General features: G+C 45.2%; 1 protein-coding gene across 1 annotated transcript; it reads right to left on the bottom strand.

Annotated features, from left to right (window-relative positions):
- Positions 1 to 15,920: 15,920 nt before the first annotated feature.
- Positions 15,921 to 52,038, bottom strand: LOC134576969 (nicotinamide N-methyltransferase-like). The gene is made up of 3 exons (XM_063435625.1): positions 51,888 to 52,038; positions 19,759 to 19,966; positions 15,921 to 16,344 (listed from the first exon to the last, which is right to left on the bottom strand). Exons 1-3 carry the CDS (start codon positions 52,036 to 52,038, stop codon positions 15,921 to 15,923), a joined length of 783 nt encoding a protein of 260 aa, XP_063291695.1.
- Between the last annotated feature and the right edge of the window lie 20,051 nt (positions 52,039 to 72,089).

Below are 72,089 nucleotides of genomic sequence, written 5' to 3'. Positions count from 1 at the left end.
GCGGGGAGGCGGCCGCTCTCTGGGGCATTAGCAGGTACCGCAGCGAAACACCCCCCCCCCCCTCAACCGGCGGGGGTTATCCCGGTCACGAGAAAGCAGCTTGACTCACCTGTTTCTCTCCACTGCCGCAGCACACACGGACAAGCCACAAAAATAAAGATGGCGGCAGCTGGCCGTGAGATGGAGACAGAAGAGCGGCACAAAACATTGAAACAGCACCTGGACGACCTGGGCGCACCTTCTGGGGACAGACCTCACAGAAACACAATTTAAACTTTGTAATAGATGGTATTTGACACCTAAACGTTTAAATAGAATCTTTCCAGAGACATCAGACAGGTGTTGGAAATGCACTGTAATGGAGGTAATCTGATCCACAGTTGGTGGCATTGCACTCCTATAAGTCAATATTGAAAGAATGTAATGAAAGTAATTTATCAAATAACTGGAAGGAAAATAGGATTTAAGCCTGAGGTAGTTTTATTAAACCTAAAGTGGCCCAAAACCTAAAGTGGCCCAAAACGCCAAAAAAATTGTAACAATACATATCATTATGGCAGCTAAACTCCTACTAGCATGTAATTGGAAACCAGTGACAATTCCACACATCCAAGAATTAATAACTCAAGTCATATGGCAAGCGAAAATGGAAAGGGTTATACTGATGAACATAGGAAACAGATACACTCAGATAGAGGAATAGTTATAGAATATAAACACATGGATAAATAAATTGGAATCTATAACTCAACAACCGCCATAACTGCGTAAAAGTTCATATGGACTCTGAAGATCCCATGAAACAGGCATATAATAAAGGACTGAACAATAAATCATATAACACCATACATAACGGTGCGATCTCTCTCTCCAAGGACAGGCAGTTAAAATAAATTAACAACTAAAAATCTATAACAAGAAGCTAGATAATGTAGGGTTGGAGGGGGTGGGGGGGTGGGAGGGACTAGAGCTTAAGCACACTACCTCATCTGTCTCCTCTCTTCTTATACCCATAAATCTATTAAACAAAGAAGAGAATATATTAAATACAGAGATGAGGAATGGGGCTGGATAAGAGGGAACAAGGGAGGAGATATTTATGATGACAAGAATACCTAGGCTAGAAACAAGAAGCACCAGGTAAAATACACAAGCCAGGTATACGTCTGAAATACGAAAATAAATAAATGAAAAAAATTTAGAACAGAAGGCCATAGGCAACCACTCAGATGGGAGACCCGGGCTCTAGCTCCTAAGATCTCTAATACTCTCCTCTACTTTCTTTGCTTTGCTATTCCTGGAGCTCTGCAGACAGAGTCAGTATGAGTCCAGGCACTTCACAAGACTAATCTGGCTCATAGTCCCAGATGCATGTGTATACCTGGTTACTGAGACTCCAGCGTGGGCTTTAAATCTCAACCAGGAATTATGTTGAAGGCTTTATGGTAGCTCTCTCCACTCATTTCAGCTGCAGGACCCTGTGTCTGAGTGTATGTATCCTCCCAGCACAGGGAATCTGTTAACTGCCACAAATGGGACAGTAGGTCCCCCCCCTCATTATTTTTATGGCCCCCACCCACCACGCAGGGGTGGGGGCGGGGAGAGGACAGTAGGTCCCCCCCCCCCAGTGTGTATCAGGGTCCCTGAGGACAGGTGTCAATCCATATCTGCCAATTGACCCTATGTAGGGGGAACAGTCCCTATTCTGCTCTGTGTCAGTGTGTATCAGGGATCCTTAGGATAGGTGTCAATCCATATCTGCCAAGTGACCCTATGTAGGGGGAATAGTCCCTATTCTGCTCTGTGTCAGTGTGTTTGCAGGGATTCTCAGGATAGGTGTCAATCCATATCTGCCAAGTGACCCTATGTATGGAGAACAGTCCCTATTCTGCTCTGTGTCAGTGTGTATCATGATCTCTGAGGACAGGTGTCAATCCATATCTGCCAAGTGACCCTATGTAAGAGGAACAGTCAGGGCCGGACTGGGAACTAAAATCAGCCCTGGAAAAAAATTCTATACCAGCCCAATAATGCGTCGCGACAGCATAGTGTGCTGATATAGAGGGTGAAAAAATAACTTGAAATTGAAAGCGCTTACTCCAACGAAGGAACGCATATAGGGCTTCAAAATAAACAAAAGAGCGCCTTTATTTTAAGTAGACGTACATTTGCATGTAATCAATGTTTCAGTACAACTACTTTGGCCTATTAAGGACATTTTAGTAATGGTACTGAAATGCTGAATGTCTGCAGTTGCACAACTAAAAAAATGAAGGGATCTGGTTAATTTTGAAGTTCTATGGGTGCACTCTTCACTTTGAATATGTTATTGTGCATAAGTATGCAACTAGCAACAAGACTGGGCCAATACGTGCTCATTACACACACACACACACACACACACATATATTAATGACATTTATGTGTGTATTATGCATATATAAATGTATATTACTATATGTGTAAATATTATAGGCTTAATTATGTTACTAATACACACATTAATATACATGCATATTTATGTGTGTATTACTGTCAGGATCACATCAATTTACTTCTATTACCTTTTCCTAGTGTATCTTGTCTCCAATTGTCTCCTTTTTTTTCTCTTACAGCGACCCTTGTGCATCTTTTACTTCATCCCAGTCCATGTGTGTTTCTTTTTACCCTTCTCCAGCCTCTGTATTTCTCTTTCCCCAGCCCCTTTTGTGTTGTTCTTAGCCACAGACACTTTGTCTCTTTCTCCCCTTCCAAATCTCATCTGTGTGTCTCTTTCTAACTCCATACTCTGTGTGCCTCTTTCTCTTCTCCCAGCTACTCTCTGTCTCTTTTTCCCCAGCCCAGCGTTGCCTCCCACAAATCTTGTGTCACTTTGTCCCCTTTCCCTACTGTATGTCTCTTTGTCATCCCAACAAACCTTCTGTGTGTCTCTCTTCCCCATCTCCTCCCTGTGTCTCTCTATTACCCCATCTGTCTCTGTGTCCCCCCTTCTCCTGTGTCTCTCTATTACCCCTCTATTTGTCCCCCCATCCCCTGTTTCTCTATTACCCCTCTGTCTCTTTGTCCCCCCTTGCCCTATGTCTCTCTATTACCCCTCAGTCTCTGTGTCCCCCCCTCTCCCTGTGTTTCTATTATTCCTCTATTTGTCTCCCCCCCTTCCCCTCTATTTGCCTACCCCATCTCCTCTATTTGCCTCTCCCCTTCCCCTCTATTTGCCCCCTTCCCCTCTATTTGTCTCCCCCTTCCGCTCTATTTGCCTCTTCCCTTCCCCTCTATTTGTCTCCCCCTTCTCCTCTATTTACCCCCCTTCCCCTCTATTTGTCTCACCCCTTCCCCTCTATTTGTCTCCCTCTTCTCCTCTATTTACCCCCCTTCCCCTCTATTTGTCTCCCCCCTTCCCCACTATTTGTCTACCCCTTCTCCTCTATTTGTCTACCCCCCTTCCCCTCTATTTGCCTCTCCCCTTCCCCTCTATTTGTCTACCCCCCTCCCCCTCTATTTGCCTCTCCCCTTCCCCTCTATTTACCCCCCTTCCCCTCTATTTAACCCCCTTCCCCTCTATGTGTCTCCCCCTTCCCCTATATTTGTCTCCCCCTTCTCCTCTATTTGCCCCCCCTTCCCCTCTATTTATCTTCCCCTCTATTTGCCCCCCCCCCGCCCCTCTATTTGCCCCCCCTTCCGTGTGCCTGCTTAACTTGTCACAGGAGGACTGAGGGAGGGGGCGGAGCTAACGACCATGCTCCCTCGCGGTCCCCATAATTCCTAGCATCTACACATCATAGAGTAGTGATTACTCTATGATGTGGCTGAGCTGGGGATTATGGGAACCGCGAGGGAGCATGGTCGTTAGCTCCGCCTACTCCCTCAGTCCTCCTGTGCTGACAGCTATGCTGCTGTCAGTATCAGTGAGTGTGCCGCCGGATCGCTTGGGCGGCCGCCCGGCACACTCACTGATACTGACAGCAGGTACAGCTGTCAGCACAGGAGATGGGGCCGCCGGCTGCAAGGTAAGTATAAATCCTCAGAGTGTGCCGCCGGACCGGCCATCCGGCGGCACCGACAATGCGGCTGGCGGCCACAATATTATTAAAATACAGGGAGCAGGGCTCCCTCTCTCCCTCCAGCCCCCCAGGTGCCGCGGCCCACCGGGAAATTTCCCGGTATCTCGGTGGGCCAGTCCGGCCCTGGGAACAGTCCCTATTCTGCTCTGTGTCAGTGTGTATGAGGGATCCTTAGGATAGGTGTCAATCCATATCTGCCAAGTGACTCTGGTGGAATCTCGGTAAAAATAAATTTAGTAGGCCGAGATTACCACGTGGTCGGTTGGTTGCACGTGGCAAAGATACGATCAGTAGTGTACGGAGCATGTGCGAGAATACCGGATGTAGTATTCCCCTCCTCCATTGTGCTGGGCAAGCCATGCGGTCAAACAGGAAGTTAGTTCTTGTTCGTTTGATTGGGTAAGAGAATGTGTGGGTGGAGCTTATTATGGGAGGAGTTACATGCTTATATAAGGAGCCTACACTATTGTCCGGGGCTCAGAACTTGTTGTATTTTGGTGACATTAGTCCCTCTGAGTCCCGATGAACCGAATAAATAATCTCTTCCTTCCTGAAGAAACCTGTGTCCATCTCTCTGTGCTTGGCTTCCGTCAGTTTCTCCGGTATCAACTCTATGTAGGGGGAACAGTCCCTATTCTGCTCTGTGTCAGTGTGTATGAGGGATCTTTAGGATAGGTGTCAATCCATATCTGCCAAGTGACCCTATGTAGGAGGAACAGTCCCTATTCTGCTCTGTGTCAGTGTGTATCAGGGATCCTTAGGATAGGTGTCAATCCATATCTGCCAAATTACCCTATGTAGGGGAACAGTCTCTATTCTGCTCTGTGTCAGTGTGTATCAGGGATCCTTAGGACAGGTGTCAATCCATATGTCAAGGTGTCAATATGTCATATGTCAGGTGTCAATCCATATCCATTGTGATTTAGGAATGTTAGTTGATTTATGCCCTTTATGGATTAAAACCAGACTCTGCATCAACTGTGTAATTTTCCATGGGAGTTTTGCCATGGATCCCCCTCCGGCATGCCACAGCCCAGGTGTTAGTCCCCTTGAAACAACTTTTCCATCACTTTTGTGGCCAGAAAGAGTCCCTATGGGTTTTAAAATTCGCTTGCCCATTGAAGTCAATGGCGGTTCGCCCGGTTCGCAAACGTTTGCGGAAGTTCCCGTTCGCCATTCGCCGTTCACGAACCGAAAATTTCGTGTTCGCGACATCACTAAATAGCAGTTAGTTGTCTTCAAGCGGGTGTGTCAGGCCTTCAGCGTGTACTCTGCCAATCTCTGCCAGTGTACTTTGCCACTCATATCTGGTGTCACAATAGCGTGCCTTTAAAAAGAAAAAAAGTTTCACTGTAAGCTAATAGCAGTTAGTTGTCTTCAAGCGGGTGTCAGGCCTTCAGCGTGTACTCTGCCAACCTCTGCCAGTCCACTTTGCCACTCATATCTGGTGTCACAATAGATTGCATTTATAAACCCCCCAAAATTTTTCACTGTTATAGATTGAATAACAGTTATTTGTCTTCAAGCGGGTGTCAGGCCTCCAGCGTCTACTCTGCCAACCTCTGCCACTGCACATTGCCACTCTTATCTGGTGTCACAATAGATTGCATTTAAAAACCCAAAAACTTTTTTCACTGTTATACATTGAATAGCAGTTAGTTGTCTGCAAGCGTCAGAAAGTCACCCCCTTGCCCGGCGTCTGACACCTGGCTTGTCTGAACTATTAGCCCGCCAGCTTTTACCATACAAGCTGGTGGAGTCTGAGGCGTTAAAACAATTTGTAGCTATTGGGATACCGCAGTGGAAGGTACCTGGCCAAAATTTATTTGCACAAAAGGCAATCCCCAACCTGTACTAGACTGTGCAAAAGGAAGTAATGGCATGTCTGGCACACAGTGTTGGGGCAAGGGTCCATCTGACCACTGATACCTGGTCTGCAAAGCTTGGTCAGTGCAGGTATATCACCTACACTGCGCATTGGGTAAACCTGCCGATGGCTGCCAACCATGGAATGCTTGGCTCTGCAGAGGGGTTGGTGACACCGCCACGACTTGCAGGCAGGCCTGCTGCCACCTCCTCTACTCCTCCTACTCCATCCTCTTCCATAACCTCCTCGGCTGAGTCCTCTTCTGCTGCTGTGTCTTGCTCAACATCAACAGCACCCCCCAAGCTCCCCAGGTACTATTCCACATCCCAGATACAGCAGTGTCATGCCGTCTTGGAGTTGACTTGCCTGAAAGCAGAGAGTCACACCGGACCAGCACTCCTGTCCACCCTGAACGCACAGGTGAAAAAGTGGATGACTCCACACCAACTGGAGATCGGCAAAGTGGTTTGTGACAACGGAAGAAATTTGTTGGTGGCATTGAATTTGGGCAAGTTGACACATGTGCCGTGCATGGCACATGTGTGTAATCTGATCGTTCAATGCTTTGTGCATAAGTACCCAGGCTTACAGGACGTCCTGAAGCAGGCCAGGATCAACTTCGGGATGTCCGGAGGAGTACTCACAGATCACTGTTCAAGGTCTGTTTGTCTGGATAACCCGTCAGCATTGCCCTTTTGCTTCCCAGGGCGATAGTGAATTGTAAAGTCAAAAGGCTGTAGCGCCAAACTCCAGCGCAACAGCCTGGCATTGTCTCCCGACACCCTGTTCAGCCTCACCAATGGGTTGTGATCTGTGAGTAAGGTAAACGGTTGTCCATACAAGTAAGGTTGCAGCTTTTTGAGGGCACACACCACCGCCGGGCACTCCTTTTCAATGGCAGTGTATCTACTTCCCTGGGTAAAAGTTTCCGGCTTAGATAAGCCCCGGGTTGCTCGCCGCCATCTGCTCCTACTTGGCTCAGTACTGCTCCCAATTCAAACATAGAAGCGTCTGTATGGATGAGAAAGCGTTTCGTTGGATCAGGAGCAGAAAGTACAGGTGATTTAATGAGCGCCGTCTTGAGCTGTTGGAAGGTCTGTTCACACTCTGGGGCCCATACTACTATCTTGGGGAGGATTTTATGTGTTAGATCCGTGAGAGGTTTAGCTAGGGTGCTGTAATTAGCTACGAATTTCCTGTAGTACCCTGCGATACCCAGGAATGCGAGGACCTGGGTTTTAGTGCGGGGGTTGGCCACTTGGCGACTGCCTCTATTTTAGCGGGTTCTGGTTTCTGTAGCAGGCTCCCGACTCTGTGCTCTAAGTATTGAACTTCTGCCATTCCTATATGGCACTTACTGGGCTTTAGGGTCAGTCCGGCCTCCCTAATCCGGTCTAGTCCGGCTCCTATGTGGGTCAGGTGTTCGGCCCAGCAGCAGCTAAAAATGGGTATATCATCCAAGTAGGCGCAGGCATACTCCTGAAACCCATCCAGTAGCCGATCTACCATCCTCGGAAAGTTAGCCGGGGCATTCTTCATCCCGAATGGCATGACCTTAAACTGATACAGGCCAAACGGGGTGACAAATGATGACTTGGGGATGGCGTCCTCGGCTAATGGAATTTGCCAGTACCCCTTGCACATATCTACAGGGAGTGCAGAATTATTAGGCAAGTTGCATTTTTGAGGATTAATTTTATTATTGAACAACAACCATGTTCTCAATGAACCCAAAAAACTCATTAATATCAAAGCTGAATATTTTTGGAAGTAGTTTTTAGTTTGTTTTTAGTTATAGCTATTTTAGGGGGATATCTGTGTGTGCAGGTGACTATTACTGTGCATAATTATTAGGCAACCTAACAAAAAACAAATATATACCCATTTCAATTATTTATTTTTACCAGTGAAACCAATATAACATCTCAACATTCACAAATATACATTTCTGACATTCAAAAACAAAACAAAAACAAATCAGTGACCAATATTGCCACCTTTCTTTGCAAGGACACTCAAAAGCCTGCCATCCATGGATTCTGTCAGTGTTTTGATCTGTTCACCATCAAAATTGCGTGCAGCAGCAACCACAGCCTCCCAGACACTGTTCAGAGAGGTGTACTGTTTTCCCTCCTTGTAAATCTCACATTTGATGATGGACCACAGGTTCTCAATGGGGTTCAGATCAGGTGAACAAGGAGGCCATGTCATTAGATTTTCTTCTTTTATACCCTTTCTTGCCAGCCACGCTGTGGAGTACTTGGACGTGTGTGATGGAGCATTGTCCTGCATGAAAATCATGTTTTTCTTGAAGGATGCAGACTTCTTCCTGTACCACTGCTTGAAGAAGGTGTCTTCCAGAAACTGGCAGTAGGACTGGGAGTTGAGCTTGACTCCATCCTCAACCTGAAAAGGCCCCACAAGCTCATCTTTGATGATACCAGCCCAAACCAGTACTCCACCTCTACCTTGCTGGCGTCTGAGTCGGACTGGAGCTCTCTGCCCTTTACCTCTAGTAATTTCCCGCATGGATTATTGTAACCCTCTCCTGATTGGTCTCCCCAATAGCCGTACTGCACCCTTACAGTCCGTAATGAATGCTGCTGCTAGATTGATTTTCCTCTCTAGTCGTTTCTCTCACACCTCACCCCTCTGCCAGTCCTTACATTGGCTTCCTGTATGCTATAGGAGTCAATTCAAGGTACTAACTCACACCTATAAAGCACTGAACAACTCTAGCCCCTCTTATATCTCCTCACAGATCCATAGGTATGTCCCTTCTCGGTCTCTCCGTTCTGCCCGTGACCACCTCCTGTCCGTTGTCCGCACTCGTACGGCCAACTCGCGCTTGCAGGACTTCTCACGGGCGGCTCCCTTCCTATGGAATAGCCTGCCTACCGCCATCAGACTCTCCCCTAGTCTTGCATCTTTTAAGAAGTGCCTTAAAACCCATCTCTTTAGGAAAGCTTATGGCCTCCAAGACTAACCCTTACCTCACATACCTGTCTCTTGCCCTCTCCTAAAGGGCAGCCCACCTTATTTGATTGTAAATTCCTGTCCTAATGTGTTTTACACCCCACCTCCTATAGAATGTAAGCTCGTTTGAGCAGGGTCCTCTTCAACCTATTGTTCCTGTAAGTTTATTTGTAATTGTCCTATTTATAGTTAAATCCCCCTCTCATAATATTGTAAAGCGCTACGGAATCTGTTGGCGCTATATAAATGGCAATAATAAATAAATAATACCAATCCAGCCACGGGCACATCTATCTGGCCCATCAAGACTCACTCTCATTTAATCAGTCTTGAGATATTTCTTGGCCCAGTCTTGACGTTTCAGCTTGTGTGTCTTGTTCAGTGGTGGTCGTCTTTCAGCCTTTCTTACCTTGGCCATGTCTCTGAGTATTGCACACCTTGTGCTTTTGGGCACTCCAGTGATGTTGCAGCTCTGAAATATGGCCAAACTGGTGGCAAGTGGCATCTTGGCAGCTGCACGCTTGACTTTTCTCAGTTCCTGGGCAGTTATTTTGCGCCTTGGTTTCGCCACACGCTTCTTGCGACCCTGTTGACTATTTTGAATGAAACGCTTGATTGTTCGATGATCACGCTTCAGAAGCTTTGCAATTTTAAGAGTGCTGCATCGCTCTGCAAGATATCTCACTATTTTTTACTTTTCTGAGCCTGTCTAGTCCTTATTTTGACCCATTTTGCCAAAGGAAAGGAAGTTGCCTAATAATTATGCACACCTGATATAGGGTGTTGATGTCATTAGACCACACCCCTTCTCATTACAGAGATGCACATCACCTAACATGCTTAGCTGGTAGTAGGCTTTCGAGCCTATACAGCTTGGAGTAAGACAACATGCATAAAGAGGATGATGTGGTCAAAATACTCATTTGCCTAATAATTCTGCACTCCCTGTATTGTGGTGAGGTACTGGCCTCTGGCCATTTTGTTTAGGATCTCGTCTATCCGGGGCATAGGGTAGGCGTCTGAGGTTGTTTTATCGTTTAGCCTCCGGTAGTCCACACAGAAACGGGTCGTGCCGTCCCGTTTCGGTACTAGTACTACCGGGGAGGTCCAGGGGCTGTCAGAGTGTTCTATCACCCCGAACTGCAGCATTTCCTCAATTTCTTTCTGCATATTTTCTTTAACTGCTTCGGGTATGCGATAGGCGGTTTGGCGAAGGGGGTTCTGGTCTAGGGTTTCAACTTTGTGAGTGGTTAACGGAGTGTACCCAGGTAGGTTGGGAAACGTGGCCCCCTTGTCCTGGATTAGTCTTTGGACCTGGGTTCGCTCCTGGGGGTCTAACCGTTCTAACTGTACTTCTCCCAGGTCTCCGCTCTGGCCCTCTTGGTCTAGGAGATCTGGGAATGGCAAATTATCATAATCTTCAGTGGCAGGTGCACATATCGCAGTTACCTCTTCCGTGCGCTCGTGGTATGGCTTGAGCATGTTCACATGGAGCATGCGCTTGCCTCCCGTGCCTGTGACCGGACCGATCACAAAGGTGGTATCACAAAGCCTGCAGCTTGTCCTTGTGGACGGGTCACTAAATTAGCACCTTTTGCCCCACCTTAAAGCTGCGGTCCCTGGCTCACTTATCGTACAATCTGCGCTTCCTGTGTTGGGCCGCCTGGAGGTTGTCGCGTACGTTCTAGGTCAGCATCTCCAGGCGCTCCCTAAACTCTAGCACATAGGGTACGATGGGGGTGCCGCTAACAGTCTCGTCTCCCTCCCAGTGTTCCCTAATTAAATCTAGGGGGCCCCTCACTCTCCTCCCAAATAATAGTTCGAAAGGAGAGAACCCAGTGGATTCCTGAGGTACTTCCCTATAGGCAAACATCAAGTGGGGTAGGAACCTTTCCAAGTCTGAGTGTCTATGAACGTACGGATCATCTGTTTTAAGTGTTCCATTAAACCATTCACAGAGCCAATTGGACTGGGGGTGATAAGCGGAGTTCAGTATTTGCTGAACCCCACATATCTTCCAGAGTTGTTGTGCGACTTCGGCGGTAAACTGGGTGCCCCTATCCGAAATAATTTCCTTGGGAAAGCCCACCCGGGAAAATATTCGCATCAGGGCATCCGCTACCGTCTCTGCGTGCACATTAGTCAAAGCTATTGCTTCTGGGTACCTGGTGGCATAGTCCACCACGGTCAGTACATATTTCTTGCCGGAGGGGCTGGGCTTGGATAGGGGTCCTATAATATCTACCGCTACCCTACTGAACAGTTCCTCAATTATGGGAAGAGAACGGAGCCGGGCTTTGTATCAGTCTCCCCTCTTCCCTACCCTCTGGCAGGTATCACAGGTCTGGCAGTATTGCCTGACGTCCTGTGAGATACCTAGCCAGAAGAAGTTCTGGGTCAGCCTGTGCTTAGTACGGCTGATCCTTAAGTGCCCAGACAGGGGAATGTCGTGGGCGATGAGTAATAACTCCAGTCTATATTTTCTCGGCACTATCAATTGCTTTATGGGTAAGGGAATGGATCCGGACACTATTTTTTCTACAGCAACCCCTTGTCCCAGGTGTACCTTTCCCCTTCTAATCCTGCCTGGTCTTTATTAATACGATCTTTGTAGATCTGCAGGGAGGAATCTAGGGCCACTTCAGAACCTAATTCTAGGGGGGATGTCCAGGGCGTGACATTGGGCATTGGGGGTACATTGCTTACCTGAGCCTCAGAGTGGTTAGGCGGAGCTGTGGTGCGGGCCTGCTGCTGGGTCACAACCGGATACGCCTCTTGTACCGTGGTTTGAGGAACAAAAGCTGAAGTCTGCTCCCCCAGGTCATTGCCCAAAATAACATCAGCGGGTAGGTCCTGCCTGCCCCCACCTCCACGTTTCCATGCCCCGCTCCACAATTCAAATGTACCTTGGCAGCGGGTACTTTATAAATGGCTCCACCTGCCACCCATACAGCAACACAGTCTCCAGTTAGGAGGACCGACCAAGCATCTTTTTCCATGTCACGGTTCCTAAAATCGCTGCCATATGCACGTCCACTGATAGGGGACGCAACAGGTATTAAACTGATAAGAATAGTGCTACTTAACACACCTTATAATAACGCAGAGAGAGGCAATGCAGAGAGAGGAGTCTGAAGAAGAGGAGTCAGAGGAGGAAGGTGGCTTTGAGGAGGTGGAAGACCAAACACAGCAGGCGTCCCAGGGGGCTTGTTGTCACCTTTCGGGGACCCTTGGTGTTGTACGTGGCTGGGTGGAGGAAGATACCTTCAATTACATCAGTGAGGACAAGTAACGGGACATGGCTAGCTTGGTATCCAAATGGACTGTTTGCGGTTGTTTGCGGTGCGTTAAACGGGGAGTTTGGTCTGTCACTGTGAAGCGGGCGTAACCCTTACACTACCTGATCAATACAACATCATACAGTAGGTCCCCCCCTCATTATTTTTATGGCTCCCACCCACCGCTCTCGGGTGGGGGCGGGGGGAGGACAGTAGCCCCCCCCATTGTGATTTATGCCCCCCACCCATTGCACAGGGGTGGGGGCGACAGTAGGTCCCCCACCTTATCCTTATTTACTGAATATTCCCCTGTATAACAATGTTTGGCATTTAGTGAATATTCCCTATTCTGCTCTGTGTATCAGGGTCTCTGAGGACAGGTGTCAATCCAAATCTGCCAAGTGACCCTATGTAGGGGAAATAGTGCCTATTCTGCTCTGTGTCAGTGTATATCAGGGTCCCTGAGGACAGGTGTCAATCCATATCTGCCAAGTGACCCTATGTAGGGGGAACAGTCCCAATTCTGCTCTGTGTCAGTGTGTATCATGGTCTCTGAGGACAGGTGTCAATCCATACCTGTGCAGCCACATACCAAGACCCTGAATCAGCTTCAGCGGATACCAGGAACTAGGAGCTTGAAAATTAAGCAGACCTCCCAGGAGCTGAATAGGGAGGCTCTGCAGCAAGATTGTATCCAGTACTAGAAACAAGGCAAGACTAGAGATAGGCACCAAACATGAAAACAAGACAGAACTAATAGAACCCAGAACCAGAGAAAGATAGTAAGCTAAACCCAGAACATATACACAAGACATGAGGAAAACATGAACATAACTTGGGAGAGACTGGACAGGACTGTACATGGACTGGGTATACAAACTAAAACAAGACAGGATAACATAGGCAAAACAAGAGGAGAAATAACTAAGTACTACATATGAAAATCATGGGGATTTAGTCACACTATATGATCATACATTGCATAAGCCTGCAAACAACATCAATGTACCCCATATCTGGCAGGTCCTACACTGCCTAATGATACTAAAACATCCACAGATTCAGAACACACATATAGTACTTACCTGCAAGAAAGGACAGAAGCATTGAGCAGCTGCCTGCAGGAACACTGAAACATAATGAAAGATGGAAACATACTGGTGTGGCAAATAAAACAAACATTTAAAGGAAACCTGGAGACTGGGAAATCCAGGGACGAACTATAGGAATGAACCCAGAAATCCCAGCATAAAGAAAACCAGACATAGAATAGAAAACCAAAAACCAAGAAAACTAAGCAAGAATAGCAAAAAGAGTACTGGATACCAGAAGCCAAGTCCACACATCAGAACAGAACAGAGCAGATCAGGACACCTGCCAAGTGACTCTATGTAGAAGGAACAGTCCCTATTCTGCTCTGTGTCAGTGTGTATCAGGGTCCCTGAGGATAGGTGTCAATCCATATCTGCCAAGTGACCCTATGTAGGGGGAACAGTCCCTATTCTGCTCTGTGTCAGTGTGTATCAGGGTCTCTGAGGACAGGTGTCAATCCATATGTCAAGGTGTCAATCCATATCCATTGTGATTTAGGAATGTTAGGTGATTTATGCCCTTTATGGATTAAAACCAGACTCTGCATCAACTGTGTAATTTTCCATGGGAGTTTTGCCATGGATCCCCCTCCGGCATGCCACAGTCCAGGTGTTAGTCCCCTTGAAACAACTTTTCCATCACTACTGTGGCCAGAAAAAGTCCCTGTGGGTTTTAAAATTCGCCTGCCTATTGAAGTCTATGGCGGTTCGCCCGGTTCGCCGGTTCACGAACATTTTGCGTCAGTTTGCGTTCACTGTTCGCGAACCGAACATTTTATGTTCGCGACATCACTAATGGACATGTGTCACTTGCCAAGTTCTAAATGGAAGATTCCACAAACTTCAGTGGACAGTAAAATTTGAGATTACAAGGCTAAAATTACATTTGTTGTGTTATTTGTAGAAGTGAGAGAGGAAATTACATGTGGGTTCATGGTGGCTATTTACAAATAAACATGTGCTTACAAAGGGAAATATCCACTAATATATCGTATAATTGCATCACGATTGAACATCAAATTGTGATGGGGTGGAGCTGACAGCCATACTGCTCAGTCACATCTCTTCAGAGCTCTGAGCAAAATAAGCTTCAACTTGCTAAAAAAATTCAGAAACCTTAATTTGCACGACCTTAAACTGCCACCAACACTTACCTGAAGTCATGGGGCTTCGGAGCAAGAAATACAAACCTGACAGACCTCCAACAATAGACGATATTGTCGATCTGCTGTGGAGGCCGCAATCCACGATGAGGCCCCATAATGGTGCCGATGTCTGATGGGCCCTCTCGTACGTCTAGCGAGGAATCCCTGATGGGAGAGGCAGACCACACAGCCCGACAAGATGGCAGGGCACCTCACCCACCACCCAAAGCTCCAGAGAAGCCAGAGAGTCTCTGTTGTGACATGGTGCTTCTCAAGTAGTTTTTTATTAACTTTATTAACTTTTTTTCTGCACTTGCAACTGTAACTGGAATGGTGAGGAATAGTAGCAGCGCTATGCAGACATCTTGAAGATTGGATGACAATGCACAGTTTTCAACAAATATCCAGGCCCAAACAGGGATATAATCCTCCGTTTTTAACTGACCAAGGACTGAAAGACTCTCATGGCCGCGGTACGCAACAGTACACCACTCAAAATTGAGGAGCACTCCCTGACCTTTTTCCAAGATCTCTCTAACAATAAAATTGACTGGAGACGGTCTCTGAGACAGCTGACAAAAGAACTTGCTGTACACAACCTGCCATAATGATGGGGTACTCCTCGCTGCCTTATAATTCCCAGACACTCTGGCACACTACTGGTTGGAGAAGCATCGGCGATAGCAGGTACCTTGCAGGCACCTGGGCATCTGCGGTCTGGGACCCTGAAACGATCCGTCCGTTTGTGCCTGCAGCTCGTCGGAGAGAAGCATTCTCAGCCCAAGTTCCATAATGACCCCGGGACACTCACGGCAGTTTACTGCCTTGTTATGTCATTTATGTTTGTTTTTTTAACATGGATTTGAGTTACTTATAATACCTATGATCTGATGATGTTGGTGAACTTTGCAAATATGCAATGCTGTGTTGTACATCCCATTACTTCTAGCATCAGATGTCAGCTCTTACTATTATATCTTGATATGTCTGACATATCTGCTAACTAACCCCCTCCCACCACACTCATTTATTAGTCGTTGAGATTATACACTGCCTAATTATATGGGTTCTTTTGGCCTCTATAGCCTTGTTGACCGTTTAACTCTACTGATACTACCTAGAGGCATTGGATACTACCTGCCTTAAGTAATTAATAACATTATGCTACGCACGAATACTGGGAGTATCATATTAAAGCTACTAGCATACCTTTACTACTTATATTATATATTTATATATTTTTTTTTAAAAAAGGGGGAAATTCCAGTTCCAGTCTAGGCCTCAGATGATGTGTCCTGGTAGTATGATATATTGTATTCTGTCTAGTAATATGACATACCTTTCATTCATCTGTACTGTATTCATTCTGTTGCTTGCAAATAAAGAAAGATTGACAAAAAATAATAATCTAATTGTGTTTAATTGATAAACCATATTTGATTTCACTGTATCATCGTAAACACATTGTTTCTCTATTAAAAGATAAATTTTTTGTGAAACTGTTATAGACTGCATGGCTTACGGGCATGAACGCAGTACAAACTGTCATAATCCGAGTTGTGTGACCTAGACTGTTTCACTACGAATTTCAAAATTTCATATCCAGCTTCTATAACAGCCTTCTCAATATCTTTCTTTGTTGTTGTCAAGGGATGAAACTTTTTTCTCCCAACATAATAAAATGTACCATTCAGTGCACTCTGAATTATAATATGGCCTCCTGGTTTGAGCAAGTCCTTAAGGCTTTTCAGGGTGTTACAATAGGTAGCCATATCCTTACACGCAGACTCTAAGCAGAAACAACCTATTAGACAATCAGCTGGTGGCAGAACAAGTGGCTCAAATGGATTCTTCTTCAGTACGTCACATTTCAAAACTTGCTTCACAGTTTGACGGAGTTTCTCTTCCTTTTCCTCCAAATTAGCACTGGAGAACAGAAATGGATATTAATTATGAAATAGCTCTGATTTTCAATAAAGAGGAGGGTGGGAGAATGGTATATAAGTTCAGTGGGGTTAAAAGAGCAGGGCATGGACCCAGATAATGAAGTAACGAGAAGAAAAGGGCTAGCTCTTGACCCAGAAGTATGGTTAAAGAGTGAAAAAAAAATGCATCACAGAAAAAGACACAGTGATCTATACACAATATATACAGTGTAATATATATATATGTATATATATATATATATATATATATATATATATATATATATATATATATATTCTATTCTATATTCTAAATTAAAAGTTAAGTTTTAAATTATTCTTAACCATACTTCTGGGTCAAGAGCTAGCCCTTTTTTATCATAAGCTCTGATTTGTATGTACATTTTATTACTGTTCCACAGATAACATGGAAAAAACATTATCATTGGCATTAATTTTTACATGGTAAGACACATAAATGCCCGTTTGATTTGATCACAAAACATTATAATACACACAACACTTTACATCAACCTTTATATAATATTTATTTTATTTGATGTCCAATTCCCTGACAATGCTACTAATTGTTCAAGCTACTAGCTTGGGTCATGATTTATTAAGCTTTCCAAATGAGCCAATACTATTAGAAAATAAATATATGTGCAATTGAAGAACAGATTTTCTCGTCCATCACATGAAGTCATCTGGAGACTGAGTGATCTCAGTAAGTTTAGATATGTGAACCCTTTGATGCTCTTGAGTTTTAGTTGCATAGTCTATAACCCATTAAAATATTCCACATAATGAAAATGGTGATACATCAGCATCTATTCACTAAATGTTGGATAATAGTGAATTGAAACTATATTACAAAATCCAAAGCTAATGTGAGCTAGATATGGGGCACGTGGGATTAAAAAATAAATGAATAATATAGAGAGGTGGATTTATTTTCTCGGCATGGATAATTTTAAACATTTTTATTTATTATTGATTTATTTTCTTAATGATGTTTAACATATTTCTGTTATATATTGCTTTTTTTTTTTAGAATAAGATATTATACAAGATTATGTCAATTGTATTATATACCCTACTTTCCCTTTCCCCCCTCTATTTTCTTTTTTGTTTTTTTGTTGTTTTATATTGTCAACATTGCTTAATTGATACTTTTCTTTTATCATATTAACATTTTATCTGATATTAATTCTTTATAGATATATTGTATTCTACTAACTGTTTATTATAGTGTTAGTAACTATAAAAATTCATTAAAAATATTTGAAAAGAAAACAAATTCAAAGCTAAAATACCCGTGGTGTGACTGTAGCTGAGTTGGATATTTTTTTTAAATCAGCACTTTTTTGCCTAAATGTTTGCAATTTATTTTTCTAATATGTAATGTTCCAATGTCTAATTAATAAACCTCATTATGTTTGCGAGGCAAGCAATTTTTTATATAAAATATAGAATATTTTATTACAAATATATTCTGTAGGTTTATGTTTGCATATCATTTGAGGGATGTTCAATCACAATTTCACTTAGCTTTTTTGTTTGTGAGTTTGGCTCACACTCATATCTTGGCCATAAACATGTTACCCCGTAGCATAAATATCAAACTACATTCTTCTTCATTACAAAAAAAAAAGTCTTATTACCGTATATACTCGAGTATAAGCCGAGTTTTTCAGCCCATTTTTTGGGCTGAAAAACCCCAACTCGGCTTATACTCGAGTCAGAGTCTGTATTATGGCAATTTGCATTGCCATAATACAGACTGGGGGAGAGGGGGGCTGGCAGAGCTGTACTTACCTTTCCTGCAGCTCCTGTCAGCTCTCTCCTCCTCCGCGCCGTCCGTTCAGCACCTCGGTCAGCTCCCAGTGTAAATCTCGCGAGAGCCGCGGCTCTCGCGAGACTTACAGTGTGAGCTGATAGAAGGAGCTGCACGGACGGCGCAGAGGAGGAGAGAGCTGACAGGAGCTGCAGGAAAGGTAAGTACAGCTCTGCCAGCCCCCCTCTCCCCCCTACTGAACTGCCACTGGACCACCAGGGAAGGAGAGCCCCCCTCCCTGCCATGTATCAAGCAGGGAGGGGGGACGAAAAATAAATAAAAATATAAATAAAATAAGAAATAATAATAAAAAATAATAATAATAAAAAAAATAATAATAAAAAAGGGGGTATAAGGACCACTGTGGGAGGGGGGGGTATAAGGACCACTATGGGAGGGAGGGGGTGGGATAAGGACCACTATGGGAGGGAGGGGGGGTATAAGGACCGCTATGGGAGGGAGGGGGGGATAAGGACCACTATGGGAGGGAGGGGGGGATAAGGACCACTATGGGAGGGAGGGGGGGGGATAAGGACCACTATGGAAGGGAGGGGGGGATAAGGACCACTATCGGAGGGAGGGGGTGGGATAAGGACCACTATGGGAGGGAGGGGGGGGATAAGGACCACTATGGAAGGGAGGGGGGGATAAGGACCACTATCGGAGGGAGGGGGGTGGGATAAGGACCACTATGGGAGGGAGGGGGGGAGAAAAGGAACACTATGGGAGGGAGGGGGGATTAGGACCACTATGGGAGGGAGGGAGGGGGGGATAAGGACCACTATGGGAGGGAGGGGGATAAGGACCACTATGGGAGGGAGGGGGGGATAAGGACCACTATGGGAGGGAGGGGGGGATAAGGACCACTAGGGGAGGGGAGGGGGAAGTAAGGACCACTAGGGGAGGGGAGGGGGAAGTAAGGATCACTAGGGGAGGGGAGGGTAAGGACCACTAGGGGAGGGGTGAGTCAGGACCACTGGGGGAGGGGGGTGAAGGAACACAGGGGTGGGGAGGTAAGGACCACTGAGGGAGGAGGAGGGGAGGTCAGGACATATGGGGGGGGGCAAATATCCTTGCACCGGCCCTGCACACACTGCATTCATACACTGCATTCATACACACACTGCATTCATACACACACTGCACTCATACACACACACACACTGCACTCACACACACTGCACTCATACACACACTGCACTCATACACACACTGCACTCATACACACGCTGCACTCATACACACACACGCTGCACTCATACACACACTGCACTCATACACACACGCTGCACTCATACACACACACGCTGCACTCATACACACACACGCTGCACTCATACGCACACACTGCATTCATTATACACACACTGTAAATAAATATTCAATTAATATATTTTTTTTAGGATCTAATTTTATTTAGAAATTTACCAGTAGCTGCTGCATTTCCCACCCTAGTCTTATACTCGAGTCAATAAGTTTTCCCAGTTTTTTGGGGAAAAATTAGGGGCCTCGGCTTATATTCGGGTCGGCTTATACTCGAGTATATACGGTAAATCTTCATTATTGGATTTATCATACCTTTTCCCTTCTAGATCACAAACAAACTTTACATATGGGGTCCAGTCCAACATATTAGAGTCCTTCTTCAGCCATTTCTTTAGTTCGGTGAGATTTTGCTCCAGGAAGTCGGAAATGATAATATTGGTAAAGACTTCACAAGCTGAGAGCAGTTCAAAGATTGCTGATCCAGCACCGATATCAATCAGTGTGTTTCCTTTAACAACTCCTTCTGAAATAAAATATATATTTAGATATATGAAACTAAATTCGCAAAATTTTCAAAAAGCCTGGATATTATTTTTTGTTAAACAAAATAGTCAAGATTATGATTAACAAGTATGTGGGTTGTTGATCCAAGGAGAAATCTGATTTCCATTATGCAGTCAAGAAGGAATAATGTCACTTTTAGGGCATAATTTGCTTTCACTTCAAATTGGGTAATTTGACTTCTTTTAAACCAACAGGATAAAAAGATATCTTTTAAATGCCGTTGTGCCGAAGAAGGAAATACATTTGAATGTGAAAAGACACAAAAAAATGCTCGGATGTTCTCCCATAAAAGAGAGGGAAGAACTACCAAGCCGGCTGGTACAGATATGTGTGCACATAGATGTTATGCCAAAAGAATCTTAGAATCTGGAGTCCAGTGGATAGGTAGAAAAAATGGGGATGGGTAGCAGAGAGATGCTAAATATGATAAATACAGTGCGTAAAAAGTATCTCTAAATCCACAAAAAATATATACAGACTTTAATAATCTATTAAAGAGAAAGAGATACTATAGCAACTGTGTATCAATGGAAGCTCTCTGATTCCTCTAATTGCCTATAAAGTTTACCCTTGGTACGAAAAGCAAATCCATTTACCGGAGTGCTATTACCAAGGGGGTTATAGGCAATAGGCCCCTAAACAGCGTAATACCTTCAAAAAAATCTTTAGTGTATTAAATCAATTGCGAGATAAATAACTCGATATATACACGGTATAGAGTTATGAAGGGTATTGGACCAAAGGTTTAAATATAGCAGAGGGATAGACAGAGGTAGCAATGTCTGGATAGACAGAGGGAGATAACAGAGTCAAAGTAGAAAACTGACATAAGGTCGGAATATCACAGAAATGACACTAACAGGTCTCCTAGACAGATAGACAGAGGTAGCAAGTGTCTGGATAGACAGAGGGAGATAACAGAGTCAAAGTAGAAAACTGACATAAGGTCAGAATATCACAGAAATGACACTAACAGGTCTCCTATGCTATTTCTATTTCCCTTGCTTATAATGAATAATGAATCATAATGAATCATAACCAAAGGTGAACAGAAGAAGGGAGGATTCCCTCAGTGCGTCGTGAGTGGTGCATAGTGCAGTGACCGAGTGCTGTGACTCGGGAATCCCCCCCAGATTATTTTTTCTAATTTTCGTTTTCTCATCATTACTCTCTCTGGAGTCTAATTTCGTAGGATAGGTTCAACAGCATTTAGTATAACGACCTAGTTTAGAACACCCACAAAGGTGTTTATTAGCAGAAGCAAGGGAAATAGAAATAGCATAGGAGACCTGTTAGTGTCATTTCTGTGATATTCTGACCTTATGTCAGTTTTCTACTTTGACTCTGTTATCTCCCTCTGTCTATCCAGACACTTGCTACCTCTGTCTATCCCTCTGCTATATTTAAACCTTTGGTCCAATACCCTTCATAACTCTATACCGTGTATATATCGAGTTATTTATCTCGCAAATGATTTAATACACTAAAGATTTTTTTGAAGGTATTACGCTGTTTAGGGGCCTATTGCCTATAACCCCCTTGGTAATAGCACTCCGGTAAATGGATTTGCTTTTCGTACCAAGGGTAAACTTTATAGGCAATTAGAGGAATCAGAGAGCTTCCATTGATACACAGTTGCTATAGTATCTCTTTCTCTTTAATAGATTATTAAAGTCTGTATATATTTTTTGTGGATTTAGAGATACTTTTTACGCACTGTATTTATCATATTTAGCATCTCTCTGCTACCCATCCCCATTTTTTCTACCTATCCACTGGACTCCAGATTCTAAGATTCTTTTGGCATAACATCTATGTGCACACATATCTGTACCAGCCGGCTTGGTAGTTCTTCCCTCTCTTTTATGGGAGAACATCCGAGCATTTTTTTGTGTCTTTTCATTGATATAACTAAAGGGTTCATGCCCACTTGGGTGTAGCTGGTATCACCCACCCTGACCAATTTTCTCCTAGTCGGAGATTTGACCTTGTGTGAATCTTTAGACTAAGGAGAAAATACCTCCTCTTTTCATATTCTAATACATTTGAATGTTCCTCATTTCTATATCTGCTATCCATCCCACTACGACTAAATAAAATATTTACTTGCAAATATTAACATTTGCAGGTTTTTTTTTCTTTAACAATGGGAAAATGATCTCACGTTGATTTTTTTTCTTTTTAATTTTTTTAATTTTAATAATGTTCTATTTCATTTTTTCCCTAATTAACCAACTTAAATATTTGACATCACTAGACATAAAGAGTAACTAACAATACAACCTCCATGCAAGTAGATGTGTTTGAATGTTTTTTGTTTATTTTTAATCACAGGGTCAGCAGATGTGTAGTATGCTATTAATATTTTTACTTATTATTATTTCCAAAATTTCAATTGTGTTTCCTGGTTTGGGCTAAACTGTATGAGGATGATGACTGTAAGCAAAACGACATGTTTCAACAATGCATACTAATGCAATGTGCATAGTCTTTTAAATCAGTAGTTCCCAACTCAGTCATTGAGGTACACCAAAGTCAACATTTTATCATTATCCACAGTGGATTAGACTTGGACAATGCCTAGGTCCAAGACTGTCTGTGTGCCTTAAAGACTGGTTTGTGAACAACTGCTGTGGACTTATTTAGAAAATGCATGTTCTATGGATTGTGACTACCATTTTTCATAGACTGATATTTAAAATGTGCCCCTCACCTACACAGAGAATACCCTAAGTTTGGATTTTAAGAGGGTACCTTAACACCTAACACTATTCACTCCTTAGCACTAACCTTACGTACACCTTTAGCCTAAACCTAATCACCCTCTAATACACGTTTTAACATCCTGGGACAAATGTTCTCTCAATAATTAAACTGTAATGATGCTCAATGTAATTACCATAAATTATACCACACTCCTGGATAACAGGCTGCAGCTGGGCTGAGGTTGAAAATTAACAATGGTCCAGGCACTCAAGGTAAATCCAAAGTGAGCAGGTTTAGTGGAGCACATTTTGGCCACAACCAGGTCTTTTGTCAAGCTTTTCATGTATCATGACTCATATATTGTCACAACCTTTTATGACAATATTTGAGTTTGGATCTGAGGGAAGCAATGTCTACCCATGTTTCTTGCACAGTTTTTTTTTTCCTTTATGCTTCATATAATTCTCTCTCTTCCTCCACCCAGCCACGTACAACACCAAGGGTCCCCGAAAGGTGACAACAAGCCCCCTGGGACGCCTGCTGTGTTTGGTCTTCCACCTCCTCAAAGCCACCTTCCTCCTCTGACTCCTCTTCTTCAGACTCCTCTCTCTGCGTTGCATCTCTCTGCGTTATTATAAGGTGTGTTAAGTAGTACTATTCTTATCAGTTTAATCCCTGTTGCGTCCCCTATTACGTTATTACGCATCGCCCACAACATTCCCCTTTCTGGGCACTTAAGGATCAGCCGTGCTAAGCACAGGCTGACCCAGAACTGGCTAGGTATCTCACAGGACGTCAGGCGATACTGCCAGACCTGTGATACCTGCCAGAGGGTAGGGAAGAGGGGAGACTGATACAAAGCCCGGCTCCATTCTCTTCCCATAATTGAGGAACTGTTCAGTAGGGTAGCGGTAGATATTATAGGACCCCTATCCAAGCCCAGCCCTTCCGGCAAGAAATATGTACTGACCGTGGTGGACTATGCCACCAGGTACCCAGAAGCAATAGCTTTGACAAATGTGCACGCAGAGATGGTAGCGGATGCCCTGATGCGAATATTTTCCCGGGTGGGCTTTCCCAAGGAAATTATTTCGGATAGGGGCACCCAGTTTACCGCACAACAACTCTGGAAGATATGTGGGGTTCAGCAAATACTGAACTCCGCTTATCACCCCCAGTCCAATGGGCTCTGTGAATGGTTTAATGGAACACTTAAAACAGATGATCCGTACGTTCATAGACACTCAGACTTGGAAAGGTTCCTACCCCACTTGATGTTTGCCTATAGGGAAGTACCTCAGGAATCCACCGGGTTCTCTCCTTTCAAACTAGTATTTGGGAGAAGAGTGAGGGGCCCCCTAGATTTAATTAGGGAACACTGGGAGGGAGACGAGACTGTTAGCGGCACCCCCATCGTACCCTATGTGCTAGAGTTTATGGACCGCCTGGAGATGCTGAACGTATGCGACAACCTCCAGACGGCCCAACACAGGAAGCGCAGATGGTACGATAAGGGAGCCAGGGACCGCAGCTTTAAGGTGGGGCAAAAGGTGTTAATTTGGCGACCCGTCCACAAGGACAAGCTGCAGGCTTCCTGGCAGGGCCCATACAAGGTGGTAGAGCAGGTTTGTGATACCACCTTTGTGATCGGTCCGGTCACAGGCACGGGAGGCAAGCGCATGCTCCATGTGAACATGCTCAAGCCATACCACGAGCGCACGGAAGAGGTAACTGCGATCTGTGCACCTGCCACTGAAGATTATGATAATTTGCCACTCCCAGATCTCCTAGACCAAGAGGGCCAGAGCGGAGACCTGGGAGAAGTACAGTTAGGAGAACGGTTAGTCCCCCAGGAGCGAACCCAGGTCCACAGACTAATCCAGGATAAGGGGGCCACGTTTCCCAACCTACCTGGGTACACTCCGTTAACCACTCACAAAGTTGAAACCCTAGACCAGACCCCCCTTCGCCAAACCGCCTATCGCATACCCGAAGCAGTTAAAGAAAATATGCGGAAAGAAATTGAGGAAATGCTGCAGTTCGGGGTGATAGAACACTTTGACATCCCCTGGGCCTCCCCGGTAGTACTAGTACCGAAACGGGACGGCACGACCCGTTTCTGTGTGGACTACCAGAGGCTAAACGATAAAACAACCTCAGATGCCTACCCTATGCCCCGGATAGACGAGATCCTAGACAAAATGGCCAGAGGCCAGTACCTCACCACAACAGATCTGTGCAAGGGGTACTGGCAAATTCCATTAGCCGAGGACGCCATCCCCAAGTCGGCATTTGTCACCCCGTTTGGCCTGTATCAGTTTAAGGTCATGCCATTCGGGATGAAGAATGCCCCGGCTAACTTTTCGAGGATGGTAGATCGGCTACTGGATGGGTTTCAGGAGTATGCCTGCGCCTACTTGGATGATATACCCATTTTTAGCTGCTGCTGGGCCGAACACCTGACCCACATAGGAGCCGGACTAGACCGGATTAGAGAGGCCGGACTGACCCTAAAGCCCAGTAAGTGCCATATAGGAATGGCAGAAGTTCAATACTTAGGGCACAGAGTCGGGAGCCTGCTACAGAAACCAGAACCCGCTAAAATAGAGGCAGTTGCCAAGTGGCCAACCCCCCGCACTAAAACCCAGGTCCTCGCATTCCTGGGTATCGCACGGTACTACAGGAAATTCGTAGCTAATTACAGCACCCTAGCTAAACCTCTCACGGATCTAACACATAAAAACCTCCCCAAGATAGTAGTATGGGCCCCAGAGTGTGAACAGACCTTCCAACAGCTCAAGACGGCGCTCATTAAATCACCTGTACTTTCTGCTCCTGATCCAACTAAACGCTTTCTCGTCCATACAGACACTTCTATGTTTGGATTGGGAGCAGTACTGAGCCAAGTCGGAGCAGATGGCGGCGAGCAACCCGGGGCTTATCTAAGCCGGAAAATTTTACCCAGGGAAGTAGATACACTGCCATTGAAAAGGAGTGCCTGGCGGTGGTGTGTGCCCTCAAAAAGCTGCAACCTTACTTATATGGACAACCGTTTACCTTACAGATCACATTCCGTTGATGTGGCTTAACAGGGTGTCAGGAGACAATGACAGGCTGTTGCGCTGGAGTTTGGCGCTACAGCCTTCTGACTTTACAATTCACTATCGCCCTGGGAAGCAAAATGGCAATGCTGATGGGTTATCCAGACAAACAGACCTTGAACAGTGATCTGTGAGTACTCCTCCGGACATCCCCAAGCCGATCCTGGCCTGCTTCAGGACGTCCTGTAAGCCTGGGTACTTATGCACAAAGCGTTGTACGATCAGATTACACACATGTGCCATGCACGGCACATGTGTCAACTTGCCCAAATTCAATGCCGCCAACAAATTTCTTCCGTTGTCACAAACCACTTTGCCGATCTCCAGTTGTGCGGAGTCAGCCACTTTTCCACCTGTGCGTTCAGGGCAGACAGGAGTGCTGGTCCGGTGTGAATCTCTGCTTTCAGGCAAGTCAACTCCAAGACGGCGTGACACTGCCATATCTGGGATGTGGAATAGTACCTGGGGAGCTGGCGGGTGCCGTTGATGTGGAGCAAGACGCAGCAGCCGAGGAGGTTATGGAAGAGGATGGAGTAGAAGGAGTAGAGGAGGTGACAGCAGGCCTGCCTGCAAGTCGTGGCGGTGTCACCAACTCCTCTGCAGAGCCACGCATTCCATGCTTGTCAGCCGTCAGCAGGTTTACCCAATGTGCAGTGTAGGTGGTATACCTGCCCTGACCATGCTTTGCAGACCAGGTATCAGTAGTCAGATGAACCCTTGTCCCAACACTGTGTGTCAGACATGCCATTACTTCCTTTTGCACAATCGAGTACAGGTTGGGGATTGCCTTTTGTGCAAAGAAATTTCGGCCGGGTACCTTCCACTGCGGTGTCCCAATAGCTACAAATTGTTTTAACGCCTCAGACTCCACCAGCTTTTATGGTAAAAGCTGGCGGGCTAATAGTTCAGACAGCTGTCAGACACCGGGCAAGGGGGTGACTTTCTGACGCTTGCAGACAACTAACTGCTATTCAATGTATAACAGTGAAAAAAGTTTTTGGGTTTTTAAATGCATACTATTGTGACACCAGATAAGAGTGGCAAAGTGCAGTGGCAGAGGTTGGCAGAGTACACGCTGAAGGCCTGACACCCGCTTGAAGGACACTGACTGCTATGAGATTACAGTCAAACACTTTTTTTCTTTTTAAAGGCACGCTATTGTGACACCAGATATGAGTGGCAAAGTGCAGTAGCAGAGGTTGGCAGAGTACACGGTGAAGGCCTGACACCCACTTGAAGGACACTGACTGCTATTAGATTACAGTCAAAAACTTTTTTCTTTTTAAAGGCACGCTATTGTGACACCAGATATGAGTGGCAAAGTGCAGTGGCAGAGGTTGGCAGAGTACACGCTGAAGGACTGACAGCCGCTTGAAGGACACTGACTGCTATTAGATTACAGTGAAAACAATATTTTCTTTTTAAAGGCATGCTATTGTGACACCAGATACGAGTGGCAAAGTGCAGTGGCAGAGGTTGGCAGAGTACATACTGAAGGCCTGACACCCGCTTGAAGGACACTGACTGCTATTAGATTACAGCCGAAAACTTTTTTCTTTTTTTACAGGCACGCTATTGTGACACCAGGTATGAGTGGCAAAGTGCAGTGGCAGAGGTTGGCAGAGTACACGCTGAAGGCCAGACACTCGCTTGAAGGACACTGACTGCTATTAGATTACAGTCAAAAACTTTTTTTCTTTTTAAAGGCACGCTATTGTGACACCAGATATGAGTGGCAAAGTGCAGTGGCAGAGGTTGGCAGAGTACACGCTGAAGGGCTGACACCCGCTTGAAGGACACTGACTGCTATTAGATTACAGTCAAAAACTTTTTTCTTTTTAAAGGCACGCTATTGTGAAACCAGATACGAGTGGCAAAGTGCAGTAGCAGAGGTTGGCAGAGTACACGCTGAAGGCCTGACACCCGCTTGAAGGCCAGTGACTGCTATTAGATTACAGTGAAAACAATATTTTCTTTTTAAAGGCACGCTATTGTGACACCAGGTATGAGTGGCAAAGTGCAGTGGCAGAGGTTGGCAGAGTACATGCTGAAGGCCTGACACCCGCTTGAAGGACACTGACTGCTATTAGATTACAGTCAAAACCATTTTTTCTTTTTTTTACAGGCATGCTATTGTGACACCAGGTATGAGTGGCAAAGTGCAGTGGCAGAGGTTGGCAGAGTACACGCTGAAGGCCTGACACCCGCTTGAAGGCCAGTGACTGCTATTAGATTACAGTGAAAACAATATTTTCTTTTTAAAGGCACGCTATTGTGACACCAGGTATGAGTGGCAAAGTGCAGTGGCAGAGGTTGGCAGAGTACATGCTGAAGGCCTGACACCCGCTTGAAGGACACTGACTGCTATTAGATTACAGTCAAAACCATTTTTTTCTTTTTTTTACAGGCATGCTATTGTGACACCAGGTATGAGTGGCAAAGTGCAGTGGCAGAGGTTGGCAGAGTACACGCTGAAGGCCTGACACCCGCTTGAAGGACACTGACTGCTATTAGATTACAGTCAAAAACTTTTTTATTTTTAAAGGCACGCTATTGTGACACCAGATATGAGTTGCAAAGTGCAGTGGCAGAGGTTGGCAGAGTACACGCTGAAGGCCTGACACCCGCTTGAAGGACACTGACTGCTATTAGATTACAGTGAAAACAATATTTTCTTTTTAAAGGCACGCTATTGGGACACCGGATATGAGTGGCAAAGTGCAGTGGCAGAGGTTGACAGAGTACACGCTGAAGGCCTGACACCCGCTTGAAATACACTGACTGCTATTAGATTACAGTTAAAACCTTTTTTTTATTTTTAAAGGCACGCTATTGGGACACCAGATATGAGTGGCAAAGTGCAGTGGCAGAGGTTGGCAGAGTACACGCTGAAGGCCTGACACCCTCTTGAAGGACACTGACTGTTATTAGATTACAGTGAAAAAAATATTTTCTTTTTAAAGGCACGCTATTGTGACACCAGATACGAGTGGCAAAGTGCAGTGGCAGAGGTTGGCAGCGTACACGCTGAAGGCCTGACAACCGCTTGAAGGACACTGACTGCTATTAGATTACTGTCAAAAATTTTTTTTCTATTTAAAGGCACGCTATTGTCACACCAGATATGAGTGGCAAAGTGCAGTGGCAGAGGTTGGCAGAGTACACGCTGAAGGCCAGACACTCGCTTGAAGGACACTGACTGCTATTAGATTACAGCCGAAAACTTTTTTCTTTTTTTAAAGGCACGCTATTGTGACACCAGGTATGAGTGGCAAAGTGCAGTGGCAGAGGTTGGCAGAGTACACGCTGAAGGCCAGACACTCGCTTGAAGGACACTGACTGCTATTAGATTACAGTCAAAAACTTTTTTTCTTTTTAAAGGCACGCTATTGTGACACCAGATATGAGTGGCAAAGTGCAGTGGCAGAGGTTGGCAGAGTACACGCTGAAGGGCTGACACCCGCTTGAAGGACACTGACTGCTATTAGATTACAGTCAAAAACTTTTTTCTTTTTAAAGGCACGCTATTGTGACACCAGATACGAGTGGCAATGTGCAGTAGCAGAGGTTGGCAGAGTACACGCTGAAGGCCTGACACCCGCTTGAAGGCCAGTGACTGCTATTAGATTACAGTGAAAACAATATTTTCTTTTTAAAGGCACGCTATTGTGACACCAGGTATGAGTGGCAAAGTGCAGTGGCAGAGGTTGGCAGAGTACATGCTGAAGGCCTGACACCCGCTTGAAGGACACTGACTGCTATTAGATTACAGTCAAAACCATTTTTTTCTTTTTTTTACAGGCATGCTATTGTGACACCAGGTATGAGTGGCAAAGTGCAGTGGCAGAGGTTGGCAGAGTACACGCTGAAGGCCTGACACCCGCTTGAAGGACACTGACTGCTATTAGATTACAGTCAAAAACTTTTTTATTTTTAAAGGCACGCTATTGTGACACCAGATATGAGTTGCAAAGTGCAGTGGCAGAGGTTGGCAGAGTACACGCTGAAGGCCTGACACCCGCTTGAAGGACACTGACTGCTATTAGATTACAGTGAAAACAATATTTTCTTTTTAAAGGCACGCTATTGGGACACCGGATATGAGTGGCAAAGTGCAGTGGCAAAGGTTGGCAGAGTACACGCTGAAGGCCTGACACCCGCTTGAAGGACACTGACTGCTATTAGATTACAGTCAAAAACTTTTTTCTTTTTTTTACAGGCACGCTATTGTGACACCAGGTATGAGTGGCAAAGTGCAGTGGCAGAGGCTGGCAGAGTACACGCTGAAGGCCTGACACCCGCTTGAAGGACACTGACTGCTATTCGACTACAGTCAAAAACTTTTTTTCTTTTTAAAGGCACGCTATTGTGACACCAGATATGAGTGGCAAAGTGCAGTGGCAGAGGTTGACAGAGTACACGCTGAAGGCCTGACACCCGCTTGAAATACACTGACTGCTATTAGATTACAGTTAAAACCTTTTTTTTATTTTTAAAGGCACGCTATTGGGACACCAGATATGAGTGGCAAAGTGCAGTGGCAGAGGTTGGCAGAGTACACGCTGAAGGCCTGACACCCTCTTGAAGGACACTGACTGTTATTAGATTACAGTGAAAAAAATATTTTCTTTTTAAAGGCACGCTATTGTGACACCAGATACGAGTGGCAAAGTGCAGTGGCAGAGGTTGGCAGCGTACACGCTGAAGGCCTGACAACCGCTTGAAGGACACTGACTGCTATTAGATTACTGTCAAAAATTTTTTTTCTATTTAAAGGCACGCTATTGTCACACCAGATATGAGTGGCAAAGTGCAGTGGCAGAGGTTGGCAGAGTACACGCTGAAGGCCTGACACCCGCTTGAAGGACACTGACTGCTATTAGATTACAGTCAAAAACTTTTTTATTTTTAAAGGCACACTATTGTGACACCAGATATGAGTGGCAAAGTGCAGTGGCAGAGGTTGGCAGAGTACACGCTGAAGGCCTGACATTCGCTTGAAGGACACTGACTGCTATTAGATTACAGTCAAAAACTTTTTTCTTTTTAAAGGCACGCTATTGTGACACCAGATATGAGTGGCAAAGTGCAGTGGCAGAGGTTGGCAGAGTACACGCTGAAGGCCTGACACCCGCTTGAAGGACACTGACTGTTATTAGATTACAGTGAAATTTTTTTTTCTTTTTAAAGGCACGCTATTGTGACACCAGATACGAGTGGCAAAGTGCAGTGGCAGAGGTTGGCAGAGTACACGCTGAAGGCCTGACACCTGCTTGAAGGACACTGACTGCTATTAGATTACAGTCAAAAACTTGTTTTCTTTTTTTTACAGGCACGCTATTGTGACACCAGGTATGAGTGGCAAAGTGCAGTGGCAGAGGTTGGCAGAGTACACGCTGAAGGCCTGACACCCGCTTGAAGGACACTGACTGCTATTAGATTACAGTCAAAAACTTTTTTATTTTTAAAGGCACGCTATTGTGACACCAGATATGAGTTGCAAAGTGCAGTGGCAGAGGTTGGCAGAGTACACGCTGAAGGCCTGACACCCGCTTGTAGGACACTGACTGCTATTAGATTACAGTGAAAACAATATTTTCTTTTTAAAGGCACGCTATTGGGACACCAGATATGAGTGGCAAAGTGCAGTGGCAAAGGTTGGCAGAGTACACGCTGAAGGCCTGACACCCGCTTGAAGGACACTGACTGCTATTAGATTACAGTCAAAAACTTTTTTCTTTTTTTTACAGGCACGCTATTGTGACACCAGGTATGAGTGGCAAAGTGCAGTGGCAGAGGCTGGCAGAGTACACGCTGAAGGCCTGACACCCGCTTGAAGGACACTGACTGCTATTCGACTACAGTCAAAAACTTTTTTCTTTTTAAAGGCACGCTATTGTGACACCAGATATGAGTGGCAAAGTGCAGTGGCAGAGGTTGACAGAGTACACGCTGAAGGCCTGACACCCGCTTGAAATACACTGACTGCTATTAGATTACAGTTAAAACCTTTTTTTTATTTTTAAAGGCACGCTATTGGGACACCAGATATGAGTGGCAAAGTGCAGTGGCAGAGGTTGGCAGAGTACACGCTGAAGGCCTGACACCCTCTTGAAGGACACTGACTGTTATTAGATTACAGTGAAAAAAATATTTTCTTTTTAAAGGCACGCTATTGTGACACCAGATACGAGTGGCAAAGTGCAGTGGCAGAGGTTGGCAGCGTACACGCTGAAGGCCTGACAACCGCTTGAAGGACACTGACTGCTATTAGATTACTGTCAAAAATTTTTTTTCTATTTAAAGGCACGCTATTGTCACACCAGATATGAGTGGCAAAGTGCAGTGGCAGAGGTTGGCAGAGTACACGCTGAAGGCCTGACACCCGCTTGAAGGACACTGACTGCTATTAGATTACAGTCAAAAACTTTTTTATTTTTAAAGGCACGCTATTGTGACACCAGATATGAGTGGCAAAGTGCAGTGGCAGAGGTTGGCAGAGTACACGCTGAAGGCCTGACATTCGCTTGAAGGACACTGACTGCTATTAGACTACAGTCAAAAACTTTTTTCTTTTTAAAGGCACGCTATTGTGACACCAGATATGAGTGGCAAAGTGCAGTGGCAGAGGTTGGCAGAGTACACGCTGAAGGCCTGACACCCGCTTGAAGGACACTGACTGTTATTAGATTACAGTGAAATTTTTTTTTCTTTTTAAAGGCACGCTATTGTGACACCAGATACGAGTGGCAAAGTGCAGTGGCAGAGGTTGGCAGAGTACACGCTGAAGGCCTGACACCTGCTTGAAGGACACTGACTGCTATTAGATTACAGTCAAAAACTTGTTTTCTTTTTTTTACAGGCACGCTATTGTGACACCAGGTATGAGTGGCAAAGTGCAGTGGCAGAGGTTGGCAGAGTACACGCTGAAGGCCTGACACCCGCTTGAAGGACACTGACTGCTATTAGATTACAGTCAAAAACGTTTTTATTTTTAAAGGCACGCTATTGTCACACCAGATATGAGTGGCAAAGTGCAGTGGCAGAGGTTGGCAGAGTACACGCTGAAGGCCTGACACCCGCTTGAAGGACACTGACTGTTATTAGATTACAGTGAAAAAAATATTTTCTTTTTAAAGGCACGCTATTGTGACACCAGATACGAGTGGCAAAGTGCAGTGGCAGAGGTTGGCAGAGTACACGCTGAAGGCCTGACACCCGCTTGAAGGACACTGACTACTAGTAGATTACAGTCAAAACCATTTTTTTCGTTTTAAAGGCACGCTATTGTGACACCAGATATGAGTGGCAAAGTGCAGTGGCAGAGGTTGGCAGAGTACACGCTGAAGGCCTGACACCCGCTTGAAGGACACTGACTGCTATTAGATTACAGTCAAAAACTTTTTTTATTTTTAAAGGCACGCTATTGTCACACCAGATATGAGTGGCAAAGTGCAGTGGCAGAGGTTGGCAGAGTACACGCTGAAGGCCTGACACCCGCTTGAAGGACACTGACTGTTATTAGATTACAGTGAAAAAAATATTTTCTTTTTAAAGGCACGCTATTGTGACACCAGATACGAGTGGCAAAGTGCAGTGGCAGAGGTTGGCAGAGTACACGCTGAAGGCCTGACACCCGCTTGAAAGACACTGACTGCTATTAGATTACAGTCAAAAACTTGTTTTCTTTTTTTTACAGGCACGCTATTGTGACACCACGTATGAGTGGCAAAGTGCAGTGGCAGAGGTTGGCAGAGTACACGCTGAAGGCCAGACACTCGCTTGAAGGACACTGACTGCTATTAGATTACAGTCAAAAACTTTTTTCTTTTTTTTACAGGCACGCTATTGTGACACCAGGTATGAGTGGCAAAGTGCAGTGGCAGAGGTTGGCAGAGTACATGCTGAAGGCCTGACACCCGCTTGAAGGACACTGACTGCTATTAGATTACAGTCAAAAACTTTTTTTTCTTTTTAAAGGCACGCTATTTTGACACCAGATATGAGTGGCAAAGTGCAGTGGCAGAGGTTGGCAGAGTACACGCTGAAGGCCTGACACCCGCTTGAAGGACACTGACTGCTATTAGATTACAGTCAAAAAGTTTTTTTCTTTTTTTACAGGCACGCTATTGTGACACCACATATGAGTGGCAAAGTGCAGTGGCAGAGGTTGGCAGAGTACATGCTGAAGGGCTGACACCCGCTTGAAGGACACTGACTGCTATTAGATTACAGTCGAAAACGTTTTTCTTTTCAAAGGCACGCTATTGTGACACCAGATATGAGTGGCAAAGTGCAGTGGCAGAGGTTGGCAGAGTACATGCTGAAGGCCTGACACCCGCTTGAAGGACACTGACTGCTATTAGATTACAGTCAAAAAGTTTTTTTCTTTTTAAAGGCATGCTATTGTGACACCAGATATGAGTGGCAAAATGCAGTGGCAGAGGTTGGCAGAGTACACGCTGAAGGCCTGACACCCGCTTGAAGGACACTGACTGCTATTAGATTACAGTCAAAAACTTTTTTTCTTTTTAAAGGCACGCTATTGTGACACCAGATATGAGTGGCAAAGTGCAGTGGCAGAGGTTGGCAGAGTACACGCTGAAGGCCTGACATCCGCTTGAAGGACACTGACTGCTATTAGATTACAGTCAAAAACTTTTTTTCTTTTTAAAGGCACGCTATTGTGACACCAGATATGAGTGGCAAAGTGCAGTGGCAGAGGTTGGCAGAGTACACGCTGAAGGCCTGACACCCGCTTGAAGGACACTGACTGTTATTAGATTACAGTGAATAAAATATTTTCTTTTTAAAGGCACGCTATTGTGACACCAGATACGAGTGGCAAAGTGCAGTGGCAGAGGTTGGCAGAGTACACGCTGAAGGCCTGACACCCGCTTGAAGGACACTGACTGCTATTAGATTACAGTCAAAAACTTGTTTTCTTTTTTTACAGGCACGCTATTGTGACACCACGTATGAGTGGCAAAGTGCAGTGGCAGAGGTTGGCAGAGTACACGCTGAAGGCCAGATACTCGCTTGAAGGACACTGACTGCTATTAGATTACAGTCAAAAACGTTTTTCTTTTTTTTACAGGCACGCTATTGTGACACCAGGTATGAGTGGCAAAGTGCAGTGGCAGAGGTTGGCAGAGTACACGCTGAAGGCCTGACACCCGCTTGAAGGACACTGACTGCTATTAGATTACAGTCAAAAACTTTTTTCTTTTTAAAGGCACGCTATTGTGACACCAGATATGAGTGGCAAAGTGCAGTGGCAGAGGTTGGCAGAGTACACGCTGAAGGCCTGACACCCGCTTGAAGGACACTGACTGCTATTAGATTACAGTCAAAAACTTTTTTATTTTTAAAGGCACGCTATTGTGACACCAGATATGAGTGGCAAAGTGCAGTGGCAGAGGTTGGCAGAGTACACGCTGAAGGCCTGACACCCGCTTGAAAGACACTGACTGCTATTAGATTACAGTCAAAAACTTGTTTTCTTTTTTTTACAGGCACGCTATTGTGACACCACGTATGAGTGGCAAAGTGCAGTGGCAGAGGTTGGCAGAGTACACGCTGAAGGCCAGACACTCGCTTGAAGGACACTGACTGCTATTAGATTACAGTCAAAAACTTTTTTCTTTTTTTTACAGGCACGCTATTGTGACACCAGGTATGAGTGGCAAAGTGCAGTGGCAGAGGTTGGCAGAGTACATGCTGAAGGCCTGACACCCGCTTGAAGGACACTGACTGCTATTAGATTACAGTCAAAAACTTTTTTTCTTTTTAAAGGCACGCTATTTTGACACCAGATATGAGTGGCAAAGTGCAGTGGCAGAGGTTGGCAGAGTACACGCTGAAGGCCTGACACCCGCTTGAAGGACACTGACTGCTATTAGATTACAGTCAAAAAGTTTTTTTCTTTTTTTACAGGCACGCTATTGTGACACCACATATGAGTGGCAAAGTGCAGTGGCAGAGGTTGGCAGAGTACATGCTGAAGGGCTGACACCCGCTTGAAGGACACTGACTGCTATTAGTTTACAGTCGAAAACGTTTTTCTTTTCAAAGGCACGCTATTGTGACACCAGATATGAGTGGCAAAGTGCAGTGGCAGAGGTTGGCAGAGTACATGCTGAAGGCCTGACACCCGCTTGAAGGACACTGACTGCTATTAGATTACAGTCAAAAAGTTTTTTTCTTTTTAAAGGCATGCTATTGTGACACCAGATATGAGTGGCAAAATGCAGTGGCAGAGGTTGGCAGAGTACACGCTGAAGGCCTGACACCCGCTTGAAGGACACTGACTGCTATTAGATTACAGTCAAAAACTTTTTTTCTTTTTAAAGGCACGCTATTGTGACACCAGATATGAGTGGCAAAGTGCAGTGGCAGAGGTTGGCAGAGTACACGCTGAAGGCCTGACATCCGCTTGAAGGACACTGACTGCTATTAGATTACAGTCAAAAACTTTTTTTCTTTTTAAAGGCACGCTATTGTGACACCAGATATGAGTGGCAAAGTGCAGTGGCAGAGGTTGGCAGAGTACACGCTGAAGGCCTGACACCCGCTTGAAGGACACTGACTGTTATTAGATTACAGTGAATAAAATATTTTCTTTTTAAAGGCACGCTATTGTGACACCAGATACGAGTGGCAAAGTGCAGTGGCAGAGGTTGGCAGAGTACACGCTGAAGGCCTGACACCCGCTTGAAGGACACTGACTGCTATTAGATTACAGTCAAAAACTTGTTTTCTTTTTTTACAGGCACGCTATTGTGACACCACGTATGAGTGTCAAAGTGCAGTGGCAGAGGTTGGCAGAGTACACGCTGAAGGCCAGATACTCGCTTGAAGGACACTGACTGCTATTAGATTACAGTCAAAAACTTTTTTCTTTTTTTTACAGGCACGCTATTGTGACACCAGGTATGAGTGGCAAAGTGCAGTGGCAGAGGTTGGCAGAGTACACGCTGAAGGCCTGACACCCGCTTGAAGGACACTGACTGCTATTAGATTACAGTCAAAAACGTTTTTCTTTTTAAAGGCACGCTATTGTGACACCAGATATGAGTGGCAAAGTGCAGTGGCAGAGGTTGGCAGAGTACATGCTGAAGGCCTGACACCCGCTTGAAGGACACTGACTGCTATTAGATTACAGTCAAAAACTTTTTTTCTTTTTAAAGGCACGCTATTGTGACACCAGATATGAGTGGCAAAATGCAGTGGCAGAGGTTGGCAGAGTACACGCTGAAGGCCTGACACCCGCTTGAAGGACACTGACTGCTATTAGATTACAGTCAAAAACTTTTTTATTTTTAAAGGCACGCTATTGTCACACCAGATATGAGTGGCAAAGTGCAGTGGCAGAGGTTGGCAGAGTACACGCTGAAGGCCTGACACCCGCTTGAAGGACACTGACTGTTATTAGATTACAGTGAAAAAAATATTTTCTTTTTAAAGGCACGCTATTGTGACACCAGATACGAGTGGCAAAGTGCAGTGGCAGAGGTTGGCAGAGTACACGCTGAAGGCCTGACACCCGCTTGAAGGACACTGACTACTAGTAGATTACAGTCAAAACCTTTTTTTCTTTTTAAAGGCACGCTATTGTGACACCAGATATGAGTGGCAAAGTGCAGTGGCAGAGGTTGGCAGAGTACACGCTGAAGGCCTGACACCCGCTTGAAGGACACTGAATGCTATTAGATTACAGTCAAAAACTTTTTTTATTTTTAAAGGCACGCTATTGTCACACCAGATATGAGTGGCAAAGTGCAGTGGCAGAGGTTGGCAGATTACACGCTGAAGGCCTGACACCCGCTTGAAGGACACTGACTGTTATTAGATTACAGTGAAAAAAATATTTTCTTTTTAAAGGCACGCTATTGTGACACCAGATACGAGTGGAAAAGTGCAGTGGCAGAGGTTGGCAGAGTAAACGCTGAAGGCCTGACACCCGCTTGAAAGACACTGACTGCTATTAGATTACAGTCAAAAACTTGTTTTCTTTTTTTTACAGGCACGCTATTGTGACACCACGTATGAGTGTCAAAGTGCAGTTGCAGAGGTTGGCAAAGTACACGCTGAAGGCCAGACACTCGCTTGAAGGACACTGACTGCTATTAGATTACAGTCAAAAACTTTTTTCTTTTTTTTACAGGCACGCTATTGTGACACCAGGTATGAGTGGCAAAGTGCAGTGGCAGAGGTTGGCAGAGTACATGCTGAAGGCCTGAAACCCGCTTGAAGGACACTGACTGCTATTAGATTACAGTCAAAAAGTTTTTTTCTTTTTAAAGGCACGCTATTGTGACACCAGATATGAGTGGCAAAATGCAGTGGCAGAGGTTGGCAGAGTACACGCTGAAGGCCTGACACCCGCTTGAAGGACACTGACTGCTATTAGATTACAGTCAAAAACGTTTTTCTTTTTAAAGGCACGCTATTGTGACACCAGATATGAGTGGCAAAGTGCAGTGGCAGAGGTTGGCAGAGTACACGCTGAAGGCCTGACATCCGCTTGAAGGACACTGACTGCTATTAGATTACAGTCAAAAACTTTTTTTCTTTTTAAAGGCACGCTATTGTGACACCAGATATGAGTGGCAAAGTGCAGTGGCAGAGGTTGGCAGAGTACACGCTGAAGGCCTGACACCCGCTTGAAGGACACTGACTGTTATTAGATTAAAGTGAATAAAATATTTACTTTTTAAAGGCACGCTATTGTGACACCGGATACGAGTGGCAAAGTGCAGTGGCAGAGGTTGGCAGAGTACACGCTGAAGGCCTGAGACCCGCTTGAAGGACACTGACTGCTATTAGATTACAGTCAAAAACTTGTTTTCTTTTTTTACAGACACGCTATTGTGACACCACGTATGAGTGGCAAAGTGCAGTGGCAGAGGTTGGCAGAGTACACGCTGAAGGCCAGATACTCGCTTGAAGGACACTGACTGCTATTAGATTACAGTCAAAAACTTTTTTCTTTTTTTACAGGCACGCTATTGTGACACCAGGTATGAGTGGCAAAGTGCAGTGGCAGAGGTTGGCAGAGTACACGCTGAAGGCCTGACACCCGCTTGAAGGACACTGACTGCTATTAGATTACAGTCAAAAACTTTTTTCTTTTAAAAGGCACGCTATTGAGACACCAGATATGAGTGGCAAAGTGCAGTGGCAGAGGTTGGCAGAGTACATGCTGAAGGCCTGACACCCGCTTGAAGGACACTGACTGCTATTAGATTACAGTCAAAAACTTTTTTCTTTTTAAAGGCACGCTATTGTGACACCAGATATAAGTTGCAAAGTGCAGTGGCAGAGGTTGTCAGAGTACACGCTGAAGGCCTGACACCCGCTTGAAGGACACTGACTGCTATTAGATTACAGTCAAAAACTTTTTTCTTTTTTTTACAGGCACGCTATTGTGACACCAGATACGAGTGGCAAAGTGCAGTGGCAGAGGTTGGCAGAGAACACGCTGAAGGCCTGACACCCACTTGAAGGACACTGACTGCTATTAGATTTCAGTCAAACACTTTTTTTCTTTTTAAAGGCACGCTATTGTGACACCAGATACGAGTGGCAAAGTGCAGTAGCAGAGGTTGGCAGAGTACACGCTGAAGGCCTGACACCCACTTGAAGGACACTGACTGCTATTAGATTACAGTTAAAAAGTTTTTTCTTTTTAAAGGCACACTATTGTGTCACCAGATATGAGTGGCAAAGTGCAGTGGCAGAGGTTGGCAGAGTACACGCTGAAGGCCTGACACCGGCTTAAAGGACACTGACTACTATTAGATTACAGTCAAAACCTTTTTTTCTTTTTAAAGGCACGCTATTGTGACACCAGATATGAGTGGCAATGTGCAGTGGCAGAGGTTGGCAGAGTACACGCTGAAGGCCTGACACCCGCTTGAAGGACACTGACTGCTATTAGATTACAGTCAAAAACTTTTTTTATTTTTAAAGGCACGCTATTGTGACACCAGATACGAGTGGCAAAGTGCAGTAGCAGAGGTTGTCAGAGTACACGCTGAAGGCCTGACACCCACTTGAAGGACACTGACTGCTATTAGATTACAGTCAAAAACTTTTTTTATTTTTAAAGGCACGCTATTGTCACACCAGATATGAGTGGCAAAGTGCAGTGGCAGAGGTTGGCAGAGGTTGGCAGAGTACACGCTGAAGGCCTGACACCCGCTTGAAGGACACTGACTGTTATTAGATTACAGTGAAAAAAATATTTTCTTTTTAAAGGAACGCTATTGTGACACCAGATACGAGTGGCAAAGTGCAGTGGCAGAGGTTGGCAGAGTACACGCTGAAGGCCTGACACCCGCTTGAAGGACACTGACTGCTATTAGATTACAGTCAAAAACGTTTTTTATTTTTTTTACAGGCACGCTATTGTGACACCACGTATGAGTGGCAAAGTGCAGTGGCAGAGGTTGGCAGAGTACACGCTGAAGGCCTGACACCCGCTTGAAGGACACTGACTGCTATTAGATTACAGTCAAAAAGTTTTTTTCTTTTTAAAGGCACGCTATTGTGACACCAGATATGAGTGGCAAAATGCAGTGGCAGAGGTTGGCAGAGTACACGCTGAAGGCCTGACACCCGCTTGAAGGACACTGACTGCTATTAGATTACAGTCAAAAACGTTTTTCTTTTTAAAGGCACGCTATTGTGACACCAGATATGAGTGGCAAAGTGCAGTGGCAGAGGTTGGCAGAGTACACGCTGAAGGCCTGACATCCGCTTGAAGGACACTGACTGCTATTAGATTACAGTCAAAAACTTTTTTTCTTTTTAAAGGCACGCTATTGTGACACCAGATATGAGTGGCAAAGTGCAGTGGCAGAGGTTGGCAGAGTACACGCTGAAGGCCTGACACCCGCTTGAAGGACACTGACTGTTATTAGATTAAAGTGAATAAAATATTTACTTTTTAAAGGCACGCTATTGTGACACCGGATACGAGTGGCAAAGTGCAGTGGCAGAGTACACGCTGAAGGCCTGACACCCGCTTGAAGGACACTGACTGCTATTAGATTACAGTCAAAAACTTGTTTTCTTTTTTTACAGACACGCTATTGTGACACCACGTATGAGTGGCAAAGTGCAGTGGCAGAGGTTGGCAGAGTACACGCTGAAGGCCAGATACTCGCTTGAAGGACACTGACTGCTATTAGATTACAGTCAAAAACTTTTTTCTTTTTTTACAGGCACGCTATTGTGACACCAGGTATGAGTGGCAAAGTGCAGTGGCAGAGGTTGGCAGAGTACACGCTGAAGGCCTGACACCCGCTTGAAGGACACTGACTGCTATTAGATTACAGTCAAAAACTTTTTTCTTTTAAAAGGCACGCTATTGAGACACCAGATATGAGTGGCAAAGTGCAGTGGCAGAGGTTGGCAGAGTACATGCTGAAGGCCTGACACCCGCTTGAAGGACACTGACTGCTATTAGATTACAGTCAAAAACTTTTTTCTTTTTAAAGGCACGCTATTGTGACACCAGATATAAGTTGCAAAGTGCAGTGGCAGAGGTTGTCAGAGTACACGCTGAAGGCCTGACACCCGCTTGAAGGACACTGACTGCTATTAGATTACAGTCAAAAACTTTTTTCTTTTTTTTACAGGCACGCTATTGTGACACCAGATACGAGTGGCAAAGTGCAGTGGCAGAGGTTGGCAGAGTACACGCTGAAGGCCTGACACCCACTTGAAGGACACTGACTGCTATTAGATTTCAGTCAAACACTTTTTTTCTTTTTAAAGGCACGCTATTGTGACACCAGATACGAGTGGCAAAGTGCAGTAGCAGAGGTTGGCAGAGTACACGCTGAAGGCCTGACACCCACTTGAAGGACACTGACTGCTATTAGATTACAGTTAAAAAGTTTTTTCTTTTTAAAGGCACACTATTGTGTCACCAGATATGAGTGGCAAAGTGCAGTGGCAGAGGTTGGCAGAGTACACGCTGAAGGCCTGACACCGGCTTGAAGGACACTGACTACTATTAGATTACAGTCAAAACCTTTTTTTCTTTTTAAAGGCACGCTATTGTGACACCAGATATGAGTGGCAATGTGCAGTGGCAGAGGTTGGCAGAGTACACGCTGAAGGCCTGACACCCGCTTGAAGGACACTGACTGCTATTAGATTACAGTCAAAAACTTTTTTTATTTTTAAAGGCACGCTATTGTCACACCAGATATGAGTGGCAAAGTGCAGTGGCAGAGGTTGGCAGAGGTTGGCAGAGTACACGCTGAAGGCCTGACACCCGCTTGAAGGACACTGACTGTTATTAGATTACAGTGAAAAAAATATTTTCTTTTTAAAGGAACGCTATTGTGACACCAGATACGAGTGGCAAAGTGCAGTGGCAGAGGTTGGCAGAGTACATGCTGAAGGCCTGACACCCGCTTGAAGGACACTGACTGCTATTAGATTACAGTCAAAAACTTTTTTCTTTTTAAAGGCACGCTATTGTGACACCAGATATAAGTTGCAAAGTGCAGTGGCAGAGGTTGTCAGAGTACACGCTGAAGGCCTGACACCCGCTTTAAGGACACTGACTGCTATTAGATTACAGTCAAAAACTTTTTTCTTTTTTTTACAGGCACGCTATTGTGACACCAGATACGAGTGGCAAAGTGCAGTGGCAGAGGTTGGCAGAGTACACGCTGAAGGCCTGAAACCCACTTGAAGGACACTGACTGCTATTAGATTACAGTCAAACACTTTTTTTCTTTTTAAAGGCACGCTATTGTGACACCAGATACGAGTGGCAAAGTGCAGTAGCAGAGGTTGGCAGAGTACACGCTGAAGGCCTGACACCCACTTGAAGGACACTGACTGCTATTAGATTACAGTCAAAAACTTTTTTTATTTTTAAAGGCACGCTATTGTCACACCAGATATGAGTGGCAAAGTGCAGTGGCAGAGGTTGGCAGAGGTTGGCAGAGTACACGCTGAAGGCCTGACACCCGCTTGAAGGACACTGACTGTTATTAGATTACAGTGAAAAAAATATTTTCTTTTTAAAGGAACGCTATTGTGACACCAGATACGAGTGGCAAAGTGCAGTGGCAGAGGTTGGCAGAGTACACGCTGAAGGCCTGACACCCGCTTGAAGGACACTGACTGCTATTAGATTACAGTCAAAAACGTTTTTTATTTTTTTTACAGGCACGCTATTGTGACACCACGTATGAGTGGCAAAGTGCAGTGGCAGAGGTTGGCAGAGTACACGCTGAAGGCCTGACACCCGCTTGAAGGACACTGACTGCTATTAGATTACAGTCAAAAACTTTTTTCTTTTTAAAGGCACGCTATTGTGACACCAGATATGAGTGGCAAAGTGCAGTGGCAGAGGTTGGCAGAGTACACGCTGAAGGGCTGACACCCGCTTGAAGGACACTGACTGCTATTAGATTACAGTCAAAAACTTTTTTCTTTTTAAAGGCACGCTATTGTGACACCAGATACAAGTGGCAAAGTGCAGTAGCAGAGGTTGGCAGAGTACACGCTGAAGGCCTGACACCCGCTTGAAGGACACTGACTGCTATTAGATTAGAGTCAAAAACTTATTTTTCTTTTTAAAGGCACGCTATTGTGACACCAGATATGAGTGGCAAAGTGCAGTGGCAGAGGTTGGCAGAGTACACGCTTAAGGCCTGACACCCACTTGAAGGACACTGACTGCTATTAGATTACAATCAAACACTCTTTTTCTTTTTAAAGGCACGCTATTGTGACACCAGATATGAGTGGCAAAGTGCAGTAGCAGAGGTTGGCAGAGTACACGCTGAAGGCCTGACACTCGCTTGAAGGACACTGACTGCTATTAGATTACAGTGAAAAAGTTTTTTCTTTTTAAAGGCACACTATTGTGACACCAGATATGAGTGGCAAAGTACATTGGCAGAGGTTGGCAGAGTACACGCTGAAGGCCTGACACCCGCTTGAAGGACACTGACTACTATTAGATTACAGTCAAAAACTTTTTTTCTTTTTAAAGGCATGCTATTGTGACACCAGATATGAGTGGCAAAGTGCAGTGGCAGAGGTTGGCAGAGTACACGCTGAAGGCCTGACACCCGCTTGAAGGACACTGACTGCTATTAGATTACAGTCAAAAACTTTTTTTCTTTTTAAAGGCATGCTATTGTGACACCAGATATGAGTGGCAAAGTGCAGTGGCAGAGGTTGGCAGAGTACACGCTGAAGGCCTGACACCCGCTTGAAGGACACTGACTGCTATTAGATTACAGTCAAAAACTTTTTTTCTTTTTAAAGGCACGCTATTGTGACACCAGATATGAGTGGCAAAGTGCAGTGGCAGAGGTTGGCAGAGTACACGCTGAAGGCCTGACACCCGCTTGAAGGACACTGACTGCTATTAGATTACAGTCAAAAACTTTTTTCTTTTTAAAGGCACGCTATTGTGACACCAGATATGAGTGGCAAAGTGCAGTGGCAGAGGTTGGCAGAGTACACGCTGAAGGCCTGACACCGGCTTGAAGGACACTGACTACTATTAGATTACAGTCAAAACCTTTTTTTCTTTTTAAAGGCACGCTATTGTGACACCAGATATGAGTGGCAAAGTGCAGTGGCAGAGGTTGGCAGAGTACACGCTGAAGGCCTGACACCCGCTTGAAGGACACTGACTGCTATTAGATTACAGTGAAAAAAATATTTTCTTTTTAAAGGAACGCTATTGTGACACCAGATACGAGTGGCAAAGTGCAGTGGCAGAGGTTGGCAGAGTACATGCTGAAGGCCTGACACCCGCTTGAAGGACACTGACTGCTATTAGATTACAGTCAAAAACTTTTTTCTTTTTAAAGGCACGCTATTGTGACACCAGATATAAGTTGCAAAGTGCAGTGGCAGAGGTTGTCAGAGTACACGCTGAAGGCCTGACACCGGCTTGAAGGACACTGACTACTATTAGATTACAGTCAAAACCTTTTTTTCTTTTTAAAGGCACGCTATTGTGACACCAGATATGAGTGGCAAAGTGCAGTGGCAGAGGTTGGCAGAGTACACGCTGAAGGCCTGACACCCGCTTGAAGGACACTGACTGCTATTAGATTACAGTCAAAAACTTTTTTTATTTTTAAAGGCACGCTATTGTCACACCAGATATGAGTGGCAAAGTGCAGTGGCAGAGGTTGGCAGAGGTTGGCAGAGTACACGCTGAAGGCCTGACACCCGCTTGAAGGACACTGACTGTTATTAGATTACAGTGAAAAAAATATTTTCTTTTTAAAGGAACGCTATTGTGACACCAGATACGAGTGGCAAAGTGCAGTGGCAGAGGTTGGCAGAGTACACGCTGAAGGCCTGACACCCGCTTGAAGGACACTGACTGCTATTAGATTACAGTCAAAAACGTTTTTTATTTTTTTTACAGGCACGCTATTGTGACACCACGTATGAGTGGCAAAGTGCAGTGGCAGAGGTTGGCAGAGTACACGCTGAAGGCCTGACACCCGCTTGAAGGACACTGACTGCTATTAGATTACAGTCAAAAACTTTTTTCTTTTTAAAGGCACGCTATTGTGACACCAGATATGAGTGGCAAAGTGCAGTGGCAGAGGTTGGCAGAGTACACGCTGAAGGGCTGACACCCGCTTGAAGGACACTGACTGCTATTAGATTACAGTCAAAAACTTTTTTCTTTTTAAAGGCACGCTATTGTGACACCAGATACAAGTGGCAAAGTGCAGTAGCAGAGGTTGGCAGAGTACACGCTGAAGGCCTGACACCCGCTTGAAGGACACTGACTGCTATTAGATTAGAGTCAAAAACTTATTTTTCTTTTTAAAGGCACGCTATTGTGACACCAGATATGAGTGGCAAAGTGCAGTGGCAGAGGTTGGCAGAGTACACGCTTAAGGCCTGACACCCACTTGAAGGACACTGACTGCTATTAGATTACAATCAAACACTCTTTTTCTTTTTAAAGGCACGCTATTGTGACACCAGATATGAGTGGCAAAGTGCAGTGGCAGAGGTTGGCAGAGTACACGCTGAAGGCCTGACACTCGCTTGAAGGACACTGACTGCTATTAGATTACAGTGAAAAAGTTTTTTCTTTTTAAAGGCACACTATTGTGACACCAGATATGAGTGGCAAAGTACATTGGCAGAGGTTGGCAGAGTACACGCTGAAGGCCTGACACCCGCTTGAAGGACAGTGACTGATATTAGATTACAGTGAAAAAAATATTTTCTTTTTAAAGGCACGCTATTGTGACACCAGATATGAGTGGCAAAGTGCAGTAGCAGAGGTTGGCAGAGTACACGCTGAAGGCCTGACACTCGCTTGAAGGACACTGACTGCTATTAGATTACAGTGAAAAAGTTTTTTCTTTTTAAAGGCACACTATTGTGACACCAGATATGAGTGGCAAAGTACATTGGCAGAGGTTGGCAGAGTACACGCTGAAGGCCTGACACCCGCTTGAAGGACAGTGACTGATATTAGATTACAGTGAAAAAAATATTTTCTTTTTAAAGGCACGCTATTGTGACACCAGATATGAGTGGCAAAGTGCAGTGGCAGAGGTTGGCAGAGTACACGCTGAAGGCCTGACACCCGCTTGAAGGACACTGACTACTATTAGATTACAGTCAAAAACTTTTTTTCTTTTTAAAGGCATGCTATTGTGACACCAGATATGAGTGGCAAAGTGCAGTGGCAGAGGTTGGCAGAGTACACGCTGAAGGCCTGACACCCGCTTGAAGGACACTGACTGCTATTAGATTACAGTCAAAAACTTTTTTTCTTTTTAAAGGCACGCTATTGTGACACCAGATATGAGTGGCAAAGTGCAGTGGCAGAGGTTGGCAGAGTACATGCTGAAGGCCTGACACCCGCTTGAAGGACACTGACTGCTATTAGATTACAGTCAAAAACTTTTTTCTTTTTAAAGGCACGCTATTGTGACACCAGATATGAGTGGCAAAGTGCAGTGGCAGAGGTTGGCAGAGTACACGCTGAAGGCCCGACACCCAGACGCTTGCAGACAACTAACTGCTATTCAATCTATTACAGTGAATTTTTTTTTTAAATGCAAGCTATTGTGACACCAGATATGAGTGGTGGCACTGGGCAAGTGTGCACAGTATCCACTGTGAGCCTGACACAGAAGCTGGCAGGCAGGCAACTGCAATTAGATTACACAGGGAAAAAAAGCAGACTGATGTTCTAGCCCTAAAAAGGGCTTTTTGGGGTGCTGTCCTTACAGCAGAGATCAGATGAGTCCTTCAGGACTGTAGTGGACACTGAATACCCTAGCCTAGCTATCCATTTCCCTATCAAATCAGCAGCAGATACACTTTCCCTCCTCTCACTAAGAATGCAGCTTCAGAATGAATTTAAAATGGATGCTTTACAGGAGGTGGGAGGGTCTGGAAGGGAGGGTCTGCTGCTAATTGGCTGGAATGTGTCTGCTGACTGTGATGCACAGGGTAAAAGTTTACTCAAAGATGATGAATAGGGGCGGATCGAATCACACATATGTTCGCCAGGAACTATTCGTCAGCGAACCGTTCGGTACATCACTAGTGTAGACGTGTAGTATGTCTGGACTTGGATATGGAAGTAGCGTAACCTGTTCAGTAATTAATTCTGGGAGAGGTTTTAGTGTGGTTGAGGTACACCAGTATACCCAATCACATGCTCCGTAATTTTGGATATCAGGTGGGAAGATCCCTCCTTGCAGGTCAGGGTTTTAGGTACAGTGAGGGAAAAAGTATTTGATCCCCTGCTGATTTTGAATGTTTGCCCACTGACAAAGAAATGATCAGTCTATAATTTTAATGGTAGGTGTATTTTAACAGTGAGAGACAGAATAAAAAAATAAAAAATACAGAAAAACGCATGTCAAAAAACGTTATACATTGATTTGCATGTCAATAAGTGAAATAAGTATTTGATCCCCTATTAATAAGCAAGATTTCTTGCTCCCAGTAGTCTTTTATAAAAGTAATGAGCTGAGATTAGGAGCACTCTTTTAAAGGGAGTGCTCCTAATCTCAGCTTGTTACCATAGGCGTGCGCACGGGGTGTGCCGGGTGTGCCTGGGCACACCCTAATCCCCGCGGCACGCCTATGCATTGAGACCGGCAGGGGAGATCTCAGGATCTCCCCTGTCGGCTCATGCAGAGCCGGCGCTATCCGAGCGCCGGCTCTGCTCTCAGCCTCCCCTCACCGGCTCACAGGCAGTGAGGGAGGCAGGAGAGGACCGGCGGAGCTATTGCCAGCAGCTCCGCCGGGTTCCTCTTGCGAGATCTGAGCGTTGCCGCGGCAACGCTCAGATCTTGCGTGAGTGAACTCTAGCCCTGCGGGGCTAGAGTTCACTCTCCACTGGACCACCAGGGATGGCAGCAGCAGCCGGATCCCCCCTCCCAGGCATAAGGTAAGAAGGGAGGGGGGATAACTGATCTGCCTCCACCTCCACTGGACCACCAGGGACAAGGAACAAGAATCCCCCCATCCCACATAAAGTAAGAAGGGAGGGAGGATATTTAGTACTGTACCCCCACCTCCACCACCCACAATCACCCACACACATACACACATACACAGCACACACACACACACATACACAGCACACACACATACACAGCACCCACAGACATACACAGCACCCACACACAGCACCCACAGACATACACATACACAGCACACCCACAGACATACACAGCACACCCACAGACATACACAGCACACCCACAGACATACACAGCACACCCACAGACATACACAGCACCCACACACAGCACCCACAGACATACACAGCACCCACAGACATACACAGCACCCACACACATACACATACACAGCACACCCACAGACATACACAGCACCCACAGACATACACAGCACCCACACACAGCACCCACAGACATACACAGCACCCACACACAGCACCCACAGACATACACAGCACCCACACACAGCACCCACAGACATACACAGCACCCACACACAGCACCCACAGACATACACAGCACCCACACACATACACAGCACCCACACACATACACATACACAGCACACCCACAGACATACACAGCACACCCACAGACATACACAGCACCTACACACATACAGCACCCACACACGCATACAGCACCCACACACACATACAGCACCCTCACAAACACAAACAGGACCCTAACAAACACACACACACAAAACACTACCAGTACCCTCACACACAAACAGCACCCTGACACACAGTACATTTACAGCACCCTCACAAGTGCACACACACACACACACACAAACAGCACCCTGACACACAGTACATTCACAGCACCCTCACAAGCACGCACACACAAACACCCTCACCCACATAGTACACTACCAGCACACACACATCACACTAACAGCACCCTCACACAGCACACACACAGCTTTGTGTGTGTGTGTGTGTATATATGTGTATATATATATACATACATATACATATATATATATATATATATATACACACGCCGCGTGTGCTTGTGCTTGAGGGTGCACACCCTAATGCAATAGGCTGCGCACGCCTATGCTTGTTACCTATATATAAGACACCTGTCCACAGAAGCAATCAATCAGATTCAAATCTCTCCACCACGGTCATGACCAATGAGCTGTCCAAGGATGTCAGGGACAAGATTGTAGACCTACACAAGGCTGGAATGGGCTACAAGACCATCGCCAAGCAGCTTGGTGAGAAGGTGACAACAGATGTTGCTATTATTCGCAAATGGAAGAAACACAAAATAAATGTAAGTCTCCCTCAGTCTGGAGCTCCATGCAAGATCAAACCTCGTGAAGTTTCAATGATCATGAGAACGGTGAGGAAGCAGTCCAGAACTACATGGGAGGATCTTGTTAATGATCTCAAGGCAGCTCGGGCCATAGTCACCAAGATTACAAATGGTAACACACTATGCTGTGAAGGACTGAAATTCTGCAGCGCCCGGAAGGTTCCCCTGCTCAAGAAAGGCCCGTCTGAAGTTTGCCAATGAATATCTGAATGATTCAGAGGAGAACTGGGTGAAAGTGTTGTGGTCAGATGAGACCAACATCGAGCTCTTTTGCATCAACTCATATCGCCGTGTTTGGAGGAGGAGGAATGTTGCCTATGACTCCAAGAACACCATCTGCACCGTCAAACATGGAGGTGGAAACATTCTGCTTTGGTGGTATTTTTCTGCTAAGGAGACAGGACAACTGCACCGGATAAAATGGGCGATAGATGGGTTCATGTACCGTCAAATCTTGGGTGAGAACCTCCTTCCCTCAGACAGGGCATTGAAAATGGGTCGTAGATGGGTATTCCAGCAAGACAATGACCCAAAACACACAGCCAAGGCAACAAAGGAGTAGCTCAAGAAGAAGCACACAAGGTCCTGGAGTGGCCTAGTCAGTCTCCAGACCTTAATCCCATAGAAAATCTGTGGAGGGAGCTGAAGGTTCGAGTTGCCAAATGTCAGCCTCGAAACCTTAATGACTTGGAGAGGATCTGCAAAGAGGAGTGGGACAAAATCCCTCCTTAGATTTGTGTAAACCTGGTGGCCAACTACAAGAAATGTCTGACCTTTGTGATTGCCAACAAGGGTTTTGCCACCAAGTACTAAGTCGAAGGGGTCAAATACTTATCTCACTCATTGACATGCTAATCAATTCATAACTTTTTTTGACATGCGTTTTTCTGGATTTTCTTTTTATTATGTCTCGCACTGTTAAAATACACATACCATTAAAATTATAGACTGATTATTTCTTTGTCAGTGGGCAAATGTTCAAAATCAGAAGGAGATCAAATACGTTTTCCCCTCACTGTAAAAGCCTACTCCACGAAGTGTTTTGGAAGGACAAACTGTTTGCTTAATTCTTGGGGCTGTTTTGAAAATAATATATTATAAAAAAATCTTACAAATGTATTTGCATTGATGCAAACTCAGGAAAAACTTCTTAGAACTTACTGTGACAAATAACAAAGCTAACAAAGAGTTCAAAATGAATTGAAAGTTAATTTCAAATTTAAGAAAAACATAGTCAAAATGAATACATTCTCCAAGTCAGCTGTGCTTCTTGTTTGGGAGATTTAGCCTTAAGTTGGAAATTCATGATGAGCATTCAAAAAGTTCTCGGCAATGCTCATTTTAGTGAATAACTCCAAAAATCATAAGGCTTAAACATTAGGACATTCTACATCACAAATTGCCAAAAAGTCAGTCAATACAGGAGTGCAAAACTACAACTGTTGTGATGATCTTCATAGAATGTGACGGCAGATAAGAACCATTCAGCCCATCTAGTCTGCCCAATTTTCTAAATACTTTCATTAGTCCCTGGCCTTATCTTATAGTTAGGATAGCCTTATACCTATCCCATGCATGCTTAAACTCCCTCACTGTTTTAACCTCTACCGCATCAGCTGGAAGGCTATTCCATGTATCCACTACCCTCTCAGTAAAGTAATACTTCCTGATATTATTTTTAAACCTTTGCCCTTCTAATTTAAGACTATGTTCTCTTGTTGTGGTAGTTTTTCTTTTTTTAAATATAGTCTCCTCCTTTACTGTGTTGATTCCCTTTATGTATTTAAATGTTTCTATCATATCCCCCTGTCTCGTCTTTCCTCCAAGCTATACATGTTAAGATCCTTTAACCTTTCCTGGTAAGTTTTATCCTGCAATCCATGAACCAGTTTAGTAGCCCTTCTCTGAACTCTCTCCAAAGTATCAATATCCTTCTGAAGATACTTCATATTTAAAGACTGACAAACTACCATATGAATTATAGTTCCATTACATATGATGAGCTAACTTTTGGCCACTTCTGGTCTAGGAAATATATCAAGTAGCAAACTATATTTATAAGGCAAATATAGAGAGAATCCTTGGTAGTAAATAGATTCAGAAAAAAAAGTACAAAGCAATCTATTTTTTTTGTTTTTTAGTTTCTTTTTTTTAAATCACATTCACTTTTTATCTGTTAAAATTGTTTTAATCAAATATTATTCACAGTCTAGTAGATTACCTGAAGAGAAGATTTCATGAAGATTCCTTAATATAAAATCTGTCCTCTCTTCTAGCATTGCTCCTTCGTCTAATGCATAGTATGAATCATAATACTCTTTTGGATTAAATTTCTTTATGAAAGTCTCTGGTCCAGAGACTCGTGTATCCATGTCCCTGTCTGTTCTCAGTTCACATTTGCAGAAATCATTCCAGATTATGGTGTGTTCCTCTGTTTTTATAAAAGATTTAGCAACTAAAACTGCCAACTAGGATAAAGGACTAGAGGTTGACCGTAAACACTCTTCACACATAAAGCACTACAGCAAGCTAAAGTGTCCCTTTTAAATTGCTCCTCTTCGCTATCATTACTAATTGCATGTAATGTGTGGTAGTAGGATAGCAATCCATGAACCGTGGACACAGTTATAATCTAAATTCAGTTTGCACAATTTATACAGAATTTGGTTTCAAATAGCGCGTATGCACAATTCAGATTGTTTCTGTTATTCGCAAATACCGTATTTATCGGCGTATAACACGCACTTTTTCCCCCTGAAAATAGGGGAAAAATCGTGGGTGCGTGTTATACGCCGATATCCCATAATTACTTACCTGTCCTGAAGCGTGGGCCGGCTTCACAGCTTGCACCGCGGTACAGGAACTTTAATTTCATGTTCCGGTTTCCGGCGGGACTGAAAGGAAGTGTGCACATGAAATTCCGGAAACCGGAACATGAAATTAAAGTTCCTGTACCGCGGTGCAAGCTGTGAAGCCGGCCCACGCTTCAGGACAGGTAAGTAATTATGGGAGGGGAAGTACACTATGGGAGGGGAGGGGGGGGAAGTACACTATGAGAGGGGAGGGGAAGTACACTATGGGATGGGAGGGGAGGGGGGGGGGAAGTACACTATGAGAGGGGAGGGGAAGTACACTATGGGAGGGGAGGGGAGGGGGGGAGGGGGGTGGGAAGTACACTATGGGAGGGGAGGGGGGGAGGGGTTGGGAAGTACACTATGGGAGGGGAGGGGGGGGAGGGGTTGGGAAGTACACTATGGGAGGGGAGGGGAGGGGAGGGGGAGGAAGTACACTATGGGAGGGGAGGGGGGGAGAATACTATGGGAGGGGGGAGAATGGGAGGGGAGGGGGAGAATACTATGGGAGGGGAGGGGAGGGGGGAGAATACTATGGGAGGGGAGGGGAGGGGAGGGGGGGAGAATACTATGGGAGGGGAGGGGGGGAGAATACTATGGGAGGGGAGGGGGGAGAATACTATGGGAGGGGAGGGGAGGGGAGGGGGGGAGAATACTATGGGAGGGGAGGGGAGGGGGGAGAATACTATGGGAGGGGAGGGGATGGGGGGAGAATACTATGGGAGGTCAGGGGGGGAGAATACTATGGGAGGGGAGGGGGGAGAATACTAGGGGAGGGGAGGGGGGGAGAATACTATGGGAGGGGAGGGGGGGAGAATACTATTGGAGGGGAGGGGATGGGGGGGAGAATACTATGGGAGGGGAGGGGATGGGGGGGAGAATACTATGGGAGGGGAGGGGATGGGGGGAGAATACTATGGGAGGGGAGGGGGGGAGAATACTATGGGAGGGGAGGGGATGGGGGGGGAGAATACTATGGGAGGGGATGGGGGGAGAATACTATGGGAGGGGAGGGGGGAGAATACTATGGGAGGGGAGGGGATGGGGGGGAGAATACTATGGGAGGGGAGGGGGGAGAATGCTATGGGAGGGGAGGGGGGAGAATACTATGAGAGGGGAGGGGATGGGGGGAGAATACTATGGGAGGGGAGGGGATGGGGGGGAGAATACTATGGGAGGGGAGGGGGGGAGAATACTATGGGAGGGGAGGGGGGGGAGAATACTATGGGAGGGGGGGACACTATGGGATGAGGGGGGAATACTATGGGATGAGGGGGGGGGAAATACTATGGGGGGGGGGATTTCCTGGAATTTCTTTCTAAAAATGAGGTGCGTGTTATACGCTGGTGCGTGTTATACGCCGATAAATACGGTATCTAACGACATAAGGGTTAGCAGGGACTTTTGTTTTTTTAAGATTTTCGTTTGGTTTTAAAGAAGTACAACTGTACATAAAATATATGCTAAGTAAACAATTTCATGCGTTCATAGAGGAAACCTAAACCTAGACAACATACTCCAAATCTTTCCATTTTCAATTTCCATTTTTTTTCCCCCACTGTTGGTCTAAAAGTGAAACGCCTAATTCCTGCACTCACTTAGTAAAAAAAAATTGTGGGCTCCCTAGTGATAGTGATCAGCATGGCATATAATATCGATATAAATACAAAGAAACAAGTCCTGCGCTCTAACTCCCATTCCTCTTGGGCGGCAGCAACTACCATAGTACACACCAGCCAAAATACATGTAGTAAAAACCAAAGAAAAAAGTTACCTGCGCTCTTTCTACATCCCTATGCATTTTTAAACAAATGGAGGGTTTTAGTTACCTCCAATGGCCATGAGAGGGTATGCCCACCTGCCACGTGAAGGCAGACCTCTTAGGTGGGTCCTAACGCTAACCATTTGCCTTGCTTCCTTGAGCTTCTGGTAAAAATATCTCTAATAAGACAGAAAGGGGTATTTTTTACATAGGCATGTGGAAAGAGCGCAGGTAACTTTTTTTCTTTGGTTTTTACTATATAATATCGATATACCAGTCCTATGGGATTGGGAGGAACAGATACTCTAAAATTGGATGAAATCCAAATGGATATGGTGCTTGCCTGGTGTGGACATGTAGTATGTCTGGACTTGAATATCAAAGTAGCGTAACCTGTTCAGGCGATTAAGTCTGTGGGGTTTTAGAGCGGTCGTGGTACACCACCACTGCCGCAAATATACCCAATCACGTGCTCTGGAATTTCAGATATCAGATGGGGAGATCACTCCTACCAGGTCATGAGTGTTGGTAAAACCTGCAGGTAATAACCTGGGCAGCAAGCTAATTTTTATGGCAATTATCATACCAAAACAAAACATTCATTGACTCGACCATCTGGTCATGTCTATAGTTAGTGTCCATAGTATTGGAAGGAAATTGTCATTGTAAAGATTCCCAAGATCTCTAGACAATCAAATCCTCAGATATTTGAGGCATTCGGAGAGGCCAGATCTCCATTCAAGAGGAGATAGATCTCATGGACTGAAGATTGTGCCGCATGCATAATATTAAGGACTCAACTTGTATTGCCCCTTGCCTCTCTACCAGACACAAATCACACCTGATCTGGATGCACCAGATCGGGCAGCACCTTACTAAGATGAAGTGCTAGGGTTTTGAAAAAGAGCTTTAAATCTGAATTCAGCAAGAATATTGACCTGTAAATGGTACAGCAAGTTGGATCTTTGCCGTCTTTGGGGATCACAGTATGACTGGAAAGATTAGGATTGTATAGGCTTGTATAGTATGACTGGAAGGCAGCCTTTATTTCAGGTGAGAACTGAGCCACCCTATAAAAAAATAGGAATATCCACTAAAATATAAATTTGACTCAGAAGTGCATACATAGAAGAGTATAGTAATTAGATGAGGCATATATGATAGGAAGCTTAGAGTAATTGATTTGAAAATTAATAACCACAGCAGCTCGAAACAATTTTACCATTGGGTGGCCCTTAGTGCACAGGTCCCCATAAGCATGCGGGCCCCAGTGCAGCCACAGCGGCTGAACTGGCAGTAGTTTTGGTTTGCTACTGGTCCCACTGGATGCTTGAGAATCTGGTTAGCCCCAATAAGCTAAAGAGCACCATGCAGAACTACATTTATTGTCTGAGAGCATCTGCATCTGCCCAGTGCCACCACTCATATCTGGTGTCACAATAGCTTGCCTTTAAAAAGAAAAAAAATTCACAGTTTTTCACTGTAAGCTGATAGCAGTCAGTGTCCTTCAAGCGAGTGACAGGCCTTCAGCGTGTACTCTGCCAACATCTGCCAGTCCACTTTGCCACTCATATCTGGTGTGACAATAGCGTGCCTTTAAAAATAAAAAAAAAGTTGGGGCGTGGCTTGGCGGCGCATGAGAGCAGTCGCCTGAGCACGGAGCTCTCCCGCCGACGGGTGCAACAGCGAGAAAATACAGCGTGTTTAGACCGGCAACCGAGCACAAAAAGACGGTACACCTTCACTACATCATGTCCACCAAAATTACCAAAAAATTCCGGCAGAAAACGCTTCAATTACAAGCAGCAACATCACCGAAGACCGGAGCAGAGGACCAAAATGGCGCCGGCCGGCACCAGACACCAACCACGTGTGCAGCAATGGGTGAGTCTGATCACACCACAGACAACATGCACACTCCGGTCACCAATGCCTCCATACATGACATGCTCTCAGGCTTTCAAGGCTCCATTAAAGCAGACTTACAACAAGTCGCAGCAGAAATCAGAGCAGACATACATGCACTGGGCGAAAGGACAGCCCGCCTGGAGGAACAGGCAGACGACATAATTGACGCACATAATGGTCTCTCTGAAGCCCACACGGCACTCTATGACAAAGTTCAACGCCTAGAGGCTAAAATTGCAGACCACGAAGATAGGGACCGTCGTAACAATATTCGGATTCGGGGAATACCAGAATCTGTCAACTCCCAGGAATTGTCCCAATATGTGCAAGACCTCTTTAAGGCTTATGTCCCTACTCTAACTGATGGAGACCTGATCTTAGACAGAACACACCGTCTCCCCAAGCCGAAACACCTACCGACAACGGTACCGAGAGATGTTATTACGCGCATCCACTATTTTACCACAAAAGAGCGCATAATGCAAGCATCCAGACGCCAGACACAACCTCCGGAGCAATTCTCCCAAATTAAACTGTTCATTGATCTATCCTCTGCTACCATGGTCAAAAGGCGCTCCTTTGCGCACATTACAGCGGCCCTACGAGCAGCAGAGGTGCAATACAAATGGGGCTTTCCGACTAAACTATTGGTCAAGCGCAATGGCATCGAACACCAGATCCTCGACCCAGACTCGGGCTCGAAACAGTTGCACGACTGGAACATCCCTATCCCCGAGGCCCACCTCCGATCCACAGACATCGGATCTACAAGCAAACTCCACAACGAGTGGCAGAAAAGGCCACGCTCCACGAGCTCCACGAGCTCACACAGATACCACAAGAAGACCCAAGACACCTGAATGCACATGGACTGTACTACATATATAATGGACAGGTCGTATACATAAACTGTACTTATACGTATCCTTTCCTTCTTATATCATGCCGGACTTTTAGATTACTCGCACCTGTCGAGAGTCAACCTACAACTCTTAACAACCGTCTTAACCTTTGTTGTTGTTAAACCTGATATCTAATTTTCTCTAACCGCCCCCAAGTGGCTGCAACTCAGAGCCACTAGAGAACCCGTTATAACTGACACTGCGCTATCAGGGTGCAGTGAACGGAAAAATGTACATAGTTGACCTAAGGTCCCAATGTTTTAGTGATTTCTTTTCCCCTTTGCATATTATTTCTTTCATATACAGACCCACGGATAATAACTCCCATACCGCTGCTACCAGCTGGCCCCATAATTTGGGGTTTGAACGCCTAAAAAAGTCGCACCAGCTACCAGATCTAGCCACAACCAACCCCGCCACATAGATGGCACTCAAAATATGTTCCCTAAATGCTAAAGGGCTGAATTCCCCTCATAAACGCCGCCTAGCCTTACGCGAAGCCAAGTCACTGGGTGCCCACGTAATGCTGTACCAAGAAACCCATTTTCTATGGAGTAAAAGGCCAAGATTTAATTCCCCGCACTACCCCATAGACTTCCACTCCTGCTACTCTGCGAAAAAGAGAGGAGTATCTATACTAATCAGTAAAGAGGTGGCCTTCTCCTTAATACGCAAAATAGGGGATAAACAGGGTCGCTACCTTATCCTACAATGCTCCTTGAATAATAATGTGTACACTATTATTAATGTATATGGTCCTAATGTCAATCAAGGTGATTTTGTTGATGTTTTGATGGGATTGATGTCTGCTCATTCACTAGGGGAAGTGATCATAGGGGGTGACACGAACTTTTTGTTAGATAGCGAATTGGACTCCTCGGGAGGCACGAACCTGACCGCACAAACACTAAAGAACAGGGCCAAACTGACCGCGCTCATCCGCAACAAACTGAATGCACACAACCTCGTAGACCCGTGGCGAATTAATCATCCCACGGAAAGAGACTATACGTGCCACACCGCAGCCCATAATAGCTACTCAAGAATTGACAGATTCCTTTTACATTCTTCTTCCCTTATGAAAGTAGAACACACTGATATAGGACTAGTCACTTGGTCCGATCACGCCCCAATTTCGTTACACCTCAGAGAACAATTCCCAATCACGGGAAAAGCTAACTGGAGACTAAATGAGCGACTACTAACTGATCCTGAAGTTGTCAAACAAATAGAGCAGGACTTACAGTTTTACTTCCAAGAAAACAAGACCCCAGACTCTCCTCTCCCCCAAATCTGGTTGGCACACAAAGCCTTCATAAGAGGCTGTTTAATAAAACATGCTAGCTTTGCAAAAAAAAAGAGGCTGGCAGCATATACGGCCGTACTTTCCGAACTAACCACCCTAACACACTCCAACAAACACTCTCCCACAGCAACCACCCACGCTAAACTATTATCATTACAATCACAATTACGAGATCTGGAACTAGCAAAAACGACCTTTCTCACGCGCAGGCACAAACATGGCTTTTTTGCAGCAGGCAATAAAGCTGGGGCCAAGCTGGCCGCCCAATTAAAACAGAGGGCTGCTAGCTCTAAGATCGCATCCATAAAAAACACCAAAGGTATCACCATCCTGAACCCACAAGGAATAGTAGACGAATTTGCACATTATTATGAAAAACTTTACAACCTAAAAGATGACCGACAGACCATCCACCCCACCAAGACAGACATTGACTCCTTCTTATCAGACGTAAACCTCCCGACACTGTCTATTACAGATGCAGAACAGCTTGCTAAGCCCTTCACATTAGAAGAGATCACTTCGGTGGTCTCCACACTCCCGCCACATAAGTCCCCAGGCCCGGATGGCCTATCTAATATATATTATCGTACTTTCCTACCCACGTTAATTCAACCTCTCCAGGCAATATTCAATCACTGCAGAGAAGAGGGGTCATTGCCTGCAGAGGTGACAATGGCACATGTATCCACGCTTCCTAAACCAGGCAAAAGCAAAGACCAATGTAAAAACTTCAGGCCTATTTCACTGCTTAATAGCGACGCCAAAATTTACGCTAAACTGTTTAGCGAACGACTGGCACCGCTCCTGCAAAAATTAGTGCACAATGACCAATCGGGATTCGTAAGGGGTAGACAGGGCTCCGACAATTCAAGGAAAGTACTAAATATCATAGCGGGAATGGAAAAGGGACAACTCGGAGGTCTTTTTCTGGCGTTGGACGCCGAAAAGGCCTTCGATAGGCTAAACTGGCAATACATGACGGAGGTACTACGCTTATATAAGTTCCCAGAGGGGGTTATCAAAGGGATAATGGCGCTATACGCGAAACCCAGCGCTAGGGTCTCTCATGGAGGCTTCCTATCGCGAATATTCCACATAACAAATGGGACACGTCAAGGATGCCCATTGTCCCCCCTACTGTACATACTCTCCCTAGAACCATTAGCTTGGAAGATAAGACAACACCACTCCATATCCGGCATCAAACTAAATGACAAGGAATACTGTCTAGCGATGTTCGCAGATGACATCTTCGTTACTATCTCACACCCTGAACAATCACTTCCCCAACTGCTAGCACTACTGAATGACTTCGGTACAGTCTCCTATTACCGCCTAAACAAAGACAAAACACAAGCCTTACCGATTAACCTACCAAATCTGGTCGTCACTGCGCTTAAAAGGTCGTTTGACCTTGACTGGAGGTCGTCCTCCATAACATATTTAGGTGTTAAAATCGCCACCTCTATTAGCAATATCATAAAACTCAACTACAAACCCCTCCTACATATGTGTAACACAGAATTGCATAAATGGAAGAACGCAAAAATGTCATGGTTAGGCCGTGTAAATGCCTATAAGATGATGCTCCTACCGAGGTTATTGTATATCTTCCGCATGCTCACAATAGATGTCCCGACAGTACTCTTTAAAACACTGCAGGCCACTTGTAGTTCCTTCGTTTGGGGAGGCAAGAGATCCAGACTACCCCTGAGCCTTTTACAACAAACAACAAATAAGGGAGGAGTAGGACTGCCTAATATTGCACTCTATTACAAGGCCTCTATACTTGCTACGAACATCCACCTTCACGCTCAAAGGGGAACAACACAATGGGTAGATATGGAACAAGACCAAATTCAACACACTTCTCTCACCAGTTACATGTGGACACCACGCTCCCTAAGAAACCCTAAAGTAGATCTCTACCCTACTACAAAAGCATCGATCAGAATATGGGATCTATATATGTCCTCTCTAGGCTGGAAGAAGCTCTTCCATCCAGAAGCCCCCCTAATCGCACTTCAGGCAGTGAACCCCACAATCCCCTTAGCTAGATGGACACGGTTAGGCATATCCCAAATCCATAAAATATGTAAAGGTCACCAAATAATGGACTTCCCCGATATACAACAAAATGGGGAATCCCAGAAAAGGATATCTTCCCCTACTTGCAATTGAAACATACTATCACAGCCCACGTTCAGACGATAACGCCCTCTCCAATTGCCACTACGATTGCAGCTAGATTAATACCTCACAGGTGTTGGACTGCCCCCACGAAACCCAAAGCCCTCTCACTTTGCTATAAAGCACTGCTGGAACTAGCCCCGCAGAAACCAATGACATGCAAACAACATTGGGAATCAGAGATGGGAAGTAAGCTACCTGAAGATGAATGGCTTATAGCCCTTAATGGTATCAAAAAATGGACCAGGTGTTACTCCCATATTGAAGCGCACCGCAAATTACTTTATAGATGGTACATGACTCCCGATAGGTTACATAAAATATACCCAGAAGTCCCAGCCACATGCTGGAGATGCGGCATAGCCGAAGGGTCTTTACCACACATATGGTGGAAATGTGGGGGGATACAACCGCTCTGGGGGGACGTCCAAAACCTACTAACTGAACTCGCAATTACTAACTTCCCTATGGACATGGCATCATGTCTGTTACTGCGATTCCCTGATAGCCTCTGCCGGAATCATACCCAACTAGTGGGCATAATCCTCATGGCCGCCAGACACCTAATAGCCTTTAATTGGAAATCACACAAGTGCCCAAATAAACAACAACTAATAGATAAGGTCCAACAATTCTATATCTATGAAAAAATGTCCACTGAGTCAGCTAAATCAACAGAGGAATTTAGGGAGGTATGGGAGGTTTGGAATAGGTGGTACAAATGCAGGACGTCCCGAGGGACATAAGAGGTATCGAATGAAGGCCTGGTACAGGGATGGGTCGTTTATGCCACAACTGGAAACAAAATGTGTAACAACGCTAGGGAAGAAACTCCGTGGTCGTCTGAAAATTTGTTTGTGTACATACATTTGTTGAGTTAATTTTTCATTTTACCAGTATCTTATCGAAGGAAACAACTGTGAACCACAGTGCAAGTTAATGGAAAGCTAGAGTGTAACCAAAAACAGACATGAACATTGTATTACGTTGATAACCACTGTATTACCCAAACCGTACATTGCATAGTATTGTTTATGATGTTATGTAACCCAACTATGTACTGGAATCAAAAATTTTGAAAACCTTCAATAAAAACTAAATATTATAAAAATAAAAAAAGTTTTTCACTGTAAGCTACTAGCAGTCAGTGTCCTTCAAGCTGGTGTGTTAGGCCTTCAAGCTGGTGAACTCTGCCAACCTCTGCCAGTCCACTTTGCCACTCATATCTGGTGTGACAATAGCTTGCCTTTAAAAAGAAAAAAAGTTTTTCACTGTAAGCTAATAGCAGTCAGTGTCCTTCAAGCTGGTGTGTCAGGCCTTCAGCGTGTACTCTGCCAACCTCTGCCAGTCCACTTTGCCACTCATATCTGGTGTGACAATAGCGTGCCTTTAAAAAGAAAAAAAGTTTTTCACTGTAAGCTAATAGCAGTCAGTGTCCTTCAAGCTGGTGTGTCAGGCCTTCAGCGTGTACTCTGCCAACCTCTGCCAGTCCACTTTGCCACTCATATCTGGTGTGACAATAGCGTGCCTTTAAAAAAGAAAAAAGTTTTTCACTGTAAGCTAATTGCAGTCAGTGTCCTTCAAGCGAGTGTCAGGCCTTCAGCGTGTACTCTGCCAACCTCTGCCAGTCCACTTTGCCACTCATATCTGGTGTCACAATAGCGTGCCTTTAAAAAGAAAAAAAGTGTTTTCACTGTTATAGAATGAATAGCAGTCAGTTGTCTTCAAGCGGGTGTGTCAGGCCTTCAGCGTGTACTCTGCCAACCTCTGCCAGTCCACTTTGCCACTCATATCTGGTGTGACAATAGTGTGCCTTTAAAAAGAAAATATGTTTTTCACTGTAAGCTAATAGCAGTCAGTGTCCTTCAAGTGAGTGTCAGGCCTTCAGCGTGTACTCTGCCAACCTCTGCCAGTCCACTTTGCCACTCATATCTGGTGTCACTATAGCGTGCCTTTAAAAAGAAAAAAAGTTTTTCACTGTAAGCTAATAGCAGTCAGTGTCCTTCAAGCTGGTGTGTCAGGCCTTCAGCGTGTACTCTGCCAACCTCTGCCAGTCCACTTTGCCACTCATATCTGGTGTGACAATAGCGTGCCTTTAAAAAAGACAAAAGTTTTTCACTGTAAGCTAATTGCAGTCAGTGTCCTTCAAGCGAGTGTCAGGCCTTCAGCGTGTACTCTGCCAACCTCTGCCAGTCCACTTTGCCACTCATATCTGGTGTCACAATAGCGTGCCTTTAAAAAGAAAAAAAGTGTTTTCACTGTTATAGATTGAATAGCAGTCAGTTGTCTTCAAGCGGGTGTGTCAGGCCTTCAACGTGTACTCTGCCAACCTCTGCCAGTCAACTTTGCCACTCATATCTGGTGTGACAATAGTGTGCCTTTAAAAAGAAAATATGTTTTTCACTGTAAGCTAATAGCAGTCAGTGTCCTTCAAGTGAGTGTCAGGCCTTCAGCGTGTACTCTGCCAACCTCTGCCAGTCCACTTTGCCACTCATATCTGGTGTCACAATAGCGTGCCTTTAAAAAGAAAAAAAGTTTTTTCACTGTTATAGATTGAATAGCAGTTAGTTGTCTTCAAGCGGGTGTGTCAGGCCTTCAGTGTGTACTCTGCCAACCTCTGCCAATGCATATTGCCACTCTTATCTGGTGTCACAATAGATTGCATTTTAAAACCAAAAAATTTTTTTCACTGTTATAGATTGAATAGCAGTTATTTGTCTTCAAGCGGGTGTCAGGCCTCCAGCGTGTACTCTGCCAACCTCTGCCACTGCACAGTGCCACGCTTATCTGGTGTCACAATAGATTGCATTTAAAAACCCCAAAACTTTTTTCACTGTTATACATTGAATAGCAGATAGTTGTCTGCAAGCGTCAGAAAGTCACCCCCTTGCCCGGCTTCTGACCCCTGACTTGTCTGAACTATTAGCCCGCCAGCTTTTACCATACAAGCTGGTGGAATCTGAGGCGTTCAAAAAAGTTGTAGCTATTGGGACACCGCAGTTGAAGGTACCCGGCCAAAATTTCTTTGCACAAAAGGCAATCCCCAACCTGTACTCGACTGTGCAAAAGGAAGTAATGGCATGTCTGGCACACAGTGTTGGGGCAAGGGTCCATCTGACCACTGATACCTGGTCTGCAAAGCATGGTCAGGGCAGGTATATCACCTACACTGCGCATTGGGTAAACCTGCTGACGGCTGCCTTGCATGGAATGCGTGGCTCTGCAGAGGAGTTGGTGACACCGCCACGACTTGCAGGCAGGCCTGCTGCCACCTCCTCTACTCCTCCTACTCCATCCTCTTCCATAACCTCCTCGGCTGAGTCCTCTTCTGCTGCTGCGTCTTGCTCCACATCAACGGCACCCCCCCCCAGCTCCCCAGGTACTATTCCACATCCCAGATACGGCAGTGTCACGCCGTCTTGGAGTTGACTTGCCTGAAAGCAGAGAGTCACACCGGACCAGCACTCCTGTCCGCCCTGAACGCACAGATGGAAAAGTGGCTGACTCCGCACCAACTGGAAATCGGCAAAGTGGTTTGTGACAACGGAAGAAATTTGTTGGTGGCATTGAATTTGGGCAAGTTGACACATGTGCCGTGCATGGCACATGTGTGTTATCTGATCGTACAACGCTTTGTGCATAAGTACCCAGGTTTACAGGACGTCCTTAAGCAGGTCAGAATCGGCTTTGGGTTGTCTGGAGGAGTACTCACAGATCACTGTTCAAGGTCTGTTTGTCTGGATAACCCATCAGCATTGCCATTTTGCTTCCCAGGGCGATAGTTAATTGTAAAGTCAAAAGGCTGTAGCACCAAACTCCAGCGCAACAGCCTGGCATTGTCTCCTGACACCCTGTTCAGCCACACCAATGGGTTGTGATCTGTAAGGTAAACGGTTGTCCATACAAGTAAGGTTGCAGCTTTTTGAGGGCACACACCACCGCCAGGCACTCCTTTTCAATGGCAGTGTATCTACTTCCCTGGGTAAAAGTTTCCGGCTTAGATAAGCCCCGGGTTGCTCGCCGCCATCTGCTCCGACTTGGCTCAGTACTGCTCCCAATCCAAACATAGAAGCGTCTGTATGGATGAGAAAGCGTATAGTTGGATCAGGAGCAGAAAGTACAGGTGATTTAATGAGCACCGTCTTGAGCTGTTGGAAGGTCTGTTCACACTCTGGGGCCCATACTACTATCTTGGGGAGGTTTTTATGTGTTAGATCCGTGAGAGGTTTAGCAAGGGTGCTGTAATTAGCTACGAATTTCCTGTAGTACCCTGCGATACCCAGGAATGCGAGGACCTGGGTTTTAGTGCGGGGGGTTGGCTACTTGGCGACTGCCTCTATTTTAGCGGGTTCTGGTTTCTGTAGCAGGCTCCCGACTCTGTGCCCTAAGCATTGAACTTCTGCCATTCCTATATGGCACTTACTGGGCTTTAGGGTCAGTCCGGCCTCCCTAATCCGGTCTAGTCCGGCTACTATGTGGGTCAGGTGTTCGGCCCAGCAGCAGCTAAAAATGGGTATATCATCCAAGTAGGCGCAGGCATACTCCTAAAACCCATCCAGTAGCCGATCTACCATCCTCGGAAAGTTAGCTGGGGCATTCTTCATCCCGAATGGCATGAGCTTAAACTGATACAGGCCAAACGGGGTGACAAATGACGACATGGGGATGGCGTCCTCGGCTAATGGAATTTGCCAGTACCCCTTGCACAGATCTATTGTGGTGAGGTACTGGCCTCTGGCCATTTTATCTAGGATCTCGTCTATCCGGGGCATAGGTTAGGCGTCTGAGGTTGTTTTATCGTTTAGCCTCCGGTAGTCCACACAGAAACGGGTCGTGCTGTCCCGTTTCGGTACTAGTACTACCGGGGAGACCCAGGGGCTGTCAGAGTGTTCTATCACCCCGAACTGCAGCATTTCCTCAATTTCTTTCTGCATATTTTCTTTAACTGCTTCGGGTATGCGATAGGCGGTTTGGCGAAGGGGGGTCTGGTCTAGGGTTTCAACTTTGTGAGTGGTTAACGGAGTGTACCCAGGTAGTTTGGGAAACGTGTCCCCCTTGTCCTGGATTAGTCTTTGGACCTGGGTTCGCTCCTGGGGGTCTAACCGTTCTCCTAACTGCACTTTTTCCAGATCTCTTGGTCTAGGACAGGGATAGGCAACCTTCGGCTCTGCAGATGTTTTGGACTACACCTCCCATGATGCTTTGCCAGCATTATGTGTGTAAGAGCATTATGGGGGATGTAGTCCACAACATCTGGAGAGCCGAAGGTTGCCTATCCCTGGTCTAGGAGATCTGGGAGTGGCAAATTATCATAATCTTCAGTGGCAGATGCACAGATCGCAGTTACCTCTTCCGTGCGCTTGTGGTATGGCTTGAGCATGTTCACATGGAGCATGCGCTTGCCTCCCATGCCTGTGACTGGACCGATCACAAAGGTGGTATCACAAACCTGCTCTACCACCTTGTATGGGCCCTGCCAGGAAGCCTGCAGCTTGTCCTTGTGGACGGGTCGCCAAATTAGCACCTTTTGCCCCACCTTAAAGCTGCGGTCCCTGGCTCCCTTATCGTACCATCTGCGCTTCCTGTGTTGGGCCGCCTGGAGGTTGTCGCGTACGTTCTGGGTCAGCATCTCCAGGCGGTCCCTAAACTCTAGCACATAGGGTACAATGGGGGTGCCGCGAACAGTCTCGTCTCCCTCCCAGTGTTCCCTAATTAAATCTAGGGGGCCACTCACTCTCCTCCCAAATAATAGTTCGAAAGGAGAGAACCCGGTGTATTCCTGAGGTACTTCCCTATAGGCAAACATCAAGTGGGGTAGGAACCTTTCCAAGTCTGAGTGTCTATGAACGTACGGATCATCTGTTTAAGTGTTCCATTAAACCGTTCACAGAGCCCATTGGACTGGGGGTGATAAGCGGAGTTCAGTATTAGCTGAACCCCACATATCTTTCAGAGTTGTTGTGCGACTTCGGCGGTAAACTGGGTGCCCCTATCCAAAATAATTTCCTTGGGAAATCACACCCGGCAAAATATATTTTAAATGCACGCTATTGTGACACCAGATATGAGTGGCAATGTGCACTGGCAGAGGTCTGCAGAGTACACGTTGTAGGCCTGACACCCGCTTGAAGACAACTAACTGCTATTCAATCTATAACAGTTGAATAGTTTTAAATGCACGCTATTGTGACACCAGATATGAGGGGCAATGTGCACTGGCAGAGGTCTGCAGAGTACATGCTGTAGGCCTGACACCCGCTTGAAGACAACTAACTGCTATTCAATCTATAACAGTGAAAAAAGTTTTTGGGTTTTAAATGGATGCTATTGTGACACCAGATATGAGTGGCAATGTGCACTGGCAGAGGTCTGCAGAGTACACGCTGTAGGCCTGACACACGCTTGAAGACAACTAACTGCTATTCAATCTATAACAGTGAAAACTTTTGGGGTTTTAAATGCACGCTATTGTGACACCAGATATGAGTGGCAATGTGCACTGGCAGAGGTCTGCAGAGTACACGCTGTAGGCCTGACACCCGCTTGAAGACAACTAACTGCTATTCAATCTATAACAGTGAAAAACATTTTTTCGTTTTAAATGCACGCTATTGTGACAGCAGATATGAGTGGCAATGTGCACTGGCAGAGGTCTGCAGAGTACACGCTGTAGGCCTGACACCTGCTTGAAGACAACTAACTGCTATTCAATCTATAACAGTGAAAAGTTTTTGGGTTTTAAATGCACGCTATTGTGACACCAGATATGAGTGGCAATGTGCACTGGCAGAGGTCTGCAGAGTACACGCTGTAGGCCTGACACCCGCTTGAAGACAACTAACTGCTATTCAATCTATAACAGTGAAAAAAGTTTTTTCGTTTTAAATGCACGCTATTGTGACAGCAGATATGAGTGGCAATGTGCACTGGCAGAGGTCTGCAGAGTACACGCTGTAGGCCTGACACCCGCTTGAAGACAACTAACTGCTATTCAATCTATAACAGTGAAAACGTTTTTGGGTTTTAAATGCACGCTATTGTGACACCAGATATGAGTGGCAATGTGCACTGGCAGAGGTCTGCAGAGTACAAGCTGTAGGCCTGACACCTGCTTGAAGACAACTAACTGCTATTCAATCTATAACAGTGAAAAAAGTTTTTTCTTTGTAAAGGCACGCTATAGAGACACCAGATATGAGTGGCAAATTACACTTGCTGAGGTTGGCAGAGCACACGCTGAAGGCCTGAAACACGCTTTAAGGACACTGACTGCTATTAGCTTACACTGAAAAACTTGTTTTCTTTGTAAAAGCACGCTATACAGACACCAGATATGATTGGCAAATTACACTTGCTGAGGTTGGCAGAGCACACGCTGAAGGCCTGACACCCACTTTAAGGACACTGACTGCTATTAGCTTACACTGAAAAACTTTTTTTCTTTGTAAAAGCACGCTATAGAGACACCAGATATGAGTGGCAAAATACACTTGCTGAGGTTGGCAGAGCACACGCTGAAGGCCTGACACCCGCTTTAAGGACACTGACTGCTATTAGCTTACACTGAAAACCCTTTTCTCTTTGGACCCTGGGCAGGAGAAGGTCACGGGCAGAGCCTAGAGACCGAGAAGGGACATACCTATGGATCTGTGAGGAGATATAAGAGGGGCTAGAACTGTTCAGTGCTTTATAGGTGTGAATTAGTACCTTGAATTGACTCCTAAAGAATACAGGAAGCCAATGTAAGGACTGACAGAGGGGTGAGGTGTGAGAGAACCGACTAGAGAGGAAAATCAGTCTGGCGGCAGCATTCATTATAGACTGTAGTGGTGCAGTACGCTTTTGGGAAGACCAATCAGGAGAGGGTTACAATAATCCATGCAGGAAATTACTAGAGCATGGAGAAGGTCCTTGGTAGCATCTTGCATAAGAAAGGGGGGATTTGGCAACATACTCAAGTAAGGCCTTAATCAAGTATGATGCCAAGACAGCGCGCTTGCAATGATGGACTTATGCGAATACCACTAACTTGAAGGGAGAGTGAAAGAGGAGGATCAGTATTAGAGGGAGGAAAGACAAGGAGCTCAGTTTTATAGAGATTGAGTTTCAGAAAGCGGGAGGACATCCAGTCAGAGATGGAAGAAAGGCAAGCAGTGACATGTTGCAGGACAGCAGGAGAGAGGTCCATGGAGGAGAGACATATCTGGGTGTCATCATTGTACAGGTGGTAGTGGAATCCAAAAAAGGTAATAAGTTTGCCAAGAGAGGCAGTATAAAGAGAAAATTGAAGGGGACCAAGGACAGAGCCTTGGGGGACTCCGACCAAGACAGGATGAGGGGAGGAGGTATCATTAGAAAAGGAGGCACTGAATGATCATTGGGAGAGATAAGAGGAAAACCACGAGAGGACAGAGTCACAGAGACCAAGTGATTGAAGAGTTTGAAGGAGGAGAGCATGATCAAGATGTCAAAGGCAGCAGAGAAGTCGAGAAAAATTAGAATGGAGTAGTGGCCTTTGGATTTAGCTGCGATTAGGTCATTAGTAACATTGATAAGTGCAGTCTCAGTAGAGTGTCAAGCGCAGAAGCCAGATTGAAGAGGGTCAAGGAGAGAGTTGGAATTGAGGAAGAGAGACACACGGGTAAAGAGTTTTGAGGAAGAAAGAGAGCAGGGACATAGGATGATAGTTAAAGGGGGATAATGGGCCAAGAGATGTTTTTTTTCAGGATAGGTACTACAGTGGCATGTTTAAGGTCAGCAGGGACAATGCCAGAAGAGAGAGGGCAGTTTAAGATGTGCGTTAAGGAAGGCACAAGACAAGTGGAGAGAGATCTGATAAGGTGAGATGGGACAGGATCAAATGGGCAAGTGGTGGGGCGAGAGGAAAGGAGAAGCACAGCCACCTCTTGGTCAGTAGCGGGGGAGAAAGGGTAGGAAAGGCATGATCTACGTGTGGTTGAGAATGGCAAGGAGGGAAGAATTATTTCCATAGCTGTTCAATCTTGTTGGTAAAGTAACATGCAAAGCTATCGGCAGTAAGGTTAGTTTAGGGGGTGGCCACAGCAGGGTGAAGAAGAGAATTTATGGTGTCAAAGAGACGCCTGGGATTGATGGAGAATGAACTAATGAGAGAGGAAAAGTATGACTGTTTGGCGAGGGCAAGGGCTGCGCTGTATGAACACAATATGAATCTACATAGAAACATAGAAACATAGAATGTGACGGCAGATAAGAACCATTCGGCCCATCTAGTCTGCCCAATTTGTAAAAATACTTTAATTAATCCCTGGCCTTATCTTATAGTTAGGATAGCCTTATGCATATCCCATGCATGCTTAAACTCCTTTACTGTGTTAACCTCTGCCACTTCAGCTTCTATAATGGAGAAAGTCTGACTAGATGCGAGTCTTCCTCCAGGAGCGTTCAGCACATCAGGAGCATCTTTGCAGGTAGCGTGTTGATTTAGTATGCCACAGTTGGGGGCGTGTCCTCATTGAGGTGCTTGTTTGGAGCGGGGCTGCAGCATTTAAGGCAGAGGTTAGGGTAGTGTTATATGTGGAAATGACCAGTGAGGGACAGGAGAGGTAAGGGATGGCTAGCAGTTGACAGCTGCAGCTCAAGAGAATTAGGGTTCCTCCTGAGTTGAGGGGGGTTAGGCTGAGGTTGTTGGGTGAGGGGGTACTTGAGAGCAAACGATAAGAGGTGGTGATCAGAGAGAGGAAATGGAGTGTTGCAGATATTAATCCCAATCTAAATCCCTAATCCTAAACCAAGCCCTAATTCTAAACCAAATCCTAATCCCAAATCTAACTCTAATCATAACCTTATTCCTAATCTCAATGCCAACTTTAGCAAATGCATTAAACGGATTCCCCCTGCTGGTGTCAGCAGAGGAATTCCCTTGCTATATTCAGCAAAGGGATGTCCGTGCTGACCGTAATAATAATCTGAACCATAATCAGAATGCTAATCTGAAACATAATCCCAATACTAAAATGTATTATAAATCTATTCTTAAACATAAATGTAATAACAAACCTAATAATAAACCTAATAATAAATCTAATACTTATTCTAAACCGTTTAATAATCCTTAATTTGAATCCTTAATTTAATCTTAAACCCAAAGGTTTCCTTCTGCTAATATCAATACTGATATTAGTAAAGGGATTTTAAACTCTAGACTGTAAGCTTATTCGAGCAGAACCCTCATCTACCTATTGTTCCTGTGTCACTGTGTAATTGTCTCATTTATTGTAAATGTCTCCCCCTTCATAATATTGTAAAGCGCTGCGGAATTAGCTGGCGCTATATAAATATCAATAATAATAATAATAATAGTAATAATAATAATAAACTAAAACAGACATTGGCGCATTGCTGACATCTACTGGCTATTTTCAGTTTTGCAGGCTCCTATATCTTACATTGAAAACATTATGCCCAATGCATTGCGTTCTGTGCTGGGCAACTGAAAAAGCTCAGCACTGATCAGAATGGCATTGGGGCATAGAGGGTGACCCTCCAGGGTCTGTTCAGAGGTGTCTTCCAAGCACCATATCACTTGAGAGAATGACTGTAGCTAAGTTTGATCGCACTGGATGCAGCTCATCAAAAAGTCTAAGGCCATTACAAATGGCCAAAGCTGACAGAGGGAATTTAACACTGCTCACACTACATTGCTGTCCATGGGGATTTAAATCCCCATTGAAAGAGCTGCATGCTGATCTCACTTTGAGCTCTACATGTAGCTCAGTTGTCATTCTGGGGTGGCCCCAGCTGGTAGAGGCGTGCCCCAGATTTCCATTGATACCTGGGACTCCCTGGTGTGAGCAGGGATTTAACCCTGATCACACCACATTGTTACAGTGGGTATTTAAATCCCCCTTTAAATGCTTGTTTGCAGCACTCACGTTGAGCTCTGCAAACAGAGTATCGTTCAGTATGGGGTCACTAATTGTGGCCCCAGGTGATAGAGGGGAGCCCCAGGAATTAAATAATACCTGGGATAACCAGTTGCCAGCAGGGAAACAGACCCGGCTGGAAAAATACTGAATGACTGAAATTTTCCATTGTGCGTCCTTAAAGGGGTTAAACATCTGTACGGGATCATATAAAACCAGCTCTTCAGGCAGAGAATTCCACATCCTCGTGGTTTTTACTGTAAAAAAAACCAATACTTTTTTTTGCCTTAGACTAAATCTCCTTTCTTCCAGCCTAAATGCATGATCTCGTGTACTACGTATAGCCCTGTTTATGAATAGATTATCAGACAATAGTTTGCACTGGCTCCAGAGAGAGAGAGAGAGAGAGGGGTAGTTCATTAACTAGGTATCATGCTGATCTATACTACGAGCAACAATGTCAAATTTTGGATTAGTTTGAATCAAAGTATAATGTTCTTGACTTTAACCTAGCTTTTATGAAAAAGGTGCAGCTAACACATTTTTTGTGTCCCCAAATCCACTCTGTCCTTATGTAATGTTTACTCATGTTGCAA

Source organism: Pelobates fuscus, chromosome 11 (genome assembly GCF_036172605.1).
Source record: "Pelobates fuscus isolate aPelFus1 chromosome 11, aPelFus1.pri, whole genome shotgun sequence".
In the NCBI taxonomy this organism is placed as follows: Eukaryota; Metazoa; Chordata; class Amphibia; order Anura; family Pelobatidae; genus Pelobates; species Pelobates fuscus.
Note: the sequence above shows the minus strand (reverse complement) of the source record. Positions and strands in the feature narration are given on the sequence as shown.

What these genes read in the sequence shown, in the direction of transcription:
- LOC134576969 (XM_063435625.1), bottom strand. Translation starts at nt 52,038, where the DNA reads ATGGATACACGAGTCTCTGGACCAGAGACTTTCATAAAGAAATTTAAT. An exon ending in TCATGAAATCTTCTCTTCAG is followed by an intron (nt 19,967 to 51,887) that starts GTAATCTACTAG and finishes TTATTTCAGAAG; the next exon opens with GAGTTGTTAAAGGAAACACA. An exon ending in TGTGATCTAGAAGGGAAAAG is followed by an intron (nt 16,345 to 19,758) that starts GTATGATAAATC and finishes TCTGTTCTCCAG; the next exon opens with TGCTAATTTGGAGGAAAAGG.